This window comes from Delphinus delphis, chromosome 12, assembly GCF_949987515.2.
Source record: "Delphinus delphis chromosome 12, mDelDel1.2, whole genome shotgun sequence".
In the NCBI taxonomy this organism is placed as follows: domain Eukaryota; kingdom Metazoa; phylum Chordata; class Mammalia; order Artiodactyla; family Delphinidae; genus Delphinus; species Delphinus delphis.
Window position 1 is genome coordinate 72,843,709 of NC_082694.2, and position 72,089 is coordinate 72,915,797.

Sequence of the window (72,089 nt, forward strand, 5' to 3'; positions counted from 1 at the left end):
AGTGGAAATAACTACTGCAGAGCAGAATAAAGAAAAAAGAATGAAAAGAATTGAGGACAGTCTCAGAGACATCAGGGACAACATTAAATGCACCAGCATTCTAATTAAAGGGGTCCCAGAAGAAGAAGAGAAAAGGAAAGGGACTGAGAAAATATTTGAAGAGATTATAGTTGAACACTTCTGTAATATGGGAAAGGAAATAGCCAATCAAGTCCAGGAAGCACAGAGAGTCCCATACAGGATAAATCCAAGGAGAAACGTGCCAAGGCACATATTAAGCAAACTATCAGAAATTAAATACAAAAAAAAATATTAAAAGGAGCAAGGGAAAAGCAACAAATAACATACAAGGGAATCCCCATAAGATTAACAGCTGATCTTTCAGCAGAAACTCTGCAAGCCAGAGGGAGTGGCAGGACATATTTAAAGTGATGAAAGGTAAAAAAACTCTAACCAAGATTACACTACCCAGCAAGGATCTCATTCAGATTCGATGGAGAAATTAAAATCTTTACAGACAGGCAAAATCTATGAGAATTCAGCACCACAAAACCAGCTTTACAACAAATGCTAAAGGAACTTCTCTAGGCAGGAAACACAGGAGAAAGAAAACAACTACAATAACAATCCCAAAACAATTAAGAAAATGGTAATAGGAGCATACATATTGATAATTACCTTAAATGTAAATGGATTAAATGCTACAACCAAAAGACATAGACTGGATGAATGGATAGAAAAACAAGACCTGAATATATGCTGTCTACAAGAGACCCACTTCAGACCTAGGGACACATACAGACTGAAAGTGAGGGGATGGAAAAAGATATTCCATGCAAATGGAAATCAAAAGAAAGTTGGAGTAGCAATTCTCATATCAGACAAAATATACTTTAAAATAAAGACTATTACAAGAGACAAAGAAGGACACTGCATAATGGTCAAGGGATCGATCCAAGAAGAAGATATAACAATTGTAAATATTTATGCACCCAACATAGGAGCACCTCAAAACATAAGCCAAATGCTAACAGCCATAAAAGGGGAAATCAACAGTAGCACAGTAATACTAGGGGACTTTAACACCCCAGTTTCATCAATGGACAGATCATCCAAAATGAAAATAAATAAGGAAACACAAGCTTTAAATGACACTTTAAACAAGATGGAGTTAATTGATCTTTATAGGACATTCCATCCAAAAACAATAGAATACACTTTCTTCTCAAGTGCTAATGGAACATTCTCCGGGATAGATCATATATTGGGTCACAAATCAACCTTGGTAAATTTAAGAGAATTGAAATTGTATCAAGTATCTTTTCTGACCACAATGCTATAAAACTAGATATCAATTACAGGAAAAAATATGTGAAAAATACATACACATGGAGGATAAACAATACACTACTAAATAACCAAGAGATCACTGAAGAAATCAAAGAGGAAATCAAAAAATACCTAGCAGCAAATGACAATGAAAAGATGACGACTCAAAACCTATGGGATGTGGCAAAAGCAGTTTTAAGAGGGAAGTTTATAGCAATACAATCCTACCTCAAGGAGCAAGAAAAATCTCAAATAAACAACCTAACCTTGCACCTAAAGCAATTAGAGAAAGAAGAACAAAAAACCCCCAAATTTAGCAGAAGGAGAGAAATCATAAAGATCAGATCAGAAATAAATGAAAAAGAAATGAAGGAAACAATAGCAAAGAGCAAAAAAACTAAAAGCTGGTTCTTTGAGAATATAAACAAAATTGATAAAACATTAGCCAGACTCATCAAGAAAAAAAGGGAGAAGACTCAACTCAATAGAATTATAAATGAAAAATAAGTAACAACTGACCCTAAATACAAAGTATCATGAGAGATTATTACAAGCAACTGTATGCCAACAAAATGGACAACCTGGAAGAAATGGACACCTTCTTAGAAAAACACAACCTTCGGAGACTGAACCAGGAATAAATAGAACATATAAACAGACCAGTCATAAGCACTGAAATTGAAACTGATTAAAAATCTTCCAGCAAACAAAAGCCCAGGACCAAATGCCTTCACAGGCAAATTCTATGAAATATTTATAGAAGAGCTAACACCTATCCTGCTCAAAGTCTTCCAAAATATAGCAGAGGGAGGAACACACCCAAACTCATTCTAAGAGGCCACCATCACCCTGATACCAAAACCAGACAAAGATGTCATAAAAAAAGAAAACTACAGGCCGATATCACTGATGAACATAGATGCAAAAATCCTCAACAAAATACTAGCAAACAGAATCCACCAGCACATTGAAAGGATCACCATGATCAAGTGGGGTTTATCTCAGGAATGCAAGGATTCTTTAGTATATGAAAAGCAGTCAATGTGATGCACCATATTAACAAATTGAAGGAGAAAAACCATGTGATCATCTCAGTAGATGCAGAAAAAACTTTCCACAAAATTCAACACCCATTTATGATAAAAATCCTCTAGAAAGTGGGTGTAGAGGGAACTTACCTCAACATAATAAAGGCCATCTATGACAGACCCACAGCCAACATCGTTCTCAATGGTGAAAAACTGAAACCATTTCCACTAAGATTGGGAACAAGACAAGGTTGCCCACTCTCACCACTAATATTCAACATAGTTTTGGAAATTTTAGCCACAGCAATCAGAGAAGGAAAAGTAATAAAAGGAATCCCAATCAGAAAAGAAGTAGAACTGTCACTGTTTGCCGATGACATGATACTATACATAGAGAATCCTAAAGATGCTACCAGAAAACTACTAGAGCTAATCAATGAATTTGGTATAGTAGCAGGATACAAAATTAATGCACAGAAATCTCTGGCATTCCTATACACTAATGATGAAAAATCTGAAAGAGAAATTAAGGAAACACTCCCATTTACTATTGCAACAAAAAGAATAAAATACCTAGGAATAAACCTACCTAATGAGACAAGAGACCTGTATGCAGAAAACTATAAGACACTGATGAAAGAAATTACAGATGATACAAACAGATGGAGAGATATACCATGTTCTTGGATTGGAAGAATCAACATTGTGAAAATGACTACTACCCAAAGCAATCTGCAGATTAAATGAAATCCCTATCAAGCTACCAATGGCATTTTTCACAGAACTAGAACAAAAATTTCAAATTTGTATAGAAACACAAAAGACCCCGAATAGCCAGAGCAATCTTGAGAAAGAAGAACGGAGCTGGAGGAATCAGGCTCCCTGACTTCAGTGTATACTACAAAGCTACAGTAATCAAGACAGTATGGTACAGGCACAAAAACAGAAATATAGATCAATGGAACAGGATAGAAAGCCCAGAGATAAACCCATGCACATATGATCACCTTATCTTTGACAAGGGAGGCAAGAATATACAGTGGGGAAAAGACAGGCTCTTCAATAAGTGGTGCTGGGAAAAATGGATAGATACATGGAAAAGAATGAAATTAGAACACTCCCTAACACCATACACAATAATAAACTCAAAATGGATTAAAGAACTAAATGTGAGGTCAGACACTATCAAACTCTTAGAGGAAAAAATAGGCAGAACACTCTATGACATACATCACAGCAAGATCCTTTTTGACCCACCTCCTAGAGTAAGGGAAATAAAAACAAAAATACACAAATAGGACCTAATGATACGTAAAAGCTTTTGCACAGCAAAGGAAACCATAAACAAGACGAAAAGACAACCCTCAGAATGGGAGAAAATATTTACAAACTAAGCAGCTGACAAAGGATTAATCTCCAAACTATACAAACAGCTTATGCAGCTCAATATCACAAAAACAAACAACCCCATCCAAAAATGGGCAGAATGCCTAAACAGACATTTCTCCAAAGAAGATATAGAGATTGCCAACAAACACATGAAAGGATGCTCAACATCACTAATCATTAGATTATTGCAAATCAAAACTAAAATGAGGTATCACCTCACATCGGTCAGAATGGCCATCATCAAAATGTCCACAAACAATAAATGCTGGAAAGGGTGTGGAGAAAAGGGAACCCTCTTGCACTGTTGGTGGGAATGGAGAGCCACTATGGAGAACAGTATGGAGGTTCCTTAAAAAACTAAAAATGGAACTACCATACAAACCAGCAATCCTACTATTGGGCATATACCCGGAGAGAACCATCACTCAAAAAGAGCCATGTACCACAATGTCCATTGCAGCACTATTTACATTAGTCAGGACATAGAAGCAACCTGTGTCCATTGACAGGTGAATGTATAAGTAAGATGTGGCACCTATATACAATGGAATATTACTCAGCCATAAAAGAAATGAAATTTAGTTATTTTTAGTGAGGTGGATGGACCTAGAGTCTATCATACATAGTGATGTAAGTCAGAAAGAGAAAAACAAATACTGTATGCTAACACATATATATGGAATCTAAAAAAAAAAAAAAGTGGTTCTGAAGAACCTAGGGGCAGGACAGGAATAAAGACGCAGACCTAGAGAATGGACTTGGGGACATGGGGAGGGGGAAGGGTAAGCTGGGACGAAGTGAGAGAGTGACATGGGCATATATACACTACCAAATGTAAAAGAGATAGCTAGTGGGAAGCAGCTGCATAGCACAGGGAGATCAGCTCGGTGCTTTGTGACCACCTAGAAGGGTGGGATAGGGAGGGTGGGAGGGAGATGCAAGGAGGCGGCGATATGGGGATATATGTATATGTATAGCTGATTCACTTTGTTATACAGCAGAAACTAACACACCATTGTAAAGCAATTATACTCCAGTAAAGATGTTGGGAAAAAAAGAAAAGAATGCTATGACAACAATTACCTTCACGTTTTAGAATACCCAGGGCTATGTGGTCTGGTCATTCACCCAGAAATTAATAAAACATGTCTGCATGCTTTCTCTGTATATGGTAGTTGTGGTCTCTGTGCTCACAGCTTCGGAATTATTAGTGAGATATTTTTTCCCTCTCATGACTTCATCAGTGCTCCCCAGCGCCTTTTAAGTGCAGTGTTTAGCCAACCAACAGCACCTCTTCAAATCTTCTTGCATATTTTGTCCCCATTGATCCCCTTCCCTGTGCTTGTTCTATTTAGGTCAGTTAAGACTCAGAAAAGACTGTTTCCTTTTGGTGAAATGTTACTCATCTGACCTGAACATCTTAAAAAATTTAAATTGGAAATCCAATGAAGGCATTGTGGATCTCTTTTGTGATGGCATTATTTTTCTATGTAAGCAGCTTGTTCAGATAATTAACAATAGTGATACTGTGGCTTATTGTTTTGATAGGGAATGAGAAATTGCCTGATGGCATTTAACTGCCCAATTTAACTTAAGGTATTGAAGTTGTACTGGAAGTCTCAGTGTGTAGAGCTAATGGGTAGCCCCCAAGCACATCACCCCTACCCACACAACCATGTGCACACAGTGTTCTCAGCTACCCAGGCTTCCTTGGGGTCTATATTACTTTATTATAGATAATGGCAGTGGTGGCTTATTGGTCTTATAAATCCACCTACACTAAGCTTTTGAAATCACTGTACTGATAGATGGTCTGAGTCTTTAGACTGTCACACTTATGTTATTTCTGGTTATGACTATTTCTAGGCAGCAAATCGTGGACTAGAGGAGCTGGCTATTACTGGTTTGTTGTATATGTTATGCCAGAAGAAAAGGTGCTATTCTGCTAGACACTGTTTCCATTTATTTTAAACCATTGATAGTACCAAATCCTTAGCAATAGATATAGATGAGTTATCTCTGTTGGCCATCTTTGGGAGAAGGCCAAGAGAGTACAGATTGTATTGTTAGTTCTTTTACGACATGTACATTTCTCACCTCCCAAGGTAGACTGGGAAGTTTGGTCCCTAGGAAAGGGCTGGATCTAAAGCAGGTACCCAGAAAATAGTTAATGGGTTAACTAATTAATATGTTTTTTATTTGGACACAAAGTAGTATTGAAGTTTTATTCTGTCTGGAAAGGAAGATTCAGATCCACTGATAATTATGTAGCCATGGCCAGAGGGCATGTGCTCAGGGAGGCTGCACATTTCAAAGGATATAGTTAAAAAAGCCTCTGGGTTGAACACAAAGATGAATGATCTCTGCAGAGTTTTCTGGGATGGCTACAAATAGGGTGTTGGGCAAATGAGGAAGAATGATGAGAGATGACACTAGAATGGGGTAGTTAAGGGTGAGACCCAGAAGACCTTGATATTTTCTGGCTAAAGACTTTAAGCTGTGTCTTACGAGCAATGAAACATTAAGAACTTACAAGACCAAATAAAATAGATAATGCATGATCATATTTGGATTTTAGAAAGAGTACTTTAACAATTGTCGATGGATTGGAAGGTGGCAGGAGGAAGGAGAGGAATGATAAAAGAGTATTTCCATAAACTAAGACAATAGCCATGGAGTTATGGACTTGTGTCTCCCGAAAATTCTTAGGTTGAAGCCCTAAATCCTAGAACCTCAGAATGTAACTGGATTTGGAGATAGATCCTTTAAATAGGTAATTAACTTAAAATGAGGCTGTCAGGGTGGGTTTCAATGCAATCTGATGTGTCTTTAGAAGAAGACGAGGTTAGAACACAAGGTATACACCAGGGATGTTCATGCTCAGAAAAAAGGCCGTGTGAGGACACAGGGAGAAGGCAGTCATCTGTGAGCAAAAGAGAGAGGCCTCAGGAGAAACCAAACCTGCTGATACCTTGATCTTGGGCTTTCAGCCTCCAGAACTGTGAGAAAATAAATTTCTGTTGCTTAAGCCACCCAATCTGTGGTATTTTGTTATGGCATCTGTATTAGTCAGATTTCTCCAGAGAAACAGAACCAACAGGGTATGTCTGTCTGAATGTTTGTTTATCTATCGATTTATTGTAAGGAATTGGCTCACATAATTATGGAGACTAAGCTGGAGACCCAGGAGGGATGATGGTGTAGTTACAGTCTGTATAAAAAAGCCTGAGAACCAGGAGAGCAGATGATAAAAGTTCCCAAAGCCAGCAGGCTTGAGACTCGAGAAGAGCCAATGTTTTACTTCAAAGTCAAAAGTAGGAAGAGACTGATGTCCCAGCTCAGGCAGTCAGGTAGGAGGAGTTTCCTCTTACTTGAGAAAGGGTCAGGCTTTCTGTTCTATTTAGGCCTTCAGCTGATTGGGTTAGAGCCGCTCATTAGGGAGGCAATCCGCTCTACTTGGTCTGCTGATTCAAAGGTGAATCTCATCCGAAAATGCTCTCACAGACACACCCAGAGTAATGTTTGGCCAAAATATCTGGGCACCTCATGGCACAATCATGTTGACACATAAAATCAATCATCACGGCAGCCCTAGCAAACTGTTACACATAGCAATAGCCAATGGAACGCATAAGAGGAGATGGATTTGAGAAATATTTTAAGTGGAATTATAAGGACTTGGTGACTGATCAGATGTGAGGAGTAAAGAAGAATGATGAGTCAATAATATCTTCAGTATTTCTACACCAGATGATGGAGTGGGTGACGTTCAGGGAAAACATAATGCGCAAACACACACACACACACCAAACTTCTATTACACATGTATAAAAGTTAAGGCGTAAATTGGACTTTAATCACTTACCCAGAGTTCACAATTCTTTGTAGCTATTAGGCTGTTAAACTGGATCTATGCAAACTAATACTGAAGGTAAAAATGATGCATTGAACTCACGAGAGAGACCTTGAGCTCTGTAATCAGAACATTGTAACTCATTTTGCATAGATGTTATATTTTGTTTTGTATTTTTCTCCCCCAGCCCCCATTGGATGAGAAGCCCTGCATTAGAGAGGAATATGAGTGTGTGTGCTTCGATTTGCATACAGGAGAGAATTCCAGCCAGGCAGGTTAACCGTATGTAAAAATGGTTATCAGAGCCTAGTTTTGAGGGAAGAGAGAGCAAATCTATAGGAAATGGTACATGAACTTAAAGGCACAAAGATCTAGGGCCATTTTGACCGAGAACAAGCAGACACACACTCAGTGGTCTTGAGGTCATTGTTGTTTGATATCTGAGTCATCAGTAAATAGTTACATGTGATGGTCAGGTCTGCTGTTTAATTAGGTAGAGAAACAATAGGCAGGTTTTGGAAATAAACAAAATATAAAAAGAGGTTTGCAGTAAAACTCAATTATGATGTTAAAGCCATTGGCAGGGGAGTGAAAATGTTGACTGGAGTCCCCTCAGGATTGGACAAAGGGGCCAGAGTGGGGTCAGCGAGGGAGAAGGGAGACTTCACAAGCCCTGGCGCCCCAGACCTCTATGAGCAGCCCTGCTGCACCTGCCAGGGGAGATGCCAAGCTGCAGAATATCTGCCCTGAGTGTTTTTCTCTCTGCGATTTCTCACCCCCACCCTCACAGTCCACTGGCTGGTGCAGGTGGGGGATTGATGAGCCTCAACAAACAGAAAATATGGGAGGAATGAAACACATCCTGTCATAAGAGGCTTTTGCCTTTCCTTGTTATTTGAAAAGCTGCAGCTTCACCTTCAGTCCAGTTGCTCTTCAGGTGGTCTCTTGGGTGAGATGAATTGGTGGGCAGAAGGGTGGACGCCTGTTTGTTGAGAGAGTAATGGCTTAGTTTGGAGAAGCCACTGGCATTCGGCTGTGCAAGGGACTGCTCCGTCTTTGATCTTTCATCTGTTAGTACAGCTGCAAGTGAAAACTCACAAAGAATTGCATTACAAGCCATTTTTTGGTAGAACTTACATGTGATACAGGGAAGTTGGTTCTACATAAGCTGCTGACAGCCTTTTGTGAAATAAATTTACCCTTGATTACAGGTCTTTTAATCAAGGGTAAATTTATTTTTACTCTTTGTGGGGAGGGGGTGGGAGCAGAGAGAGAAGGTAGAAGAGTGGTGAGCAGATATAAATGCAGGGTAAGTCATTTGTCCAGTTAATAGAAAAAGCAATAGCAGTATTTATGAGAATTTATCTCTGCAACACACATATATACATACATGAAAGTACCGTGTGAGTGAGCTTGGAAGCAGACTGTGCCCTGGTTGAACTTTCAGGTGACTGCAGCCTTGGCTGATGTTGATTACAGCCTTGTGAGAGACTTTGGGATGGAAGATCTGGCTAAACCACACCTGGATTACTGACTCACAGGCACTGAGATAATACACTGTGTTGTTTTAAGCTGCTGAGTTATGGGGTAGATTGTTACACAGTAGTAGATAACTAATATACAACCTAAGATTTTGGATAAGCATAACTTCAACTGGGGACTAAGCCAATTACAGCAAAAAGATTTCTGTTGACACTAGAAATACTCAAATTCAAACTGTTGTCCCCATCCTCCCACCCCAACCCTTACCAGGATTGTATGTGGCCCTTGACAGGTTGCTATGCCACATCTCAGTTTACTCAGGTTGAAGAAGTAAAGTGATGGTCAAAGTTACTGATTTCAAAGACTCCTTTGGTTATATGTTAATCTTAAGACTTTTTTTGGTAAGAAATTAGACCTAATTATTATAGTGAATGGTACCCAAAGCTGATAAAGAATTAGCTAAGCCACACATACCAGCCCATTTAGGAACATCAGGTTAAATAAACCATTAATAGGAATGAGCCCTGCAAAGATAGAAAAAATACAAGTTAAAGCATAACAGCTCCTTTTTAAAGAACCTCTTTTTTTTTTTTATTCCCACATCCAAATATGACAATTACTTCTTGGTGTTTTTCCTGCTTGGGGCTTAGGATGGTCAGCTATCCGGAGGCCATTGTAATAGTTATACTGTTAATTTATTACTCTTTACACTCAGATGCAGTCCCAGGCCTTGGAGCTCTGCAAAAATTTGTATGGACGTCTGGACAGAAAATGACACTCCTCCTACCATGAAGTTGCCAGCTCTGGTACCTGCTTTGTTTTTTCTTCTTCTTCTTGTGTTTTTTTTTTTTTTTTTTTGAATGTGATTGATGCTCTTTTTTCTTCTTGGGGGTGAGAAGACTGACATCCTACTTAGTCTAGAAAACTTAGTCTAGAACTGTGCTGTTCATTAGAAATATCCAAGCCACAAACTCTAGCCCCATATGTAATACTAAATTTTCTAGTAACCACATTAAAAAATAAACAGTTGAATTTAATATTAATAATATGTTTTATTTAGCCCAATATATCCAACGTCTTATCATTTCAATGTGCAATAGTTATAAAAATCATTAATTAGATAGCTTATTTTTTTTTTTTTTTTTTTTTTTTGTGGTACGCGGGCCTCTCACTGTTGTGGCCTCTCTCGTTGCGGAGCACAGGCTCCGGACGCGCAGGCTCAGCAGCCATGGCTCACAGGCCCAGCTGCTCCGCGGCATGTGGGATCTTCCCGGACCGGAGCACAAACCTGCGTCCCCTGCATCGGCAGGCGGACTCTCAACCACTGCGCCACCAGGGAAGCCCCAGATAGCTTACATTTTTGTTTCATATTAAATCTTTAAAATCCAGCATGGATTTTATTGTACTTACAACACATACTAGTTCACCCACATTTCAAGTGCTCAATAGCTGCATTTGCTTGATGGTTACTGTACTGGACGATGCTTGTCTAGAATGTGTGCGGAGCAGCCCTTGCCTCTCAGGCTACTTAGGACCCAGCGTCATGCCACTCTGCAGCCTCCTAATGAACTGCCCCATTCTTTCAGCCCCGCGGTCTTCCTATTCTGTTCCCTCCTCCGCTGTCAGCTCTTTCAATTTTCCAGCTTTCTCATGCTGTATAATCCGGCTATACTTGGGGATGATAATTCAACAACAGGTTCTTGGGATGCTCCTCTAAAGCTGTCTTTTTTTAAAAATTTTATTTATTTATTCATTTATTTAATTTTTGGCTGCATTGGGTCTTTGCTGCTGCACGTGGGTTTTCTCTAGTTGCTGAGAGCCGGGGCTGCTCTTTGTTGTGGTGTGCAGGCTTCTCATTGTGGTGGCTTCTCTTGTTGCGGAGCTTGGGCTCTAGGTGCGCAGGCTTCAGTAGTTGAGGCTTGCGGGCTGTAAAGCGCAGGCTCAGTAGTTGTGGTGCACGGGCTTAGTTGCTCCGCAGCATGTGGGATCTTCCCGGACCAGGGCTCGAACCTGTGTCCCCTGCATTAGCAGGCAGATTCTTAACCACTGCGCCACCAGGGAAGCCCCTAAAGCTGTCTTTTGAAACAGGAAACATAATAGGATATACATTATGGCAACATTCAAACTGTTCATCAATTATCCATTACATCTGCCATCTCCCTTCTGCCAATCGAGGTAACTATGTTGTTACCAAAAAAAAAAAAATCTTATTTTAATTATAATCCAATCAGAAGAAGCATCCATTATGTAGAGTGCTTTGGCATGTTCTAAGAATTTAATTTTTGCACAAATAGTGGAGTAAATACTGCAGAGAGGAAGGGGCTGGCTTCTTTCTTCATTAATTCAGTCATTCAGAAAATACAGAGCACTGGCTAGGCGGAGGCATTGTGTTTGGTGGGGGACACAAAGTTATATAGATCCTGGCCCCTGCTCTTGGGAAAGTCACAACCTAAAAGTGAAGTTGATCCCTGAGAAGATGCCCAGCATGGCCACGTGCCTCTACGAGGGCTCTAACTGGGGCGATGGGGAGACATCTTGGAAGAGGCGAACTTGCGCTAAGTATGGAAAGTTTGGGTCAGGTTTTGATGTGTCACCATGGATGAGAAGGGAGAGGCACAGAGATTATTTCAGAGACTGTCATGATTCTATGACACAGAGAGGTAAAACCATACATTGAAAATATATGCATGGATATATCTTTTTGATAGGCTGAAATGGAGAGGGGCTGGGAGGACCCTGTGAGCTGTGAACATACACAACTAGTTCAAGCTAGATTGTGGTAGGATTTTCCTGCGGCACTAGGAGACTATATCTCATTTTCTTGGCTGGGTGGAGCCAAGGAAGAGTCTAAGCAGAACTGTAAGAAGATCATAGCTGCGCTTTTGGAGGATGGACCTGAAATGTGTGTGCATTTGTGCATAGAAGTCTGGGGGGAGGAAGCAGCAGGGAGGGCTCCAAACACTTTGTCTCTCGTGGGAACAAACAATATTAAAGTAATAGGTTTATGCATTTTTTGACCTTTAAAAAATGGTATTTTCAGCAAACTTCCTCCTCCCCACCTCACCCTTGTTAAATATTTCATCTCAACTGGAAAATACCCACAACAATACCTTTTTTTTTTATAGTTTTAGCCTTTCAGTAATAAACCAAAACAAACAGTGGGGAGCTTAAAAGGCCTTTCAGCTGAGAAAGATGAAAGCAGATGCCTCTGGTTTAGATTATTGTTAGAAAGCACAAGAGTCTTTTGCTTCTGGAAATCCTGTGAGGAAGAGCGAGCGGGAGGAAGAGCTGGTGCCATGACCACCCCATCCCTGACCTGACATTCTGATGGTATTTCTTACTCACCGAGGGTGTGTACATGCGTCCAAGAATCTCGTTATCTGAAGTGGGATCTTGCTTCCCCTCCCTGTAGCTGGAACCCTCTTGTTTTTCAACCTGTAGGGAAAGCCCCAGGGAGGGAGATGAAGACACAGGTACTCATTTTTCCACAAAACTACTGAGGAAACAGCAATGCCTTTATTAATGATCTGGGTGCAGCAACAAAGGTAGCTTCAGGCTGGAAGGGATGGTTTCTTAATGCAGCTCTTTGCTTAGACCACTAACTTAGGTGCATTTGTCACTATAACATTGAATCGTCCAGAGCTCCAGTTTTTTTAGCAACAAACAAACATGCATTCCTTGTCTGCTTACACTGTTCCTTGCCACGAGTCTTTGTTCAATCCATTCCTTCCACCCAGAAAAGCCTGCCAACTCATGTTCAGCCAACATTTGTTCGGCCAACATTTAATGAGAACTTACTGTGTGCTGGAGCCCAAGGATTCAGAGGCAAATAAAACATAGTCTTTCAAAAGTGCATGGGCAAGTACACAGGTGCTAAAATATCTTGTGACAAGTACCATGATTGGCAATGTCTTTAAGACTATGTGGGGACTTCCCTGTGGTTAAGAATCTGCCTGCCAGTGCAGGGGACATGGGTTCGAGCCCTGGTCCAGGAAGATCCCACATGCTGTGGAGCAACAAAGCCTGTGCACCACAACTACTGAGCCCTTGTGCCACAACTACTGAAGCCCACGTGCCTAGAGCCCATGCTCTACAAAAAGAGAAGCCACCACAATGAGAAGCCCATGCACTGCAATGAAGAGTAGGACCCCCTCGCTGCAACTAGAGAGAGCCCATGTGCAGCAACAAAGACCCAACACAGCCAAAAATAAATAAATAAAAACAAATAAATTTTAAAAAAACAGTTAAAAAAAATAAAAGACTATGTGGACTGCCAGCCTGTAAGGTCAGGAAGTCTTCTCAGAAGAGAGGATGTCTTCTTCTCAATTAATGACTTAGGAGCTAACCTCCTTCCAAGACCCATCCACATTCAGCACATCTCTCCTGACCTTGTGTCTTCTTTCTCTGAGCATTGCCACTTGTCCCTCATGTGCTTTTCTTTGTTTCCACGCATAAGGAGATTATGTGGTATTTTTCTTTCTCCATCTGACTTATTTCACTTAGCATAATGCCCTCAAGGTCCATGTGTGTTGTTGCAAATGATAAGAGTTCCTTCTTTTTCATGACTGCATAGTATTCCTGTGTGTGTGTGTGTGTGTGTGTGTGTGTGTGTGTGTGTGTGTGTGTGTGTACGTGTACATACCACATTTTCTTTATTCATTCATCCTTGGTGGACACTTAGGTTGTTGCCATGTCTTGGTATTGTAAATGATTCTGCATCGAACCTAGGAGTGCATATATCTTTTCAAGTTAGTGTTTTTGTTTTCTTTGGATGAATACCCAGAAGTGGAATTGCTGGGTCATATAATAGTTCTTTTTTTATTTTTTTAAAGAACATCCATACTGTTTTCTGTAGGGGTTGCACCAATTTAAATTCCTATCAGCAGTGCCTGGGGGTTCCCTTCTCACCACATCCTCGCTAACACTTGCTATTTCTTGCATTTTTGATAACAGCCATTCTAACAGGTGAAAGGTGATATGTGGTTTGAATTTGCATTTCCATGATAATTAGTGATGTTGAGCATGTTTTCATGTACCTATTGGCCATCTGTATGTCTTCTTTGAAAAAATGTCTATTCAGATCCTCTGCCCATTTTTAAATTAGATTGTTTGTTCATTGTTAAATTAGATTGTTCATTTTGTTATCCTTTGCTGTACAAAGAAGCTTTTTAGTTTGACGTAGTCCAACTTGTTTATTTTTGCTTTTGATGACTTTGCTTTTGGTGTCAAGTCTAAAAAATCATTGCCAAGGCAGGTGTCAAGGAGCTTACCACCCATGTTTTCTTCTAGGAGTTTTTTTCTTGTTATATTTATTTCTTTTTCTGGTTATGTTTATTTTTTAGACTGTTGCCTTTCTCTTTATTGGAACAAACAATTAAAGTAATGGGCTTATGTATATTTTGACTTTTTAAAAAAGAATAATTTCAACAAACTTCTTTATCCCCCAAGTCTTTGTTAAATATTCTTTATGAACTAGGTAGCATATGATATCACTCGTGGGAGGGGTGTCCATCAAGACTGGGTTAGGTTAAGTGAGCTCATTCCTTCATTCTCTCATTTAATAACCACATTTTAAGCACCTGTATGTTTTACGAACAAAACAAATCATAGTCCTTCCCTCATGAAGCTTATATGGTAGTGGTAGCATAATACAGTAGATAAAAATATAAAACAAACAAACAAACAAAACTTGGTAAGAAGCACTATGAGCCAAAATAATGAAAAATAAAGCTTTGGGGAAAGTGGGCCTATGATTTTTCTTTTCTCATACTGTGCTTATTTTCATAAATGTATATGTTGGCTGCCTCCATGGTCCACAGGGAAGATTTGATGCAGGTGGATGTAGTGCAGGGGATTATAGGAGTGGCTCTGAGCCACACAGGGGGCTGTGTTGTGGATGAGTAGTGGGCACAAGCTTGGATCTGCTTTTAGGGAGTCTTGCTGAGTTGATGTTAACTCTCAAGATGTCCTGAAGCAGACACCTAGGCATCCAGAGCCCCATGAGGGTCCCCCAGGGTCACACGCCTCACTTCCTCAGAATGCTGCTCCCTTTCCTGCAGGGTGTGCTGGGACATCCCCAAGCTCCTCCTGTGCTTTCCTTGTAAATGCAGCAGAGTTTGGGGCCATTAGAGATGCCAGCCAAAAAAAGTGAGCAAGTCAGCTTTACTTTCTGACAAAGGTATAAATTAAAAGTGCAAATTATGTGCTTTGAAAGAAGGTAAATTTGAGTGCTGGGGAGAGGAGAATTTAATTCAGGATGGTAAAGCAACACCCGCCATCCCCATGATGACCAGAGCCTGGTTTCAAATGGATTTCTTTCTCTTTCCCCAAGTGACAGACAGAAAGGGCCAGGCAGGCTACCCTGAGTAGTGAGGAATGTTTGCCATTTGCTTGGTATAGTTGGTATAAAGAACCACCAGATAACTTATCATATTAAAGCAATTTATGACCTTGTGCATCTGGTGGAAGACTTTTTTTTCAGTTTTATTGAGATATAATTGACATATAACATTGTATTAGTCAAAGTGCACAGCATAATGATTTGATATATCTATACATTGCTAAATCATCACCACAATAAATCTAGTTAACATCCGTCATCTCACATAATTACACTTTTGTGTGTGTGTTGAGAGCTTTTAAGACCTACTCTTTTAGCAACATTCAGATATACAAAACAGTATCGTTAAACTGTAGTCACCGTGCTGTACATTGCATCCCCAGAACTTATTTATCTTATAACTGGAAGGTTGTACCTTTTGACCCCCTTATCCTTCTGAAGTCTGTTTAAAGTGAGGCTTAAAATGCCCCTCGTTCTTTTTTTGTATAGCTCGAGCTTTAGCAGTAAGCTGTGAGGCTTGAGTAAATTCCAGAATTGGGAGAGGTGTCCCACAGTTGGAGGCTGCAAAGAGCAAGACACTGTGGGTGGTGACATGCTTTTCCTCTCTCGGTCACTCTCAGGACCCCAGCCAGAGTCTCCCTGGACCAGGCCCAGATGGAACAGCCTGACCAGCTGGCACAGCAGTTGGCCTTCCTTGTGTGTTAGATGTGAGATGTGTGTGGTGAACCATCTGACAGCCAACCAACATGCTCTAATTGGTGGCTGCTGGGTGCCCTCCCCATGCAAGATTACCATGGGGCTAGACAGCCTGAAGGAGTGAGGCAGATGCCACGCTCCATGCAGGCACCACGCGCCGGAGGGCTCGCTGATGGCCGTGCACCTGCAGCTGGCCTTGGACAGTGGTTCTCGCCCTTTGGTGTGAAATAAGAATTTCTAGAGGTTCTTGTTAGACTGGATTCCTAGATCCCACCCTGGGAGATTCTGATTTATTGGGTCTGAGTTGGGATTTAGAAATGTGAGCTTTTGGCAAGCACTCCTGGACATCCTGCTGTTATGTAGATGAAAGCAGTTTGAGAAGCCCTACCTTTATGCAGCTCAGCCCTATCTTTTTTTTTTTCTTTTAATCTACTAGGAGCTTTACTTTTTTAAACCACTTTACTGAGATATGATTGACATATAAAAAGCGGTACACATTTAATGTATACCACTCGATGAGTTTGGGAATAAGTACGCACCTGTGAAACCATCACCACCATCAAGGCCAGAAATATACCCATTACCTCCCAAAGTCTCCTTCCATCCCCTTTATTATTATTATTATTTATTATTATTTTGTGGTGAAGAACACTTAAGATCTACCTTCCTAGGAAATTGTAAGTATACAATACACCACTGTTAGCCATAGGCATTGTGCTGTATAGTAGATCTCCAGAAGTTATTTATCCTGCATAACTGAAACTTTGTATCATTAAGCATTATCTCCCCATTTCCCGGTAACCACCATTCTATTCTCTGCTTCTATGAGTTTGACTATTTTAGATTCCACATATAACTGAGATCATAAAGTATGTCTTTTTCTATGTCTGGCTTATTTCACTCAGCATAATGCCCTCCAGGTCCATTCATGTTGTCACAGATGGCAGGATTTCCTTCTTTTTTAAGACAGCCCAGTCTTTGATGGGAGTAAATGCTGCAGGGTCCCAGGAGCAGGACTGCTGGAGTCAGCTTTTTATAAGAGTCTAGCCTTTCTCTATAGGAATTATAGCCCTAATTCCTACAGCAGTGGTCCCCAACCTTTTTGGCACCAGGGACCGGTTTCGTGGAAGACAGTTTTTCCACGGACGGGGGTGGGGTTGGGGGGTGGAGGGGAGGGTTCAGGCAGTAATGCGAGCGATGGGAAGCGATGGGCAGCAGCAGAGGAAGCTTCGCTCGCTTGCCTGCTGCTCACCTCTTGCTGTGCGGCCCGGTTCCTTACAGGCCTCGGACCAGCACCAGTCTGTGGCCGGGGGGTTGGGGACCTCTGCCCTACAACTATGACCATGGTGAGGTGGCTCACAGTCAGTGTTGGCAAAGTTGTCCCCTCCTTGATACAGAAAAGGAAAGCCACTCAAAGGAGACAAAAGGAGGAGCTTACTGAAATACTACAATCATTACTACTGCTATTACCAATATTTAAAATTGTGATCGTTTATTGGGAGCTACTATAGCTCATGTACTGTTCTGAATTCTCTGCCTCTTTACTGTGTTTAATTCTAATGAATAATCTTTGAGGTCTGTACTGTTATTACCCCCATTTTACAGGTGAGGAGACTGAGGGAGAAAGAGAGTACATAATTTGTCTGGGGTTGCGCAACTGGTAAATGAACAGTTCATGACTAAGGAACCCCAGTGTGGAGGCCTCCTACTGCATGAAATTGCATGGGACTGGAACAAGAGAATGCTTTCCACTTCTGGTCTTTAATTTTCTCACTCATAAAATAAGGGGTTTGGATATTATGACCTCTCAGCTGGTCTGACTTTGTCCAACCTGTGCAGTCAAACAGGGCCCTGCGATCCGAAGGGTCCTAGGCTTGGATTCATGCTTTGCTGTTGCCATCTTGAAATTGCTAATAATTTTTGAACAAGGAACTCCATGTTTTCATTTTTCACTGGACCCTGCAAAATATAAAGCTGATCTTGGCTCTCAAGGGCTCTTCTGGTTACACCGTATTTTTTTCTCAACTCCTTTATAGATCCTTAACAATTCCCTGTGCATCCTTGGCCCTGGAACAGCCTTTTGCAGAGGCAGTGGAGCAATGGGCTGACCTGAGCTTCACAGTGAATGGAGTTTCTGGGCTGGTGATGAGTGCCCACGGTGTGTCTGCAGGGGCTGATGGTAGACGGCTGGTGAAGCAGAGCACACAGAGAGCTCTTAGTGGCTAAGGGTGGTATCTCATACAAACAGCCACGTCCCTAGCCAACCGCAGGTATTGTGAGTGTTATCACTAAGTGGCCCATCTACAGCAGTCCCTCAGTGCAGAAAACGGATGAGGACTCAAAGTTGAAGTTAATGAATTCAGTTCTCCCAGAGAGGCATTTTGGGCCTTTGCTGGCAGCCCCTCACTCATTCTTTGGCCCTGGTCTCCACCTCCCCCACTTACTCACCAGCAGCCCTGCTCCCAACACTCTGGACTCCCAGGGGTTTATCCCCATGCATGTTGCCTGGAACAAGCTTTCCAAAACATTGTTTTTTTCCTGACAATATCTAGTGTTACTACTATACACACAGTGCACAAATTCATCACACTTGCTGCTAGAAAGGTTTGGCTCTGGAACAAGTGAAGGAAATGGTTACTGAGTGCTTATCACGGGACCTCCTTACTCTCTTCCCCCAGCTCTTCCTCTAAGTAGAGTCTTAGTCCCACTTAACTTCTAAGGAAAAAAAATTAAAGGGTTCTTATCAGGGTTAATAACTTAGATTCCTATCAGCACCAAGACAAAAAATTCAGACACAGACAGTCCATCCAAGGTGTAGGATAAAAGGTTCATTCTTCACACCTTGACGCTTATAGGCAGAACAGAGATAAGCCATGAGGGAAGTGTCTGCATGTTCCTGTGTGTGACAGAGTGTTAGAGTGTGTGTGTGTGTGTGTGTGTGTGTGTGTGTGTGTGTGTGTGTGTGTGTGTAGACTAGGAAGGCAAAGAAAGGGATGACCAGTTATCTTGCCTTAAGTGAGGCATTTCCCCTTCCTTCCTCCCTCTCTCATTCCAGGGTCTACATCTTTTACAAATTATGTTTTGAACAGTTTCCCCCTCATCTAAGCTTAGCCATCACTTCCTCCCAGAAACCTGTGTGCACCCAGCCCCGGTCTGGGTCAGAGGTCTACTTTTAACCCCCAGAGCATGCATACCTAGTAGCCTCCTTGTGCTTGCACCCCTCCAAATTGCAGTTATTTACTTACTCATATGTAGCCTCAGGGGCTGTTATCTCCGTACGGGCTGGCAGTGAGACTGTCTTGTTCACTGCTGTAGCCCCAGTGAGGATTAATAAATGTTTGTTAAAAGCATGAATAAACAGCATGAGGAGGAGCTCATGGCAACAACTGAGTCCTAGTGTCTCAGGTGTGAAGACAGATGTTTTGAGTGGGGTACAGTGGGGGCAGCTCCACCTGCATGGCCCAGCCAGGAAAGGTGTTTATAAGTCTGTGTTTCTTCAGTGCTTACCGGGTGCCCCATGCAAAGGACTTCACTTACATCACTCTGTTTAATCCTTATAACAACAAAGTGGGTCCTGATTAAGATTTTATGGAGAAAGTAACTGATCTTGAACTGAATCTTGAAAGTTGTTCAGGCATAGAAGACAGAGAAGGGCTTTCCATTCATAGAGAGCAGATTGAGCTCTGTCCCAGGGGTGTGAAAACAGCTCAGGTGAGTGTGTCTATGGCTAGAAGTCAGAGTGGTGGAGTGAAATGAGATGACAATGCTGAACTTTACTTGAGTCCTGTGCTCCTGGAGATAGCTTTTAGGAAGTCTCCTCACCCTTTTGTGTTCCAAGAAAATCTAACCACAAAAACAATCGCTGTGATCTCATATATTCCTAGATAGGCCCATCTCAGTTCTTCTTCATAACTTCCATAGGACTTGCCCATGACTCCCTGGTTTACCTGTCTATTATCAAATTCAAAGCCCCTTCCTGTTCTTTGATATGTTCCTCATTCGTTCTTCCTATTGCAATAGCCTGAATAAAATCATCTCCTTAGTTGTCTGACACACTTTGTCCTGCACAGGGGTTACATCTGGCAAAGCAGAGAGGGAACAGATCATGGAGACCTTGTAAGCCATGGGCAGGAGCTTGGACTTCCTCCTGTATGCATGGGAAGGCAGTGATGGGGCTAAAGAGTTTTTAACAGAAGAATGGAAAAGTCAGACACTCATTGTAGAAAGCTCATTCTGCTTTCTGTATGTGATAAGGATTAGAGGGAGAATTAACTAAGACAAAGAAATTTCAAATTCTGATAAGAAAGGATGGGGCTCTGAGCTCGCATGGGGTGGGCTATGGGTGATGTGCCAAGGGTGGTACTCTCCTGGACATACATGGTACCTAGATGTGAGACCAAGGGAAGGGTCTAGGAAGGTTCCCATTTGTGTCAGGGTGGTGTCAGTTCACTGGCACCATCAGCCATCATGAGAGAGGTGGTCCTTAATCTGGACCATGGAAAATGATCAGCATGGAAAGCCACAGGTAGGCCAACGGCATGTAAAAGGTTAAAGCAGGTTATGATAGCACTATCAGACACAGAACTCAGAAGCAGATGCCTTCAAGGCTCTACAAATGTCCTTATAAATGGAAATTAGGGGGAGGAGGCTTAAGGCATACATAGCTTCCCTTTATCTAACTGGACCATGGTTTTATTTTTTGCCAAACTATAGTTCTGCTTCCATTGGAAAAGAGATCCCCTAACATTATGAGCCCAGCCTAAATAGCATCAAGGAAGGCTGCAAGGAAGATGGAAGATGTGGACATCAAAGCACCCAGAGAGATGGCTGTTAGAGTTTTCATTCGGTCCCTCCACTGGTCCATTGTTGGTTAGTGATAATGAGGCCTAATTGGAGACCTGGTTCTGGGCTCCCTCAGCCTCTCACCTGCAAATCAACACTAAGGAAATGTGAGCATTTTGTGGCAATCAAAGGGAGAGTTGTTTTTTGGTAGGTGCCACACTTGAAGGCAGTGGATGATTCAGGTGCTTATTCCTCAGGGAGAGAGGCACCTTTGTTATATGTCTTTACAAGCCTGTGCTCAGGCTGGAGCTATGAACTGTAGACAGCCTGGTGAAACGTTCTTCTCAGTTGTTCTCAAGATATTGGTGGGGTTTTTTTTTTAAGTGTTTTTCACACATTAATACCATTTTCAGGCTTTAAAAAAAATTCAGTGTTTGATTGCATGAAAGCTTAGTGTAGATGTAAGCACTTTCCTGGATTCTCAGTAAGAAATGTTACATTAACGTAATTACAGTGATGATGATTCATCATCAGGCCCAGGTATGATGGTACGCTGGTATCATGAATCTGGGCCTGCAGAAAACCCTTCACATAGAGCTCTGACTTCATCTCTTTCCTCCAAGTTTGATATCGCCCCTCTGTATGGTGGCGGCCCAGGGATGCATCAAGCCTAGGCTACACCTGGGGACTCCCCTCAACCCAGTGCCTTCAGGACAGTTCATTTGCTGGTAGCTTCCCAGTTGCTTCTGAACCCAGCCTTGTGCCCTGATATCCAGGCCCAGAGAGCCAGCTGTTCACTACATCTCACCACCTGGATTCTCCGTAGAAATCACAAAACCCACAGATCTCAGTATGGAGTTAGTCATCTTTCCTATCCTTGAAGCCCTCTCCCTCCAAACTGCAATGACTCAAACGTCAAAAGGGAAGCATTCTGAGAGAGATTTCTAGAGGAAGTGATACTAAACATAAAGGATACAGAGATATTAGCCAGGCAAACCCTGCAGAATGTGACTGGGCCTGCAAGTAGGTCAGGAATTTGGTAAAGGGCTTCTTCCTGGGTCTTGGGTGGATGGTCAAGCTATACAGCTACTCGTCCAAGATGTCCTCCTACTTGAAGAAGCCACACACAACAAACAGAGTGCTGACACTGAGGTATTGATTGTGCTCTCACAATTCATCTCTCCTTCTCTTCCCTTTCTTCTCTATATTTTAATCATTTACTGGAAGCCTGCTATAAAAATCTGAAGGTCTTGACTTTCTATTAGCAATCTTCATAATTTCAAAATATCCTCTCCTGTAAGTAACCAGAGAATGGCAGCTTTCCCAGAGTAATACCCAGGTCAGTGACTAAATCCTGTAAATCAACAGAACCGAAGAGGGCCAGGGACTTTGTATGAATTTGTGAGAAAGGGAGAGACTCGGGGGTGGGGAAAAATTAAGATGATTGAAAAAGGTCTTTTCTTTTTTTTTTAATAGATCTTTATTGGAGTATAATTGCTTCACTTATACTGTGTTAGTTTTTGTTGTACAACAAAGTGAATCAGCCATATGCATACATATATCCCCATATCCCCTACCTCTTGAGCCTCCCTCACACCCTCCCTATCCCACCTCTCTAGGTGGTTGCAAAGCACCGAGCTGATCTCCCTGTGCTATGCTGCTGCTTCCCACTAACTAACTGTTTTACATTTGGTACTGTATATACGTCAATGCTACTCTCACTTCGCACCAGCTACCCCCTCCCCTCCCCATGTCCTCAAGTCCACTCTCTATGTCTACATCTTTATTCCTGCCCTGCCACTAGGTTCATCAGTACCATTTTTTTGGTTGTTTTTTTAGATTCCGTATATATGTGTTAGTATACGGTATCTGTTTTTCTCTTTCTGACATACTTCACTCTGTATGACAGACTCTAGGTCCACCCACCTCACTACAAATAACTCAATTTCGTTTCTTTTTATGGCTGAGTAATATTCCATTGTATATATGTACCACATCCTCTTTATCCATTCATCTGTTGATGGACACTTAGGCTGCTTCCATGTCCTGGCTATTGTAAATAGTGCTGCAATGAACATTGTGGTATATGTCTCTTTTTGAATTTGGTTTTCTCAGGGTATATGCCCAGTAGTGGGATTGCTGGGTCATATGGTAGTTCTATTTTTAGTTTTTTAAGGAACCTCCATACTGCTCTCCATAGTGGTTGTATCAATTTACATTTCCACCAACAGTGCAGGAGGGTTCCCTTTTCATCACATCCTTTCCAGCATTTATTGTTTCTAGATTTTTTGATGATGACTATTCTGACCAGTGTGAGGTGATACCTCATTGTAGATTTGATTTGCATTTCTCTAATAATTAGTGATGTTGAGTATCTTTTCATGTGCCTCTTGGCCATCTGTATGTCTTATTTGGTGAAATGTCTATTTAGGTCTTCTTCCCATTTTTTAATTGGATTGTTTGTTTTTTTGATATTGAGCTCCATGAGCTGTTTGTATGTTTTGGAGATTAATCCTTTGTCCGTTGTTTCATTTGAAAATATTTTCTCCCATTCTGAGGGTTGTCTTTTCATCTTGTTTATGGTCCCCTTTGCTGTGCATGAGCTTTTAAGTTTAATTAGGTCCCATTTGTTTGTTTATTTATTTTATTTTCATTACTCTAGGAGGTGGGTCAAAAACGATATTGCTGTGGTTTATGTCAAAGAGTGTTTTTCCTATGTTTTCCTCTAAGAGTTTTATAGTGTCTGGTCTTAAAAAGTCCAGGACCAGATGGCTTCACATGCAAATTCTATCAAAAATTTAGAGGAGAGCTAATGCAGATCTTCTCATACTATTCCAAGAAATTGCAGACAGAGGAACACTCCCAAATTCATTCTACAAAGCCACCATCACCCTGATATTAAAACCAGAAAAAGACATCACACAGAAAAGAAAATTAAAGACCAGTATCACTGATGAACATAGATGCAAAAATCCTGAGCAAAATACTAGGAAACAGAATCCAGCAACATATTAAAAGGATCATATACCATGATCAAGTGGGATTTATCCCAGGGATGCAAGGATTCTTCATTGTATGCAAATCAAACAATATGATACACCATATTAACAAATTAAGGAATAAAAACCATATGGTCATCTCAATAGGTCGAGAAAAAGCTTTTGACAAATTCAACACCCATATATGGTAAAAACCCTCCAGAAAAATGGGCATAGTAGGAACCTACCTCAACATAATAAAAGCCATATATGACAAACCCACAGCAAACATCATACTCAATGGTGAAAGACTGAAAGCATTTCCCCTAAGATGAGGAATAAGACAAGGATGTCCACTCTCGCCACTCTTATTCAACATAGTTTTGGAAGTCCTAGCCAAGGCAATCAGAGAAGAAAAAGAAATAAAAGGAATACAAATGGGAAAAGAAGTAAAACTGTCATTGTTTGCAGATGACATGATATTATACATAGAAAATTCTAAAGATGCCACCAAAAAACTACTAGCACTAATCAATGAATTTGGTAAGGTTGTAGGATACAAAATTAATGAATAGAAATCTCTGGCATTCCTATACACTAACAACAAAAGATCAGAAAGAGAAATTAAGGAAACAATCCTATTTACTATTGCAACAAAAATAATAAAGTACCTAGGAATCAACCTACCTAAGGAGGCAAAAGACTTGTACTCAGAAAACTATAAAACACTGATGAAAGAAATCAGAGATAACATAAACAGATGGAGAAATACACCATATTCTTGGATTGGAAGAATCAATATCGTGAAAATGACTGTACTACCCAAAGCAATCTACAGATTCGGTGCAATCCCTATCAAACTACCAATGGCATTCTTCACAGAATTAGAACAAAAAATTTTACAATTTGTATGGAAACACAAAAGACCCCAAATAGCCAAAGAAATCTTAAGAAAGAAAAACGGAGCTGGAGGAATCAAGCTCCCTGACTTCGGACTATACTACAAAGCTGCGGTAATCAAGACTGTATGATACTGGCACAATAACAGAAATATAGATCAATGGAACAGGATAGAAAGCCCAGAGATAAACCCATGCCCATATGGTCACCTAATTTATGATAAAGGAGGCAAGGATATACAATGGAGAAAAGACAGCCTCTTCAATAAATGGTACTGGGAAAACTGGACAGCTACATGTAAAAGAATGAAATAGAACACTCCCTAACACCATACACAAAAATAAACTCCAAATGGATTAAAGGTCTTGTTTTTATTTAGTAATTCCTCTTTCTTTCAGAGCTTTGATTTGGAACTTAAGGTGTGTTGGTCCATGGTAGGGGAGCCAGCAGCAGCTACTCTATTTATTTGGTCCTCAATGAAGCCTCTGAGGACAGTAGCTCCTTCTGTTTTAGGAGAGGTAATGTGTGCTTGGTGGGGATGGTGAATGGGGAGATTTAGTAAGGAAGGAGATATTTGTGTGGAATAAAAGATTGTTTTCTCAATGTGAATGAAGTATATTAATGAAGAAATATGACCAGTTTTCTGTCTTTTACATGTTCCCAAAGTGATTGTGATCAGTTGAATGATGATATTTCCCATGGCCTTTAATCCACACTACTGTGTCTCCCTGCACAGTAGCGTGAAAAGTTGTTTCCATGTGCATGTTATGAACCTACAGTATCTAAAACCCTTGTGCCTTTTGGTGGGAATGTAAATTGATACAGCCACTATGGAGAACAGTATGGAGGTTCCTTAAAAAATTAAAAATAGAACTACCATGCGACCCAGCAATCCCACTACTGTGCATATACCAGAAGAAAACCATAATTCAAAAAGAGTCATGTACCACAATGTTCATTGAAGCTCTATTTACAATAGCCAGGACATGGAAGCAGCCTAAGTGTCCATCAACAGATGAATGGATAAAGAAGATGTGGCACATATATACAATGGAATATTACTCAGCCATAAAAAGAAATGAAGTTGAGTTATTTGTAGTGAGGTGAATGGACCTAGAGTCTGTCATACAGAGTGACATAAATCAGAAAGAGGAAAACAAATACCGTATGCTAATACATATATATGGAATCTAAAAAAAAAAAAAAGTTATGAAGAACCTAGGGGCAGGACAGGAACAAAGATGCAGTTGTAGAGAATGGACTTGAGGACACAGGGAGGGGGAAAGGTAAGCTGGGACGAAGTGAGAGAGTGGCATGGACATATATACACTACCAAATGTAAAATAGGTAGCTAGTGGGAAGCAGCTGCATAGCACAGGGAGATCAGCTTGGTGCTTTGTGACCACCTAGAGGGGTGGGATAGGGAGAATGGGAGGGAGACGCAAGAGAGAGGAGATACGGGGATATATGTATATATGTAGCTGATTCACTTTGCTATAAAACACAAGCTAACACACCATTGTAAAGCAATTGTACTCCAATAAAGATGTTAAAAAAAAAACACCTTAGTGCCAAGCAGCCAGGAGATTGTGGTGCAGAAGGAGGCGTGCATGTGTGTGTATATGTGTGTGTGCGTGTGTGTGTGTGAATGGGTTGGTTGGACATGTGTGTGCATCAGTGTAGAAACGTGAGCTCTGTTTCTGTCTGAAAGCATTTGCAAGGTGTTTTGCAAGTGAAGGCCCATTTCTTTATAAAAATAGAATTGCTTTTCTAAGATAGAAATGCTGAGTAAGGAGAAGGATGGCTCTGAGTTTTAGAAGGAGCTTTCCAGAAATTGGTGCAAGGAACTTGCTAATGGTACTGGAAGATAGAAGGAGAGATGCTCAGACCATACTGTGTTTTGCATTTCAATCTCTGTGGATCCGCTCTCCCTGCCTATGCATATTTAAAATTCCTTTCAATATATAAATAGGATAATTCTCTTTCCACATCCCCACCAGAGTTCATTCAGCAGGCACAAAAGGAATTGCACATCCAGGCCTGTCTTTTCCTGCTTCCTGTTATTACTATTTATTGGTTTTTCTCATCTTTTTTTTTCCCCCTCCCGTGTTGCTCCCCTTAGATTCAACTGGGTTTCAGGATTGACCTGAGGGAGAAATGCCATTTCTTCAAGACAAAGCTGAGCCTGAGGGAGGTGATCTCCAGGCTTGTTCTGCACTTTGGCATCAATCTAGATCTTCCAGAACCCCACTTTGAATAGAAAGCCCTGGGCCTTAGACTATCTGGGTTTTTGCAATCTCCCCATAATGCTGTCCTTTAACAATTACCCATTTGCCCCATGAATGAAGCCCTGGCACTCCCCAATGTCCCAAAGGCACAGGTGAAAGAGAATTCTTTTTTTTGTTGTTTTTTTACAGTCTCCAGACACGCAGCCTCCCCGGCCATGGCTCACGGGCCCAGCCGCTCCGTGGCATGTGGGATCTTCCCAGACCGGGGCATGAACCCGTGTCCCCTGCATCAGCAGGCAGACTCTCAACCACTGCGCCACCGGGGAAGTCCCAAAGACAGAATTCTTGATGGGAAGGACACTAGGTAAGAATATGAGCTGGGAACTGGGGACCGGTGCCTATGACAGTAGCCAGTCAACCCTTTTTCCTGGAAAAAAAGCTCTAGGAAGCATCTGTTGAGTCTAGTGGTCTTGCTTCATGTTGCTAATGTGAATAATTCAAACATTTTGAAAGAAGTTAGACCATCCATTCCAAACATTGTCCAGATTTCAGAATGGCAATTAAGCCTACAGGACATGTGTTCTTAGAAAGAAGTTCTACATCATTTTGCATACAATGAAAGGAGCACTGAATTGGGATCAGAAGACTTGAGTTCTTCTATACTAGCGTGCCTCTGCTAATGTAAAGCTGGCTTTATTGACATCCAATGACTTCTCTGGTTACAGCAAAATGGCCAACTTTAATAAATTCTTGGGTCATATTTGGTGGCCCAAATATATGTGTAGCGGGGCATAGAATGAGGCACTGACTTGTCAACTGTTATGTAAAAATGTATCAAGGACAGGAAGAGTTTTCCATTAAAAGTGCAATGAGCTTGATTCTGGGACTCACTAGGATTTCATTCCATGAGTTGGGCTCCCATGAAGAGTGGACGGAATCCTGGAGCATGTGACCAAGGGAAAATATCACTGCTGTATGACTCAGCGCAGGACTTAGGGGAAGTTTATAGCGACTTCTCTCAATTACAAGTAAGGTGAGCTACAGACGAAACCTTGAAGAACTTTAGAAACAAGCCAGATAAGATATTTCTGAGGGATGAACTTGGGGTGCAACCTATGCCTATATCTGGTCTGCCTCCTGAGGGAGCTGCTGATTCAGAAGGCTGCTACCCAGACCAGGGGACTGAAGGAGAGACTTCTGCTCTGATCAGAGCTGGGGACACAAGTGCAGAGCATGAAGATTGCAGCTGATGTCTCCACCTGGTAAACATTCCACGTGTTTGGCTTGCTCTTCATATACTTTGTTGTCAAATAATCTACTTAGGAAACTGATCTCTGCAAGCCAGGCTGCCCTTGGAGATCCAAGTGATGTGTACAGTTTGTCAGGTTCCAGGCCTCAAGAACAAAGCAAGGACTTTCCTTACAGGCCAAGTCAAGTGGTCCTCTGCATCACTCTATGAAACACTGAGAGATAGGAGAATTTCAGCTCCTCATGTAGAGCATTTGACTTGGAGGGGATCCTTGCTCTGTATTTCCTCCTGCAGTGGCCATAATTTGCATACTTATGGCTCATCTGACCATAGGTATGGATAAGCACAGGTTGGGCTGTTCCACTGGGCATCCTGAAACACCAACCTTTCATGGGATTCTGGACACTGACTCCAAGAGTCTTCCCTTTTTTTTTATTACAAATATAGGAAAATATACAACCAATACTGAATACAGCTCAAGTGCTGTAGTGAGCTCATTGACATGGATTACCTTATGTAATTGTCCCCAGGTAAGAGTCATTGTCCTTACAGAATATCCCTGGCACCAAAGGGATTGTGATGGGAGGGTCTGTATCTTCCCTGTGAATTCATTTACAGCACTCAGGGACATCACCAAAGCCCTATTTTGATATCAAGTTAGAAATGAGCCAGACCCTCTTGAAGAAAGGCATTTCCTAATAGGGAGTGCAAGAGGTCAGGGCCTGATCATGTGGAACCTGCCATGTCTGGTCAGATAGGCAGTGATTCAGGACCATTTCGATTACTGTGAAAGGACTCTCAGCTTTAAATATCCTAGACTGAATGAGGCGCATGCCCGTGATTGGTTGGAGTACAAATTGTACTTTTTGCAAAGTTATTACATAGTAGACCCCTGATACTCTCTTGATTCTCCAAACTCGCAAATGCCATGATGGTAGAAAATTTCCAAATAGAATACGTATGCAGAACGGGCCAGATAAGGAAGCACCACAGAGTACTCTTGGAATGCAGCCCTGAATGCAGCTCTGCTCTCTCACTACTCATCAGTTTCAGCACCCCAGCCTTTCCACATCTGAGCCTCAGCAAAATTATAAATGACCCAAGGCCAGATGCCTTCAGGGTCTCTTCAGAATCTCCACAATTGTGTAAATGAAATCTGCAAACAACACAAGTCTATTATACTTGACTAACAAAGCAGACTTGAGCATTTTGGTTGCTGATCTTTTGAACATTCACACTTTCTATTTTTATTTTTGTAGTTTGGTTGGTTTAGGTATTAGAGATAGTAAAGAGCATGGATGCTTGAGCTACACTGCATGGGATCCAATGCCAGCTCTGCCACTTCCTAGCTGTGTAATCTTAGGCAAGATACTTAACCTTTCAGTGCCTTAGTTTCTATACATGTAAAATGTGGACAACGGTAAAGTTGTTGTAAGAATTAAATTAATTCATATGCTAACAGCTCTTAGACCTGTGCCTGACAGCAGAAGCACTTTACAGGTGTTAGCTCCTCTTATTGTAAGTCGCCATGGCTGCTAGAGTTGACATCTGGAAGGTGTGCTGAATAGCATGTCCTGCCTGAAAATATGATCATGGCTCTTGTGTTTGCAACTAGTATCTATTAATTAAGAAACCGTCATTTGTGCTCCGTAATTAAATTTATTAAACTCTAATTCCTATCATAACAATAATTAGTTCTTGCTAATTAAATTTATCAAATTCCCCCTGGATTCATATCTTAGGTAAATATTTAGTAGCCCTACACTAATTATTTTAATCAACATGGAGAGTATTTCAAATGACTACAGATAGTTCTAACTAATTAAATTGAGTACAAAATAGTATCTTATGTAATAAATTTGCAGGTGCTAAAAAGAGTGGGAATGAGCCACAGGATAATGTCTCAGGGACCTATCCACGTGAGTTGGTGATTGCAGCATTTCCAAATCTTAGCCAACATGCTAGGGAAGTTTGAGACGGTTTATTGTTCCTGTCCTGATTTGTCTTGTACTGCCAGTGTTTTGTGCACAGAGCAAGCTCTGGGCATGATTCAGGAACATGCCATATGACTTGAAATTGGACCCATCAACACTAGTAATTAGTGCAGAAGCAAGAAGCCAGCAGAAGCAGCAGCAGGGCGAATTCCTGCTTCAAAGAGTCTGAAGGAAGAAAGGCAAACTCTCCAAGGTTCCTTCTTCTGCAGGCTTGGTTTCCTCATCCTCAAAGCAAACTGTCAGTTGTTTCTCATGTTGGGAAGTCCTCCCACCCTACCCTGCTGCTCCCAGCTCCTTCCTAATAAAGAAGAATCCTTGAATTACAGCCACCTGATTGGCATCCTGTTGCTAGGAAACTGTAAAATGAATGTATCATATTTCATAATAAAAATGCCTCTGACCCATCCTTAGAGAGACATGTACAATCAAGTGTGGCCCCATGTGGCACTGGCTAGCACTGACCACCCACCTCTCCTCTCCTCTGCTCCCTTCCGGGGTCATGGTGAGATAACTGGCTCTAGTTAATGGTGGTCACTCTCTGGCCACCCACAGGGTTCTCTGTGGCTTGAGTTAGGGTTCTGTCCATGGCTAGGCTTGGGAGGATGGCCATCTAGGGCTAGAATAGGGGGCTCAGTCTGTGACCAGTATTGACAGGATGTTCAATTCACAACTGAGTTTCAATACTCAGTCTGGGGTGGAAATTAGAGTGTAGGCTGTTGTGAAGTCCTATTAGGGAAAGAAAAGAAAATGACCATCGAAGTATTGGCAGTTGGATTATATTGTAATACAAATGGTCCACCTCAAGAATAAAAAGAACAAGTTCGAGTATTAAACAAACTATGTAAAAAACTAAATCTTTTCAAAATTGTCTCCAGCCCTTTCTTGTAAATGACAAATAAGTTATCATAAACAAGCAGGCAGCTTGTTGATGCTCAGGGCATGGTATCCAGCATCACCCAGGCTCTCCTGACCTTCCATTTTCATCAAGTGGCTGGTGAGGAGGGGGCTGATTCCTTACAGCTTACATACTACATTCTATCTTTGTGGAGGAAGTGTCTTGCATGGGCATGGGAAACACGTGGGTGGCATGTTGGATGGTGGATCTGCACTTGTGCTCTCAGAGCAGTTCAAATACACATGAGAGTTACAGAAAATGCACAGACTTTATCGCTCCCTCTCATTAAGCTGTCATCCACATTCAGTGTGGATCTATTTCCTGGTTCTGAATATCACTTCCCCCCCTCTAGCTCTCTTTCGAGTATATGTGATCTCATGCAGCCACCTTTATGATAGATGAATCATTCCTATGGCAACCACAGTCATCATGAATCCTCTGAGTGAGCTGGCAGGAGAAAACACTTTGAAGAGAACAGAGATCCTAGGGGGACCAAGGGTAGTAGAGAAACCTGAGAGCATTGAACTGATGGAGGTAGGATCAGATCATGTCAGAGCCAAAAAGGATGAAATGACTGAGGGCCCAGAAAAGGGACTGGCTTTGCTCAGTATCACACAGAGCTAGAACTCAGGCCTCTTTTATTCTTGTACCATGATGTACAAGTAAATGAATGAGCACAGACTTGCCATGCGTCAACTGAAGGCAAACAGGCCATATAATAGAATCTTTATGTGTTCTTCATTTGAACCCATTGGCCTGAACGTGAAGTTTTGTTCATAGAGTCTGATGCTTCAGGACTGAGACTGCATCTGGACCTAAGACATGTTGTCTCTAAAAATATCATTCTTTTCTATCCCATTTCTTTTCCAGGGGATATGCTCACTTGTAATGGGAGGTAGCTGGGGGCGTCTCTGGCCAATGGACACAGCTCTGTAGATAGCAATGATAAAGACTATTGGATATGGCCCCCTAAGTGAGGGCATTGTGGGACCTAGCTGTGTCCTTGCTGTGCTTGGCAGAACATGCAGATATCGTTTATCTAATAGTGTCTTATAGACGGAGCTGTGAGAAGATCTACCTGAATGGAGCTGAGACTAGGTCACATAAACACCTGGATTTGTTCCCTGGTGACCACCACAAAGGCATCATTCATCTGTTGCCTACCTGTTAGTTCTGAAGAGTCACCATCAGTATCTCAGCTCCATGCATGAAGATGCTCCCCCATCCCTTCCTCACCCAAAGATGTCCAGGGAATCCTTCTTTTAAAGGATGAATCCTTCTTTTAAAGCCTTATTTTATGCTTTGAACAATTTTTATCCCAGATTGTGACTGAAGAATAGGAAGAAAGCTTGCATCTTCTAAAAGAATCCACTACAAAAGAATGTGATATGTGCAAAAAGGAGGCATTGCTGCTGTTTCGTTTCTGTGCCTTGCGTAGGAGCCTCCTGAGATGGCGCCCTGAAACCTGCCCTTTGTTCTTTTCCTTTAAGGGATTAACCAACAGAGATCCAAAGCCCTTGGCTAACTGGGCAGAGAACCATAATGTCTGAGCACATTCCTACTCATTCTGAGAATAACTGAGTTCAAACTGTCCTTATTCAATCCACTGTCATGCAGCTACTGTCCTGCCCATGGTACCCAGTTCTGCTACATACCTAAATCTAACAGATTTTTTTTTTTTAATTCCTGAACTTTCAGCAGAATTTAACATAATTGATCCTACACATCTTCACTTCCTTCTCATGGCTCTCATATCAATATACTTTCCCAGATTTTTCGTCTCTGTTGACTATATCATATTTTCTTCTGTTGGGTTTTATCACTGCTTAATCCTAAAGCATTTTCCCCCCATATTTATCAATTTTAAAGAATTCAGTGATCATCTATGCCTGCATTGTCCAGTATAGTAAATAACCACTAACCAGATGTGGCTACTGGGCATTTGGAATGTGGGTATCTGAATTAAGATGTAATAAAAGTGTAAAACACACAACAGATTTCAGAGACTTATTACAAACAACAAGAGAATATAGTTATCTCATTCATAATTTTTATATTGATGCATGCTAAAATGATAATATTTTGAATGTGTCATATTAAGCAAAATATATTATTAAAAATAGATTCATTATATATTTCTGTTGGGGAGTATGCAATGAATATATCCAAACTTATCTCTAGCTCAGACCTCTCCTTTAAACTCCAGACAATGTAACTAATTGCCAACTTAACATTTCTGATAGGTTATTTGACAGGCACTTCAAAAGCAACGTGAAATGTGAGATTATTTTTTCCTCCTAAATCCACACCTGTTTTAGTGACTGGTCCCACCATCATCTTCATTTCCCTTTTCTCTTCTCCATATGGCTTCCTCTTTCCAGAATTACATAAATATAGACAATCCAGGTGGGAAGGCTATGTACATAACCACCAATCCTATGGTTAAGTCTTATCTGCATTATGAAGTTTTTATGTGGACATCTGTAGTGATGGGGAGCTCACTTCCTTATCAGGCAGCTATTGTGGACAGCTCTGTTAAAAAGTTTCCCAGTATATCAAACTATCATTTGATTTCTCAGAATTCATAATCATGTTTTAATTCTGTCTCCTGAAGCCATACAAAACAAGTTTAATTCCCTTTTGACTTTTGAGAATTGTTTCATGTCTTGATTGCATTGACTGTTCTCAAGTTAAACATCTCTTGTTCTGTTGGTGTGATTTCAAGTCCTCTCAATCATTCCTGCCACTTACATTTGAATACAATGTAGTTTGTGTACTTATTAACAATGTAGTTGTCAAATGGTCCACTGATTTCAATAGGCTAGCTGAAGACTAGAAGGGGACTCTTACTTTGATTGCCTTAAATTCTGTACCTCTCCTGATACCATTTGGGAGTACGTCCGTTTGTTTGGGAGTCACATCACACACAGATAACTGGTTTGTATGGAATTCACTTTCATGTAAATCCACTATACTTTGGATATCCAATTAAGCCAAGCCTCTTCCACCCTCTATTTTTACAGGTTTGTATTATGTATTTAAAGTTCGTGATTATATTTATAGTTTGGCCCATTGTACAAGTAAGCCTATCTAGATATTACTGATTCTGCTTCTTCCACTCACTGTGATTTGTTTTTGTGTCTTAGATCAATGTCATCCAAAAAATTGATTAGTAAATCTATATTTTCACATAAATCATCAGCAAAAGTATATAAAGGACAGGATGAAAGTCAGAAGTATGTTTTATATTATGAAAGTCTTCTGTTTAAGTTACAGCATCCGTTTATTTAACCCTTCACATTACTGGACATCGTCATTTAACCAGCTGCAGGTCTAGGTGACAGTGCTTGGTAAATTCTTTTTCATTATCACTTCAAATAGTTCCTCTATTCTGTTCTATCTCCTTCTGGGACTCCAATCACATTTTCATTGACCATTTGATACTTCCCACTCCTCTTAGATTTTCTATTCTGTTTAGTTTCCTCCTTTTTTATATTTCTGTGTTTCAATTGGGTTAATTTCTATAGGCATTGACACATTGTAAAGTAACAAATTTATTGCTATACAGTTTTCATCCTCCCAATGAGCCCAACATAGGAATTCTTCATCTCTGATATCATTTTTATTTGTAGCATTTCCATTTGACTTTTATAGTTTCCATCTGTCTGTCAATATTCTGTATTTGTTTATGCACATTGTCAACCTTTTCCATTAGACCAGAGATCAGCAAGTCTTTTTTTTTTTCAGCAAGTCTTTTTATTTTATTTTTGGTAAAAGGGCAGATATTAAATATTTTATGCTTTATAGGATCTATAGTCTCATAACTATTCATCTCTGCCATTGTAGTGTAAAAGTATCCATCAATAATTGTAAATGAATGAGTGTGGTTATGTTCAATGGACATATATACACTACCAAACATAAGGTAGATAGCTAGTGGGAAGCAGCCGCATAGCACAGGGAGATCAGCTTGGTGCTTTGTGATCGCCTGGAGGGGTGGGATAGGGAGGGTGGGAGGGAGGGAGACGCAAGAGGGAAGAGATATGGGAACATATGCATATATATAACTGATTCATTTTGTTGTAAAGCAGAAACTAACACATCATTGTAAAGCAATTATACTCCAATAAAGATGTTAAAAAAAAAAACAAATATAAGAAGAAGCTGAATTTGTGCTGAAGGCCATAGCTTCCTGATCCCTGCTCTAGATCCTTTAAAATAATAATTGTAGTTATTTTAATGTACCTATCTGATAGTTCTAAGCATCCCTAAGTCTGCTTATATTGACTACTTTATCTATTGACAGTGGGTTCTTTTCCTTGCTTTTTTGGTTTGTGTCATCATTTTTTATTAAATATCAGAGACAGTATGTTGAAGAACAGAAGAGACTGAAGTAACTATTATTTACAAAAGGAAATGGGCACATCTCCTTCTGTTAGGCCATTAGTGTAGAGAATTGAATCAGTCTGGTAATATTTCAACTGAATTTTTGTTTTTGGTACTTTTCCTTACTACAGTTACTTCTTGTCTAACATAGTCTTTAAAGTTGTCTAGTGATGAGTTTCTTTTTTGTGTGCTTTGGGTAAGGAATGGTGCTGAAGGATTTTTTCTCAGTGTTCCTGTTCAACCTTTAGCCTTCAGTGGTCTTAATATGAACACATTACATGGGGTATCTCTCTCCTCATCTTGCCCAGGTGGAAGAATGCTTGTTACTCTGAGGTTAGACCTGTAGTATGAATGGGTTCTCTTACGTCAAAGTACTTGAATTAACTCATATTTTAGTATTTCTGTTTCTTGTTTAAGAAAATATTGTGATGATCCAAATAAGGGTTTTGACAAATTTTTTATAGGTATCTCATGGTCCTAAATTATCAGACTAATAACTTTGAGAGAACAAAAATAATGATTTTAGATATATGATTTTTATTTTTTAGGAGAGAAATAGTTACTCCCAGTAATGCTGTTTCCTCTGTAGATTCAATTTAATCATACATAATTGATTCAGTAATATTTTATGGAATCTTGCTAGGGGTGATGTCAAGACAAGCTACCTCTAGATTCCAGAATCAATCTTATTCCTCTATAACCTGAAATAATATTTGCTTTTCTATGATCTTCTGTGTCTCCTTCACATTCTCATTGTGTTACAAATACGTAACATAATCACATATTTGAAGTTCCTTTTAAAGTTCCTTCACCTATTTTGGCCTAATCTTCCTTCTTTTACTATGTATATTCTTTATAGCCTCCAAATAATTGTAATTTACATTGTTACTAGAGGCAACTACATTCTTTGATATATTAGTTCAAGAAAAGTTTTTTTGTTAACTAATACGTGTCAAGTTTTAGGTTTAAAGCTTGAGAACCAAGCTTGGATAAAATTTAGCCCCTGCCTCCCAGTCCAGATGGCAAGGCAGATATGTAACAAATATTTAGCCAGGTGCAAGTGATAAAAGCAATAATAGGAGGATGGCTGATAAACTATGGCTAGGCCTGGGGAAGGAGATTCAATAAGGTTTCAGAGAGTTGGTGATATTCTTAAAAGTCTTAAAAATGGTAAAGACTTGAACTTGATACATGATACAGGATAGAATATTCCAGACAATGTAAAACATGTATAAAGTAGCCTCATGCTGCATTTGCATAAATTCCCACAATAGTAGAACATGGTGGCAGGTAGTGGCAAGAGATGAGGCTGGACAGGGAACTGGGGTCAGACCTGTGAAGCTCATGCTTGCCTATTTAGCAATTTGGACTTTATCCTGTAGGTGATTAGGATTAATGGAAGGATTTTAGATAGAGGAAACACATGATCTGATTTACATTTTTCAGAGTGCACTTTGGCTGAGTGAGTGTAATGAGTCAGTGAAGCTTTATTGTTTGGGCTCTGCAGGCAGGATGAGTAGGGTTCATGAGCTACACAAGGGCCCTCAAATGGGGTGAGACATGGGAGAGGAGACACATTAGCTTCATGGTTGGACAGCTGCCAAGTCAAAATAAAAATTATTTTAATTAAATGCCTATAAATGATGGAATTATGTTAACTACTTAACTACAGCTCAACTTTTGGGGAAATGTTGTGTCAAATAAGCAGAACTTGTAGAACACAATAATATGGCGACTTTACCTTAGTCTCCCTCTGTCCCTTCAAATGCATTCTGTGGGCTAGTTCTTTCTCTTTCTCTTTAGATGAAAAAAGTACAAGGAAAGTCCTATGCTTCTCTAGTTACTCTTCAGCAACTAAAGTTCTTATGGTCGGTCTAGTCTCCCAAACAGTCTTTGTTCAATAACTAGAATGCCCAGTTCTATTAGTAACCAATACTACATTTTCATGTATGGTGTTAGGGAATGTTCTAATTTTATTCTTTTACATGTAGCTGTCCAGTTTTCCCAGCACCACTTACTGAAGAGACTGTCTTTTCTCCATTGTATAGTCTTGCCTCATTTGTCATAGTTTAGCTGACCATAAGTGCGTGAGTTTATTTCTGGGCTCTCTATTCTGTTCCATTGATCTGTGTGTCTGTTTTCATGCCAGTACCATACCGTTTTGATTACTGTAACTTTGTAGTATGAAGTCAGGGAGCATGAATCCTCCATCTCTGTTTTTCTTTCTCAAGATTGTTTTGGCTATTCAGGGTCTTTTGTGTTTTCATACAAATTTGAAATTATTTGTTCTAGTTCTGTGAAAAATGCCATTGGTATTTTGATAGTGATTGAATTGAATCTGTAGATTGCCTTGGTAAGACCAGATACCATAAAACTCGTAGAAGAAAACAGAGAGAGAACATTTTTTGACATAAATTGTAGCAATTTTTTTTTGGATCTGTCTCTTAAAGCAAAGGAAATAACATCAAAGATAAACAAATGGGACCTAATTAAACTTAACATCTTTTGCGCAGCAAAGGAAACTATTGACAAAATGAAAAGACAACCTATGGAATGTGGGACAGTATTTGCAAATGATATGACTGATACGGAGTTAATATCCAACATATATAAATAGCTCTTACAACTCAACATCGAAATACAAACAACCCAATAAAAAATGGGCAGAAGAACTGAATAGAGATGTTTCCCAAAGAGGAGATGCAGTTGGCCAACAGGCACATGAAAAGATGCTCAACATTGCTGATTATCGGGGAAATGCAAATGAAAACAAGGATAAGATGTCACCTCACACTGTCAGAATGGCTATCATTGAAAAGAACACAAATCAGGAATGTTGGCGAGGCTGTGGAGAAAAGAAAACCCTTGAACACTGTTGGTGGGAATGTAAATTGGTGCAGCCCTTGTGGAAAACAGTATTGAGGTTTCCCCCCAGAATAAAAATAGAACTACCATATGATCCCACAATTCCACTCCTGGGTATATATATGAAAAAATTTGAAAAAATTTTTCAAATTTGAAAAAATACACACACCCCAATGTTCTTAGCAGCATTATTTACAATTGCCAAGATATGGAAGCAAGCTAAGTGTCTCTCAACAGATGAATGGATAAAGAAGATCATATGTGTGTGTGTATATATATATATATATATATCTGTGTGTATGTGTTTATACACACACACACAATGGAATACCAATCAGCCATAAAAAGAATGATATTTTGTCATTTTCATCAACATGGATGGACCTGGAGGGTATTATGCTAAGTGAAATAAGTCAGCCAGCGAAAGACAGATACCATATGATATCACTTATATGTGGAATCCAAAAATTACAACAAACTAGTGAATATAACAGAAAAGAAGCAGACTCACAGATATAGAGAACAAACTACTGGTTACCAGCGGGGAGAGGGAAATGAGGAGGGGTAATATAGGGGTAGGGGGTTAATTTTATAATAACTGTAAATAAAGTATAACCTTTAAAATTGTGAGTCACTGTATTATACACTTGTAACATATAATACTGTACATCAACTATACTTCAATTAAAAAATGTTCACTACAAAAGCAATCAATATTTAAAGTTAATGGTTCTTTTCTCCCTTGCTTTGGGACTTTTTGGGCTGTTGGCTTGTGCAGAAAGAGAGGTTTGGCTTTTTATGTATTTAACAATTATGTTTTTTTTTTTTGTTTTTTTTTAATGCGGTACACGGGCCTCTCACTGTTGTGGCCTCTCCCGTTGTGGAGCACAGGCTCCGGACGTGCAGGCTCAGCGGCCATGGCTCATGGGCCCAGCCGCTCCGTGGCATGTGGGATCTTCCCGGATCGGGGCACGAACCTGTGTCCCCTGCACCGGCAGGCGGACTCTCAACCACTGCGCCACCGGGGAAGCCCACAATTATATTTTTTAATTCACTTTTATCACTCACTAACTGCCTTTAGATCTTTGAGAGTTGAAACCGGGTGGGGATTGGTGAAAGGATGGGTAGAGTTGGGGAGAGACTGGTTAGAAATGGTAATGAACAAAATGTTCAGAAGTTATGTAGAAGGTAAGTAAATATAGAGCTTGGCCACCTGGATGTGAGGGTGAGAGAAAAGGAGGCACTTAGAATGACTTCTTGTGGGACATGCTATGGTGGTGTCTCTAACTAGGATCTACATTTACTCATTCAAGAAACATTAACTGCCTACTTGATATTTAGATCCATATGAATGAGACAGTTCCAATTCTTGAAGAGCTCAAGTCTTTTGGGAAGATTGGTAAATACACAACTAAAATGTTCTGTTATGAGAACTATAACAACATGTTGCTTTGGAAATTATGGGAACATAGTGGTGCATTTCATGCAGCTTGGAGTAAAATGGGAAGGGGTGTCCTCTGGAGATATAGACCTGCCGATCTTAGTTTGGGAAATATTGATTGTGATTCCTCTGAGGAAGTTGGAAATGGTGTTGGTTATGTAGATGTAGGGCTAAGGAAAGGGTTTGAGCTAATATAGACAAACGTTTAGGAGTTATCAGCATAGAGTTATATACAGAAGTCGATGAGGTATATCATCTAGGGAAAATATTAACTCTCTGGCTCATATGCATGAGGGACAAATTGGAGGCATAGGGAGTATGTAAGAGATAAAGAAGAGGTGGAGAAGGATGCTGAGGAGAACTGGGCAGAGGAGTAGTAGGAGAACCCAGAGAGGGAGGAGCCCTGGAGGCCAGTGCAGAAGAACTTTTCAGGGATGAGAGAATAATGGTTACTGTAAATGCTACAAAAAGCTCAAGTGTTGAGTAGGGGAACCAGCATGGTCACTGGGTCTGAGAGACCTGCATTTACCCTAGTTTCTGCTTAAAACCTGTGACTTTGGGCCAAGTTACCTAAGCATCTAGCAGGGAACTGTGGGTCTTGGTGCTCCTTCTAGTTGCTCTATAGAGCACAGGTTGATGTTTCTTTCTCCTTAGGAGCCATATTCATCATTTGTGCTGGAAGACTACCAAAACTCTGTCCAGAGACACTTCTCCTTCCCACCCTCTGTGTCTTTATTTTCAACATCTCCTTGCACGTTATCGGAATCATTTAATTTCTGACTTCCTTTTTGTTTAAGTCTCTCCTCTCCCAGCTCCTCTCTCTAGGTTCCGCCTCTCCTGCAGCTCCAGGCTCCTGGAATGCGGAACTGTTAGAAACAGATGTTTCCATCCCGTGAGTGCTTGACTACTTCTCAGATGATGTCTCTGAGCAGATGTTCTTGAGTGTACCTTCCCCTTCCTCTGCTGTTGTATTTTCTATACAAACACCAGATTGCATGGCTGCATCCTTCTTTCTGGAGAAAACCCAACTCATGATGGTGATGGGGTAGGCTATGCCTTCAGAATGTTAGAGATGGTCTATGGTGCAAAGGCTTTGCAGAGAGAGTGTGAGGCTAAAAGGCTTAGGAAATGCAGTTGTGTGCTGTGAATTTATCTACTCACGACTTGCTGTCTCTGGTATTTCTTCCAGTGAGCTGGTGTTCTGCAAGAACCTCTCTTCTGTCTACTTCCTTAGGCTTGCCCTGCATCCCCATGTGCCTCTTTTGGTCTTTTGTAATTGTGCACCCTCAGGTGAGCCTTCCCAACACATTGGGTTCTTTGTCTCCAGACAACATGTGGGGTTAGGAGATGGAGTCAGAGAGTCTGTGGAATCATTACACTTTACAATAATAGACTTGAAAAGCCTTGGTGAAAATAGGGAGGAGGTAGGGTTACCTGCTGGGCAAACCTTCCCTATGAGGGTCAATGGTGACATGTTACAGTGGTCTGCACACCGCCCACCCTCCCCACCATTTTCCCTTGGTTTGTGAACTTGTCTTTGATTGCTTACTGAGAATTTGTAGCAAAGGACCCAAGGATGTGGAAGAAAATCCCCTGACTTTATTTTTTATTTATTTACTTTACTGCATGATTCCATTTGTATAAAGTATAGAAACAAGACAATCTAACCTTTGTTGTTAGAAATAAGGATAGTGACTGGGGGACTGGGATGATAAATAGTGACTGGAAAGCAGACCCAGGAGAGATCCTAGGGTGTGAGTCAGGTTCTCTTTCTTGACCTGAGTGCTGATTACGTGAGTGCTTTTAGTTTATGAAAAGTCATTGAGCTGTACACTGATAACATGTATATATTACGAGTTTTTAAAAATCTATAGCTGGGTTTTTAAAAAATTGGAATATAGTTAATTTACAATGTGTTAGTTTCAGATGTACAGCAAAGCGATTCAATTATATATATATATATATATATATATATATATATATATATATATATATTCTTTTTCCGGTTCTTTTCCATTATAGGTTATTACAAGATATTGAATATAGTTCCTTGTGCTATGCAGTAGGTCCTGCTTGTTTATCTTTTTTATATACAAAAGACTGCTCTTTAACCTTACCTCTTGATTTGCTTTTGGGAATTCATGATTTGGAAAAAAGATTTTCATTCCCATTTTTATTCCATTTATGACAAGTAAATATCTTTAGTCCTTCATGTGATAGAATAGGATGCATTCACCTGTCACTGGCTATCTCTCCCTACTGGAAATAGTCATCTTGTTGAAGCTGCCTATGTTCCTTTCAGAGGTGCCTACAGGCAGGGCGTACTCATGTGCATTAATTTGAATGTTAAGTACAGCTCTGGAGAGCAGGGAAAGACCCCAGGGAGAGTGTGATGGAGTCTGGGGAGCTGAAGGAAAGGAGGGGATAGAGTGATTCACTTACCAACCAGCCTAAAGTTTTAGCCATATCCAGACAAGCCAACTGAGAGATTAAAGGCAGGAGTGGAAATCAGGCCTGGCAGGTCTCAGTGCCGCCAGTATGGAGTGCATTTTACAGTCCAGGCCTCCCTTACTTCACATAGCAGATCATCTGAAAATTCACATGCGACACTCTCTCTTTTAAAGACTCCAGCAATACATTTATCTATAAAGCAAAGAGTGTGCCACAAGGAAGAAACTTTGACCTTCAGAAGCAGACACACCTGAATCAAACCATGGCTTTACTACTTTGTTTGTTCATTCATTCAAAAATATTTATCTAAAGCATTCCCTGTCCTAGGCATAATGCCAGGAATGAGGGAGACAACACTGGTAAATTTTCTATGTCAACCTAGATAATTTAGTAACTGCTCTCAGCCTCAATTTCTCATCTATAAAATATGAATGGTTTTACTTGCTGTGCAGATTGTCATGAAGGTTGGAATAAAGACACCGTTTCTGGCATATATCATTTTTTTATATCGAAAATTATAATTATGTGAGGAATATCCCATTTCACATATTCCATGAGTTTTTTTTTAAGTGAAGTCTGTATATTTACAATGACTTATAATAATGTTATTCTTATCAAGGTTCCCCGAGTAAACAATTCTCTCCCACTAACAGATTAAACTTCTACTCACTGAAGCTTATTGTGATGAACATTTCCAAAATCATCTCAAGTTGTAAATGTTACAGCTATACTATTGAACTTGGCTTTTTTTTCTCTATAGAAGAGTTCCAAAGAGCACAGAATTGGAAGTCCCCAGGCCTGACTTAGTTTTAGCTTTGACACAATATAACCTGGGATTCTTTGCTTTGCTCTCTCTGGACTCTACTTTCTCCATCTATGAAATAGTTACAATAGTAATAATTTCCTTGCTTATTTGTAGTGATTTTATAGAGATTAAATGATATGAGAGGGTTTTAATACTTTAATTGTATATATTTTTGTTTTGCTTTCTTGTTTTTAAGGGAAAAAAATGAGAATAACTAGGGATATTTTGCCCAGTTCTATATATCTTCTTACAAATTATCCTATTTTCTTACCTTTTGTACGTTTGCACACTTAGATTTCTATTTTGAATGATAAATAATAATGATGGTGGATCCTAATTTGGAGAAGGTGGATTTGCCAGACTTTAAATTTACAAACTAGATATATTTGAGAATAATTGTTCATATTAGGAAGTGTTTTATTTTATATAAGTGTTTTTTTCTTTGATTTTCTTAAACTGGTAGGGGCAAACAGCAGTGCATTTAAAACATGATTTAATGTTTTAGAAATACATCTATTGCACAATTTGAAATTTACCTACATAGTAATATCAGAACAAAGGTTAATACTTGGATTTTCGTTCCAATACCCAGATCATTGTACACAGTGATGGGATTGAGTTGTTCCTACACCTACACAAAACACTATTAAATCTGTTGCTATATGTTTAGTTTGGGACTTTGATTTTGGGGTTGGTTTTGAGTAAATTCCAAAAAGACCTTTATAGTTTGAAGGTCTAGAAAGACAATAAGTGGAACAGATTCTAAAATATAATCAGTCAATCCATAAGTCTATACTGAGTGCCTGCTGTGGATACTTGGTACTTTGCTAGGAGATGTGCAGTCGGAAAGGCTTCACTGAAGAAGTGACTTTTGAATTGAATCTTGAAAGTTGCATAGGTGTTTACCAAGTGAAAAAGGAGTCTGAAGGAAAACAAGGCACAGAGAACTATGTGACCAGTTCAGAAGAAGGACAATACAACCTGGGGAGCTGGTTTGAGTGTAAGGAGCATGTGGAGAAGCTCTGATGGGGGAGGCTGGAGAGACAGTCAGGAGACAGACGGGAGGGATCGTACACCATGTTGTAAAGTTGCTGCAAATGCAGTCAAAGGAATGAGTGTTTGATTAAACAGACCATATAAAGCACATCAGCTGATTCTCCTCCAGACATTGGCTCTATGAATTTTTTCCACTGAGCCTAGGTAAGTGCTGCTTTGTTATTATGCAGAGAGGATTAAGGTTTCTTTGCTAAAGATTGCACTCCTTAACCCAGCATGCTGATGTGCTAAGGTTTATAAAGACACACTCCTGCCTGGGTGACTCATGTCTAATGTGTTCCACCCATTACTTTGCTGCAATGATAAACCATATGGATTATTTTTTTTCCTGAAGTGCTTGCAATCTCCTTAGTGTGTACAGAATTTATGGAGTTATTAACAGATAATCACAGAATCATATAAACTGGGGTTGAGAAAACACTTGATCTCTAAGAATACAATATATAGCACAGGTAAAGACAGTCAACTCTGAGCTGGAAGCCCTAGAAGAGAGGAAGTAGGTGTAGGGGTAAAGGAATGGGTTAGGAGAGAGGGTTCTAAAGGGAAACTTGATGACAGGGACAAGGAATGATAGAAAATCCACAAGCTTAAGACCAGGACTCTGGATTTGATTTTGGAAGCATTGGAAAGAGAGTAAATTGTAAGTGCTCATTCTTGCTGCAGAGCAGAAACTTCTTTGGTGGGGGTAATCTGGAGAGTGAGAGTCAGACACCAGGCAAAGACAGGCATTAAACTATAAGGCTTGGAGGCCCTCAGCTTGCCTAAGGTTGCAGAAATACCAAAGAAAGGTATTTGAAGAAAATTCAGCAGTTGGAGGCAGGCTGAACTTAGGGAGCAGAGAAAAGTGGAATCTGGGAAGACTCCTGGGCTACTTGGCTGCCAGGACCCAGCAGAGAATGGCACTGCTCAATGATTTCTTGTTGTTAATCATTTTTCTCATTTTCCCTAGTTGTTAACCCTGGGCCCATACTAATCAACTCCTCGTTTCCCTGCCTGTGGCTTACATAGTTCCTTGGTTATTATATCTGAATTTAATCAGTGTCCAAACTGAGCTCCATGCCTTCCTCACAATTTCACCTTGATACAGTTTGTGTTTTGCCAGGAAATATAGCTGTGTAGAAATGGAAAAAATCTATTTAGAGAGAAGTGTGTCAGGAATGGGAAGCATAGTCCAGAACAGGGCCATGGACTCTAACGTGACGTATGGAAGATTTTTTCCCCTGATCCCAAAGACCATGATGAAAAAATTCAGAAAAATAAAGAAAAACCAATGCCACCCATGACTTGCTGCATTTCCTCTCTTTCTCACTGGGAGAAGAAGAAGCAGAGATGCAGAATAGGAAGTAGGAAAGTGATTACATCAAAAGCATAAAAATGAAGTCTACTTGACATTGAAGTAGGAATTGTCTGGAAGTCATGTTTGGCCTCTGCTCCCATCTCTCTCTGCCTAGCCTCCTTCACTCCAGGAGTCCCTCATGTTTCAGAAACAGAGTGTGGAGGGGGCAGAAGTAAGTCAATCATGGGTTCTTCAATTACTAAGAACTGTCAGTGCTGGCCAACATCAATTGATGCTGTAAGACACCAGAGACGTTATTTATCTTTCCACTCTCTAAGGTTGTCTAATTTGGAGATGGCAAAGATTAAAATCAGCTCCTTAGAGACCAGCTCTCAAAATCTTAAGGGAATTTATAAATAGATATGGATACACATATATTTTTTTTTCCAGAAAATGCTGTCAGATATCTGATACCCTGAGGAATATCTCACTCTAGAGAATGAGGTATTTTCCAACCATATACCAACATCCCATTATTTTTTCCATCTTTAAAACAAATAAACATGTAAACCTTGATCCCCCCACTTTCCACATCAATAGCCTTTAAAAACAAATCTCAAAAGAATTGTCTGTGATATACACTATCCCTAATTTTTCTCTTCCTGTTCTGCTTTGAGTCCACCTTTACCAATCCAGTAAAAATGATCTTGACAAGCTCACCAAGAACCCCTGTTTAATAAATCCAATAATTACTTCCTAGCCGTCCCCCTACTGGACTTAAAGCAACATCTGCTACAGTTATTTACCTTTTCCTCCTGGATTCTGGATAATTTCTTTCTTAAATTGGCTTCCAGGTAAAACACATACCCCCAGTTTTCCTCCAATCTCACAGGCTGCTCCTTCTCAGTCTTCATTGTTGATTCTTTCTTATCTCCTTGCCTTCTAAATGTTGGAATGTTGCAGGGCTTAGCGCTCTTTCACTTATTTCTTCATGATCTTATTCAATTACATGGTTTCACACACCAAATACAAAATGTGACTTCCAAATTTATACTCCAAGCACAGACCTTCTCCACACTTATGTAATGTAAGTATCCATCTGACTACTCAGTATTTCCACTTGGATGTTTAATAGAAATCTCAATATGTTCAAGACTAAGCTCTTGATGTTTTTTTCTTCTCTGTTGGTGCCAAGACCATTTTCCCTGTGGCTTAGGCCACCAGAGCTTGCTGTCATCCTTGACTCATCCCTGTTTCACAGTCTTCATCTGTCCATTAGCAAATCCAATGGACTCTACTTTTGAAATATATCCAGGATTGGATCACTTTTTACCCACGTCACTGCTGCCCTTCCGGTTAAGGCATTATCTTGGATCTGGATTATTGTACTACAGTTTATCCTTTGAATAGCAGAGAATAGCCAGGTCCAGGTAGAACAGAGATGAAAAGAGACTAGAGTCCAAAAGTTAATTCAGTTGTTGAGTCAGGGGTCTGAGAATGAGGTGAAAAGTGCACAGATGCTCTCAGCTAGGGTGTTGTGTACACAGAGGCCTGTACTGGTTATTTTTGTCCCTCTGCCTACCTGCCCACCCAGATTCATTATCCACCCTCTGTGTCCTGCTCTGTGCTCCAGAAGCCTGACTTCTGTGCTCTGCATCTTGTAGGCTCTCTTGCCTGTTGCTCTGTTTGGGTTCAAGCAATGGGAAACATGGGCGGGATCTCAAAGGGCAAGAGAATGGAGAGTCAGAGTCTTATCTGCACTCCCCGCCCCCATCACGTATCTGGCAGTGACTTTGTTCCAGCCACAGCACATGCCAAATTGTCCTTGCTGCTGTAGTTTCAGCTCTCCCTGGGTTTTAGAAGCACCGTTTTCTCCCTTTACTCCCTCAGAATCACAAGTGTGAACAGCTTTCTTCTGTTCCCCAACCCTGGGTGTCTCACCATTCCTTGTAATCATTAGGTTTCAATATTTTTTTTCCTCAAAACTTTAGGTATTTTATATTTTTGACAGAGCATAAAAAAGATGTTAGAGATCAGCAGATTCCTGTCCCTTTGGGAGTAACATATTTTCCTGCATATTTGCTTAAAAATTTAGTAATTTTTTTTTTTTTTTTTTACTGATAATTTAATATAATTTCCAGCAGGCTACTAGATGTGGCTTTTTCCTTTCATCTATTTTTACCTTGTTCCTAACCCTGCCCAAACCTCTTTAAATAATCCCTTCACGAGGCTCTTTCAGGTAAATCTTTTCGAGAGTGTCCTTTATTTCCTTCAGGAACCCTTCCTAACATAGGTATAATTATTCTTTTGTTATGAAAATAAATATTAAATTAATTACATTTTGTGAAAATAAATAATAGTATGAAACACATTACTCATACAAATTTAGACTACAGAAATCTTGAGGGAAGAAAAGTGTTCATCCTTAACCGCAGTGCCACTAAATAACTGCTGTTAACATTTTGGTGAGTTGTAAAAAATTTAATTAAAAAAAAAATTTTATTGGGGTATAGTTGACTTACGATGTTGTGTTAGTTTCTGCCATACAGCAAAGTGAACCAGTTATACATACACATGTATCCACTCTTTTTTTATTTGCATAATTTTAGTCTCCTTGTAATGTTTTAAAATGTTAATATTTCTTATGTAAAAAATATAGAAACTTTGGAACATAGAGAAAATACAAAGAACAACAAAATCTATTGTAACTATAGAACAAAAGTTCTATTACTTAAAGATAAGCTTGGAAAATTTTGTTGTATTTTCTTAAAATCTTTCTTTCTTTGGAGTTTAATATAGCTTCTACTTTACATTGTGCGGTGATTTTAAAGCATAGTGAATACAGATCAGTTACAATCCATGGAATGAAGGGGAAATGAAGAGACGCTTGGTATACTATTGACCGCTGGTTAGTTTTTATTGCTTTGTCCTAATGTTTAAAAACTTACTTTAGCTATTAAACTGGAGTTTAAATTATAAAAATCAGTTATTTAATTATCTTGATATTAAAATTGCTTCTCTGATTTTGTGGATGGAAGAGAAAGACTTGTAATTATCTTGGTAGTAGATGAAAAACATGAATACTATAAACAATGCTGGCAGTCTTTGTCACAGTGAAGTCACTGTTTTCTCCTCAAACACATTCCCATACAACAGTGGGAGGAAGTTATGTCTCCACATAATTGCCTGGTTCTGGGGAAAGAAAGAAGTCTGCTGAGGAGTAGCTATGTGAAGCAAAGCAGGCTCGATTTTGTATGTAGGATTACAAAATCTAAATTTCGGCACATAAATAAACTGATTCTGAATTAGATGTCCAACTAATTGAGCAATGAAAAGCTGCCACTTTTAGAAATATTACAGCCTTCCTAATTGAGATTTATTAATTTTGATGTCCCTTCAGTCACTTGGTATGTCTTTAAATAATTGTTTCAAAGGGGTTAGGTATATCAGTACTGTATATTTGACTCTCTCAAATATTTACCTCCCTGTCTGTTGCTTTAAGACATGAAAGACGATTTAGTTGTGTCTGTAATCATTAGGTTTCAATATGTTTTTTCTCAGAACTTTAGGTATTTTGTATTTTTGACAGAGCGTAAAAAAGATGTTAGAGACCAGCAGATTCCTGTCCCTTTGTGAGTAACACATTTTTCTGCGTATTTGCTTAAAAATTTAGTAATTATTTTTTAACTGACAATTAAGATAATTACCAGCAGGTTACTAGATGTGACTTTTTCCTTTCATCGATTTTTACCAAGAATTTAGTCTGAGCCCTGTTAATCAATACACATCATGTATCTATTTCAACTCAAGACTTAAAAAAAACACAAAAAAATTGCCTTAATTATGACTTCATTATAAAACATTCTTTTAAAAATAAATTTATTTGTTTTATTCATTTATTTTTGGCTGTGTTGGGTCTTTGTTGCTGCGTGCAGGCTTTCTCTAGTTGCAGTGATGGGGGCTACTCTTCGTTGCGGTGCGCGGGCTTCTCATTGCGGTGGCTTCTCGTTGTGGAGCATGGGCTCTAGGCTCATGGGCTTCGGTAGTTGTGATTCGCGGGCTCTAGAGCACAGGCTCAGTAGTTGTGGCACACAGGCTTAGTTGCTCCTTGGCATGTGGGATCTTCCTGGACCAGGGCTCGAACCCGTGTCCCCTGCATTGGCAGGTGGATTCTTAACCACTGCGCCACCAGGGAAGTCCCAAAACATTCTTTTTTTTTAAGTTAGAATGCATATTTTGTTAGAATGAATCTGTATTTCTACTATTTCCTTCATTGTTTTCCATCTCCTTTTGGTTTTCTCCTCATTTTCAGGGAAATTCTCAGGTTGTTCTAAACGTCTGATCTGATTTTTCACAAAATCAGACCTGCTCTTTACTGCCTTCCTGGTGGATTTTAATTTTGCTTTTCTATTTTGATTTTATTCTATTTCCTTTCTTCACCCATATCTCCTTATATTTTATCTTTTAATTTTGGTCTATGTTGTTCTTATTTTTTTTCAGCTCATTTTTCTTATGGTATTTTCAAGGAAATACTTACTTTGTCTAACTTTTGCTTTTTACAGTAAAGTTTTAGTTAGTATTCCCCTTTTTCATCTTTCATGTTGAATTCTGTGTGTTCCCCATTGATTATTGTTTTTTAGTATCTTCTCCCTTGGTTTCTTGATCACTTTTGACAAGGACATTTCTTTTTTCTTTAAAAGTATTTTTAGTGTTTTCAAAGAACCAAATTTGATATTGCTAAAACTCTCTTTTTGTATTCATCTTCTATTTTAACTAATTTTATTTCTATTATTTCCTTTCTCTTAAATTATTTCAATTTATTATAGTATGTTGAATCTTTCTTGAGATGAATATTTAGATCATCAATTTTCAGCCTTTCCTTTTTTTCTAACGTAAGGATATACATTTCCCTCTAAATACTGTGCTAGCTTTTCCTTTTATGTTTAGTAAGTAGTTTCTTTCTTTCAATTTGTAACTTCTGATGTCTACTTTTCATTATAATTTTTTTAATGCATGAGTTACCACAAATGTATTTTATAGTTATGTTGCTGATACCAAGTCCTAACTTAGTAATATCATAGTCAAATCTGTATGCTTCAATTTATTCCATGATTATTTATTGAGGTTTATTATGTGCAAGGTACTGTTTGAGACGTGAGGATTTCTTTCATGTATAAAGCAGACTCCTAACTCTTTAACTTATATTCTAAAATGGGGAGAGAGAGAGTGAATGTAATTAGTAAGTATGAATTTTGAAAGGTGGGAAGTATATGTAAATCAAAAAGCAGGTAAGGAGATTGGTTCTGCTGTGTATGTATATGCATATACACAAGTATGTGGGTGGTGTGTGTGTGTGTTTTGTATGCATTGTGGTAGGGAGTTTTATGTAGAGTGGTCATAGAAAACCATCCCAAGAAGGTGAGATATGGAGAAAAGGAATTCTTCTCTGGGAGAGAAATTCTAGTCCAAGGGACCATCCAATGCAAAAGCTCTGAGGCAAGATGGTACCTGGCATATCTGAAGAGGCGGAGGTGACTATGATAGAGTGACTGAGGGTGGGGCAGGTAGAAGAGGAGATGAGAGAAGAGTGGGGACAGTTAATGCCACTTAGACATCAGCCAGGGGACCCAAAATCTTGATTTATTTTTATCTGATCTTCATGGAAGAATTGTTTATCCAAAGAATATTTTATCTTTCAGAAATTGTTTACAGAAATGACTTTATTTTGACCTCCAGGAATAATTAGATAACTCCAGTAGCAAAAGATCCTTTAGGTCCTTGTAAAGTCTTTGGCAACTATCGCTTAATGAGAAGAAACTCAAGATTTTGCTCTCTATTAACGTGATCTGTATACAGGAATCATGCATTCATTTAGTCAACAGTAGTTATTTTTTTCAAAATTATTTATATAAATGTTCTTATGCTGACCTTTAGATTTAGACAAATCGACATGCAGCTATCCCATCTGGTCATTTCAGCTTTGAAATTTGAAGAACTTCAGCAGTCATCACCATAACAACAGATCATTATCCAAATTCTACTTGAATGGTCCATTCTTATTTATAGCTGAATCCATTACTGGATTACTTTAATTTTTGCCAATTTTATCTTATAATCCATCAGCTATTTGAAAAGAATTCCCATATTCCCCTTGAGTTGCAGCTTCTCTGGCCCTTGCATTCTAGCTCTTCCTATGCTTTTCCTCACATTTCTCTTGTGCCTGGTGTTTCACACTCCTTGCCATTTAGGTCACCCTCTTTCAGACAAAGACAGAGTAATTCTTACATTTCTATGTAAGAAAAATTCCTCATCTTGAATTTGAATTTTCATGTCCTTTCTCATAAGTAAAATTCCAACAGTCGTTATAGACAGAAATGTGATGAAAGCAAATCAATTAGATGCCAGCGTTGATGGTCATGTTAAGTAATTTGGCACGTGGTGGAAAGAGTTTCCTTCCCTCACAGGAAAGTTCTATGATAGATCTTCCTTCAGCCTTAGTGAAATTGATTAATTACTTCAACTTAATTGATTATATGCAGTTTCTCAACCTGTTCAAGGTCTAGAAACCAAACTCAGCCATGAGTCAACAGTTTTCTGTTTGGTTCCGTCTGTGTTTATAGTTACCATTACTTTGTAAAAGCAAAGAGGTTAGGTATTCCCTCTATATTAATTCCCTATTTGTGATATGAATGAAGTTAAGATGAAACTGATGGGCATAACTTTTCCTGTTCTGTTTTTGCCCTGGGGATGAATATCACTTTTCCCTTAGTGTCATGTGAATTTGTTCTGTTTTGGAAAGATCATTGATTTATTGAAAGGTTAAGTTGGCAGAAGCTCTCAAGCTGTATACAAAGCATCTGTCCACTCATCCAAACCTCTCCCCAACAAAGTTTCATTTTATACTTGGGAAGGTCTTCTAATACTACAGGCGGTATTTCTTCCCTGCAATATCTTTACAAACCTTTTGAAAGCCCATCTTTCATTTAAGGTTCAGCTAAAAATTATTTCTATATGAAATTTTCCTTACCCCCCAGCCAGAGTAGTATTTTCTTTATTTAGGTGCCAAGATCTATCCCTAGCACCTGACCTGTAGCATCTGTCTTACTTTGCTGGTGTCACAGTTATGTACATTTATAGATAATCAGGTCTCCACTCCCGGCTCCTACTCCATTCTGAAGTTTTTAGCAGACATTTCGCTTTTTCTTTTTTTCTCGACCATTGGAAATCTTAACACTCTTTCTCTGGTAGAATATATCATCATGTATGTTACAACAGAAGGCCCTGCTTCTGACTACAGAGGCCAAAAAGTCTGGAAAATAGTCCTTTCCTGCTCCCAACATTGGCGCACAGGTACATGATATAAATTAGCTGATCTCATGATCCTACTTAGAACCTTAATTTGGAACATTAATGTTTATCACTAGGGGCTGCTGAGAATTGATTCCAGCCATGGTTATGGTAGAAGCCATGGTCTGGTGAGATCATTGCTCTAGCTCAGTAGTGGCGTTTGATGTCCAGTGGTGATATCAGTAGTGTCCCATCTAGATCATCCCTGTACTATGACCTTGCCTCTGGTTCTCGTTCCTGCCTGTTTTCTAAGGCTGGCTCTTCATTTACACCTTGAGATTGCAAACTACTTAGTACTCTTCTAATAAGCCATCATTTCTGTTATTGTTAACCAAGCACCCTGACTCATAGAGGAAGAATCTTTGTTTTATTCAGATTGATTACCAGGTGCCTAATAAATGGTTATTGAATGATTGAGATCATGCTGGATTTGATGTCTCTGGGAGCCAATGGGGAATCGGCAGCCAAATTATTTCATTGACTGAACTGTCATGTTAAATTTTAGATGTGAGATGTTGGACCGAGCTTTGGAATAGTCTTTCTCCCTCTACCTCCTCTTCACCTCTGAATATAGGATCTCAGTGTAGATATTCAGCTACCTGTAGGTTAGCTTGTTGCCTTCTTAATGTTTGTGGGGTTGCTGTGTTCAGTTGTGCTAAAAATCTCAAGCCTGAGAAACTTTCCTGACATTTGGAGTCATTAAAGGGTTTAAAACAAAGCAGGGGCCTCAGTGGACTGCTGAGTCCTCCTGCTGTGCAGCCTGCCATTTGGTGTTGCAAGTACCAGGGACCCAGGCACAGAGGAGAGAGAGCCACACTAGGTGGATTATCCTTGTTTCAGTTTTGCTGGGTTCTGATCTTGCCAAGGAATTTTGTAGTGATGAGAGCTTTCCAAACTCTGACAATAGAACTGCAGGGGCAGAGAAGCCCTGTCTTTCCTATAACCAGACCTTGAGTGCACAGATAACACCTTGAATCTGGAAGGTGGCCTGAGGTTTCCCTGCGGTTCCATTGCTCTGCCATCTCCGGCCTGGGGTCCCCTGGCACTGGCAGAACTGTGCCTGTATGTGTGTGGGGCTGTGGCTGAGTATGTCAGCGCCTCTGGGGAAACTCACCCTCTGGCAGCAGTGATGAGTTTCCTAATGGGCCCGTGATGTGATGGCTGCAGCCATGCCTAGAGGCCGGGCTTCTGCTCAGTGCGCTGTTGGCCTTGCCCACAGCCCCGGGGAAGCCCGCTCCTCGTTTGTGCCACTTCACTGACTCCAGAAAGCTGTCCGTTTCCACCTTGGGGAGTGAGATAAGTGTGTTTATCAACCACCAGGCTTCCAATGAGAGTCTTTTCCTTGTGGGAATGCATCAATCACTTCTCAGGACTGACCTTTTCTGGTGGTTTCTCTTGTAAATGATGTTTTGCTTTCCCTGATTGCAGAACAAAATGAGAGCTTCGTAATTAAGCATGTGGTAAACAATGAGGTAGTGGCCCTTGGGTTCCCAGTCCTCTCAGAACTGCATTTTGCTATCAGGGGTGGGGGCAGTGGCTTGGGAAAAGATGAGATAGATTGGAAATTCCTTCCAACTTCCTGTACATTTAGCCAAAACGATACTAGATGACTTCTGTATGACACGACCTCAAACACTGCTATAAGTTTCTGCCCAGGAACCTGCCATACTTCAGTTTAGGCCAAACCCTTTAAATGGAAAACCCAACTGAAGCCTCTCATGTTCATAACCCCCCAGTGTGCAATGGAGCCTAAGCACATAACTTCCAAAATTATGTGTTCTCTTTTCTGAGTGGCTATGAAACATTCTCAAGAGAATTTTGAGACAGAATTATGTTGATTTGACTTGGGACAAAATCAAGTGCTTGTTTTTCTGAAAAAGATGAGAGGCCATCACTTCTTTACGCACACACACACACACACACACACACACACACACACACACACACTCCTATCTCCTTTGGAAGCAGACAGCCTGTGAGAACATCATCCCTTGCACTTATTAGCTATACTTCTAGGGATGTTCCTACTAAATAAATTGTTTTGAGGTCAACGTGAAATGCCAACTGGAATGTAACAAAAAAAATCAAAACAGAACAGCCCTCTTTGTGATCATTAAGACACTGTTAAAAAGGGAGAAATCTATACTATTGACCCGACTTTGATATTTTCTGCTTTAGTTTAGGGTCGTCACCACAAATCTCAGTTACTAAACTCATTACTTTTTGCAGAGGCTCCCTATGCTGTGTGTTTAATAATCCTTTTCTGAATCAAGGAATCACAAACAGCGTGTTATTCCTCTCTGGTGCCTGAAAAATATAGCCGCTGAGGCCAGCTGGTCTCATCAGCAGCCTAGGACAGTGATTTCTTCTGCGTGAGCCCCTTCTGACCAATTCTTGGATCCTGAATCTCTTATGACTTATGTTGTGATGAATGACAAATAAACATTGCTGACAGTATTATGAGGCTTCATTCCTATTGGCTTTAGCTAGGTGTCATCGCAAAACCTTTTCATGACCAAGGGGAATGCTGAGGGTTGCCAAGACCATAAGTAACTCTGTGTGGCTTGTCTGTCATTACTCACATCCTCACCACAAATATTTTAACCTGGAAGTTAAAACATCTGACTCACAATAACAACAACAAGAAAAAAATTGCAGTGACTACTATTTATTGAGTATAATTGTGCGATTGTAATTAAATAATCCATTGATAGTGTGTATGAGAGTGTCCTCTTTGAAAGTTGGGTTCTATTATTTTATTACAACATTCTAAAGCTTGTTTTGGTATCTTTTGAAGGAGTTGGACATTGTCAATGGAAGAGACTGGTTTTAGCCAGGAAAACCAGAATTTGGAAGGCAGGCCCCAGGTAGATTGGAGTGTAAGACGTGGAGACCCTCTCGCCACTTTATCCTCTCAGATTTAGACTTTGAAAAATGGAAGAGAGCTCTTTGATTGTGGTCTCTGCTCATAAGTAGGACAGGACCCAGGTTCTGGGTGCCTTCAGAGGCAAACTGCATCCATTAAGTGGATTATTCAAGGTACATACTTTGTGAAGTTTTGCTTGTTTTATTCTCTCTCACTCTCTCTTATAATTTGAGATTCTTGGCAAAGAAATATATTGTTAATTTTGTAAACTGTTCTCAAATTTATATAATAGATTACTAAAGAAAAGATTTTGGCTCCCCCATTGAGCCAGGACTTAAGAGCAGAAACCATCCCTTCTTGAAGAAAAGATATTAAAGAATGGTGATTCAGGCAGCCAGGAATGAGCCTGCTGTTCTGTATACTTCTTTGGAAATTGACTTAGGAAACTATCCTTAGGAAATTGTCTCTATGGAAGTCCCGGTCTTCATTTTATTAATGACAGAAGATAAAGGAAATAGAAATATTCCTGTATTACAGATGAGGAAACGGAAGCTTAGAAAGGGTAAGTGACAACATCAGTAACAAGGCAACTAAGCAAAAGCCAAGATGGAATTGGGACCCATTTTATCTAATGACAAGGTCCATACTACATACATAATAACATTTCATGAATTGGAGCACAGGCTCTAACTTGGCTTGGCCCCAGAGAGAAACCTCTTTCCTCCTCACCTCTTTATCCAATAGCCTCATTCACACAGATGAAAATTACATAGAGTAGGTTACTCTCTATGGTCACCATGGCCAAGGCAGTGATTGGGATGCTGTCAAACTGGGAGCCTTTTCTATGAGACGTTAAACTGATGTGTGTCCTAAGGACCAAAGCTCTGCAGCTATGACAGTGTTTCTTGGCACAGCTGGAGAAGTCATCCTTGACATGTTTTCAGGCTCACAGTTGATACTCAAAGAAAGTTGGCTAAATTGAGTAGAAGTTTCCAAGTTTGGAACAAATCTTTTGCTTTTGCTCTCCTAAGCACTTACATATCCATTATCTTATGTGAACTTCGTTAAACACCTATGACAAATAACCTCACTCTGTAGAGGAGACAAGCTAGTTTCAAGAAGACTTGAGACTATCCCAAGTTCATAGCACTAATCAGCGCTAAGTTGGGGCTGGAAATCAAGTCTTAAAGTTTGTGGTGCGATGTGCTTGTCCCTACTTCTTCCTGAACACTTCCAATTAGTCTTTTTAAATGGCTGGAATTGAGAAGAAAGAGCCAATATTTCTCTGAGTGCTGAGTTCTCCTTAAAGAGAGGAACTGGTGGCAATGAAAATAATGATGGTGATGTCAAATAGTTCTGAGTTGAACAATTAATGTATATCTGTGCATTCTCACCAGAATACTCCTGATACTTGATTTCCTCTTGTTATCTGGGATCAAGGAATCCTTGGTCCACCTTAGATCCCTGTTACCATATACTTTCCATAGGATTTTATTCTGAAGATCCTGAATAAGGCTGGTTTCCAAACACAGGTAGTACTCTCTTTAAGACTGGGGATTTTTGTGCTTGAGGAAGGGCTCATTGAGGAAGGGCTCATTGCCTTTTTTGGGTTGTAATTTTAGGTCTGTATTCAAAAGTTGACTGTTAGCAATGAAGGAGAATTATGGTCAGAGTTGATTATGTGCCTGGGAGTTATTACCTAAAAGACATCAAGAGTTAGACTTTTGGGACTTAAGCAAACTGAACTAAACAGAGAGAGTTCTTGGGTTGGGGACTCCAAAGTTTGGCTGCTGCATTGTTTGAAGCCAATAAAACTTCCCCCAGATCCTTTTCACTCAGTGTTGTTCTTAGATCAGCAGGATTGACATCACCTGGGAATTTGCTACAACTGTAGACTCTCATGCCCCCTCAGGACTACCGAATCAGAATCTGCATTTCAGAGAGCTCCCTGGGTGATTAACATGCACATAACAGTCTAAGAAACACTTCCTGTGATATTGTGATTTATGATAAGAAATATGTATTTGGTCTTCATCCCTGTTTCTGGCACAGAGCTCCTAAAACCCTAGGAATTTCCTGTGGTGGTAGTGATAAAGGTGTCTTTTGTTATATTAATGAGGAGGCCTTTAGAAAGCTCCTAAGGATGGGGGCTGATTGTAGGGGGAGCTGACCCTGTGATTAGAGGGTCTTTAGTCCCGTCCCTGACCTCTGGGGAGGGGAGAGGGGCTGAGATTGAATCAATCACTCTGGCCAATGATTTCATCAATAATGCCTACATAGTGAAGCCTCCATAAAAAACCCAAAGAGAAGGGGTTCAGAGAGCTTCTGGGTTGGTGATCACTTGGAGGTGCTGGGAGAAGGATGCATGTGGAGAGGGCATGGAAGTTCTGCCACCTCTTCCATCTGGATGTTCATCTGTATCCTTTATCATATTATTTTATAATAAAACTATGAACATAAGTGAACTGTTTTCCTGAGTTCTGTGAGCCACTCTAAGCAAGTTAATTGAACCAGATGAGGGGGTCATGGAAACCTTTGACTTATAACCCATCATTCAGAGTCACAGGTGACAACCTGGAATTGTTATTGGCACTTAAAGTGGGGGACAGTCAGGTGGGACTGAGCCTGTGAAATGTGATGCTATCTGCAGGTAGATAGTGTCGAAATTGAGTTGAGTTGTAGGAGAGCCAGCTGGTGTCTGAGAGTTGGTGCTGTGGGGAAAACCATCCACACATTGTAATTGGGTCCCAGAATCATTCACTTCTCAAGATAGTCTTAGGGGATACTGGGTTAGTCAGGGTTCTCCAGAGAAACAGAGCCGATAGGAACTGATATATGTATAGAGACACAGCCAGACATAATGTGTAGCCAAATATCTGGGCACTCTTTGATCCAGTCAAGTTGACACATAAAATTAACCATCAAAAGATACTAAGGCACCAACTGTACCTGCTTTGGATTGAGAATTACACTGTTGCTCTTACAGAACACGGAGAGTAAACTCCATTTATTTAGAGCCAAGGACATTGCCTCCATTTATTTAGAGCCAAGGACATTGCTAAGTGGCTATTGTGGTTGATTGGAGACTATGTGATTAGTTAATGTAAGCTTGAAGTTATAGTTCCAGCTATCCATGTGGTCCACAGACCAGTAGTACCAGCATCACATGGGAGCATGTTACATGTGCAGAAACTCAAGCCCACCTCAGTGCTATGATAATAGAACTTGCATTTTAGCAAGATTCTCAGGCAATTTGTATGTACATTAAAATGTGAGAGACACTCACATTTAGTTGTTTAAATCTAGTTGTTTGACCCAACTAGAAGTGCCTGACCCTGTTCCTTAGCTAAGTGAAGAACATGTATTAGGTTTCCCCCACAGGCTGCTTTTGGGATGGATTATTCTGGCAGAGTTCTGAGGTGAAGAAAAATAACCAACCACCCTGTGAAGTATTGATTCTCAACGTTGGCTGCACATTGGAATCACCTGGAGAAATTTAAAAGCAGCCTAATGCCTGGGACCCACTCCCTGGTAATCTGATTTTGTTGGTCTTAGATCTGGTCTGGTCTTGGAGAAGTTTCCAACCTTTGCAGATGAGTATATTATGCAGCCAAGCTTGGAAACCACTGCTGTCAATGGAGCATTGGCTGCCCTTCTTCAGTCTAGCTTCAGTTCTGAGTCAGATCATAGGTGAAACTTTTGACTGCTTATTTGAGTTTTTCTTAACTCTGAAGTAATATTCAGGATGTGGAGAAAATGTGGGCATCTTGTGAAACCATGGGAAGAAACTATGAGAAATGCAGTGAAGGAGCGAGGCGTACATGGGGAGGCACAGGAAGGAGGAGCCTGACCCCAGTGCTTCGCCATAACAAGGGGCATATCCTGAGTGTGATTCTCATTTACCTAGTGGCATGAATTACCAGCTCTGAAGTCAGGCATCGTAACATATCCAAGCTGAGAGGGACTCAGGGAAACCAGTTGGTGCAGTTCCTGTTTTCATTTGATGAATATCTACTCTTTCCAGCTCAGTAATGATTCTTCCCTTCAAGGTCACGCAGATTTTTACCCATAGCAGTCTCATTTGTTCTCTTCCATGCTGCCATTTCTTTTTCTTCCGTCTTTCCTTCCCCCTCCTCCCTTCACTTCCTTCTTCCTTCCTTCTCTATTGAACACACAATTATTAAGCACCTTCCATATGCTTGGGCATAACTTGTCATTTTCCTTTGATTATATGTACATTGTGCTTTTCTAAACATTTCTGGTTTACTCACATTCCTTTTAAAGTTTTGTGTCTCAAGTGTGATCCAGAACTTTCAAGAAGTTCTGAAAGAGAGAAAGGGTGAGGGGAGTTTGACTTCTGAGCCTAGGATGTTTGTATTTAGCTTGTGGGTATCTTGGAACCCTTGTTTATTTTTCCTTGTTCCAAAGTGACCCACAATAGAGTCACTCCATCTTGCCAAGATCACTTTGAATTTTATTCCTGTTTTGTGGAGGTATTAGCAGATCTGCCTAACTTAGTATAGTCTGCAAATTTGATGAGCACATTGTAGATTCCTTCATCTCAACCAGCAGTAAAGATACTGAATAGGCAATAAAGATATTGAGTCCTGTCATACTCTGGAACAAAGGCATAGGTGTTTACAGTAACACTTGTGACCCAAGCAATCCTGCTGACTGAACTCATACTTTCTTCTCAGAATCAGGCATCAAGTTCATGGGGGTTTTACTTACACAGAGAACTTCAAGTGCCGCTAAAACTGGTGTCAACAGGTCCCCTAAAGTCTCTGCTCTTTCAGTATATCACGTGCTCCCAACCACTCTCACTGTAGCCTATGGTCCTTCATTTTCATCCTCCTCAATTAACTGGGTCTTTGTCTTCATCGGCAACTTGGGCTGTGGACCATGTTTGTGTTAAAATCTCTGCATCTTGCCTTTGATATCTTATGATTTCTAACCATGACTATTTCCACCACAACTTTTCCTCCTCCCCAATTCATACTGCACTTTATATCATAAAATCTAGTCCCTGCAGTTCATTTGGAAAGCAGCACAAGAGGCTGTTTTGATGTCCATAGGTGTACTGAGGCATCTTTGTCAATGATCATGAGAAGAGTGGGTTTTAATTATTTTAAATGCTTGGGATATGAAAACTTGTGGTGAGATAGGAGATTGAACAAACTCACTTTTGAGTCTCACTGTAACAGTTCTCTGATTGGGGTATAGAGGAAGTGCTCGGAATATTTCCAAGGCGATGATTCTTCATTCTGAGACGTCAGGTAGTCAGCAGCCGTGGCAAGGCCTCTTCTCAGTGCTTCCTCTTTGTTTGGCCTCAGATTATCCCTTGACTTAGAAATAAAATGCCAGTACAGTTAATAGTGTAACTGGCAGAAAGACATAGAGTCATTTGTCTCCATAGAGTGAGACAAAAGCCTGTATCAGCCCAAACAAACAGATGACAGTCCTTCCCTGCAAAAGAACTTTTGCTCATCGCTGTCCATCCAGAAGACTTTCAGTTTTTGCTTTAATTTAAACCACCCCTTTGAAACACCAATCATAGCTGGAAATAAAGACAAATAATGTGCATCCCTCAGACTTTGAAATCGGTACCCTGCTTTTTCTCTGGTCACGTAACTATACACACTCAGTCTCCTGTGGTAGGCTATGAATCTCTTCACTGTTCTCTGTATATGAAATGCTTATTCCAGCCTCTAAGACTTCTGACCTTTAATGTCAATACCTGGAAAACAACCTCCCCATCCACACCTCTTTAATTATCTAAATTCTATTCCCGGTTCCACCCTCTCCAGCATTCCCTTCTCTGATTATTGCCTTTCCAGGGAGTACTTCCTTACCCTCCACAGCTTTCTTCTTCTTACTCTCTTTTGCCAGGTACTTTGACGCTTAGTGATGATCTGGCTGTAACATTTGCTGTTTATTCATTCACCTATTTGTTCACTCCCTCATCAACAAATTATTATTGAGCACCTACTATATGCCATGGATTGGAATAGGATCCATGGCACAATGGTGAACACAAGTGTTCACCTACCCTCATAGAACTTATGCTCTGGTGAAGGACACTGACATAAGTAATTGCAAATGGTATAAAATTGAAAACTATTTTAAATGCTTTCCCAGGGATAAATAGCAGGTATTTTGAGAACTCGTAGGGTGCTTCTTCTTGACAAAGTAATTTTTGAGTTGAAATAGATAGGATAATCAGGAATTATTTAGGAAAGGGTAGGCGAGAGGTAGAACGTTCCTACCACAGGGAATAGCAAACACATAAAGCTCCATGATGGAAACCTGAAGATCAATGTGAGTTGGAGAGTGGGGCATGTGCAGCTATGAGAAAAGGCTGCAGAGGTGGCAGGGCTCAGGCAGGTCGTGTCTTGTAGACCTTGTGAAGAATTTGGGTCTTTGTTCTATGAGTGATAGGAAACCATTGAGGGCTTTGTAGTGGGGCAGGACCATGGCCTTAGTTTTGTTTTGCCAATGTCACTCTGAGGTTATCTGATAAAAGATCAGATAAGAGCAAGAGTTTTGAGAAGACTTTAAGAAGATCATTTAGAAAGTTACTGCAACAGTCCAGGGAAGAAACGCTGACAGCTCCAGACGGGGTGGTAGTAGTGGCGATGGAGGGGGTGGAATGATGCAGGAATTAAGGTAAGTAGGACTCTGTGATGACATGACTGTGGGAGGTAAGGGGAGTAAGTTGCCAAGGGTGGCTCCAAGGTGTTTGGCATGCACACTGGTTGGAAGGAGATGTTATTCACTGAAGAGATTGAAAGAGAACCATATTGGAGATGGGGGTGGGGGGGTGGGGTAATGCGATATGTCTTGATACTGTTGAGTCTAATGTATTTTTCAGTCATACAAGTGGAGCGCAACGTATGGGTCAGGACTTTTGAGGGGAGATCTGGACTAGAGCTATCTATGTGGGAAGCTTCGATGTGCAGACGGATGTGGGTAATGATGCCTAGGAAACAGTGTGAAATGCTTGCAGGTTTAAGTAGACCTTGAAGAATTCTATTCTGTTCTCCTTCTGTGCCCTTCATTATACTGAGCACAAGCCTGGATTCATTCATTAAGTTTAGTATTTTCAAAATACTGTGCTAGTCTATAGCTACTTTTACAATGTTTATTAGTTATTTTACATATTTTAGTTAATATTTACAGGACACTATGCACTAATTGCTAGTCTTTGTTTAATTTTTATAGCTTTCCTGTAATGAAGATATAATTATATCCATTTTAGAGATAAAGAAACTAAAACTCAGAGGGATTAAGCAAATATTCAGCTCACACAGCTAGGAAGTGCCAAAGCTGGATTAGAAACCATTTTTTAAAAAAAATCCATCCTGAACTCCTGCCTATAAAAGCCAACCAAAGGAGAGCTCAGTAAATACTTGCTTGTTGATTGATGTCAGATAAATGAAATGTCTGAGAATTAGTAACTTTTACCGATTTTCCATTTTTCTAATCACTAGCTGTGAAATAAGCCTCATTCTTGGGTCCACCCAATACAAGTGCCTGGCTCTGGATTAGGAAATGGTACAGAGTGTGTCAGATGTGGTCTGGCCAACATAACCAAAAACCAGGTAGCCCTGGGATCTAAAACTATTTAAGAACAGGCAAATGACTAATCCCCTCTCCAGCCTTCAGGATACACTCCTAAATGTGTGATGCCAAGTGTATTGGAGGTAATAAAAATTCATATAAAAAGAATACTTCTTGGAAGTTATATGTCCCTAGGGAGGACACGGAGGTAGGTTAACTGCGTTAGTCAGCTTGGGGGCCATAACACAGTGCCACAGACTGGGCCACGTAAACAACAGAAATGTGTTTGTTACAATTCTGAAGGCTGGAAGTCTGAGATCAGGGTGCCAGCACAGTCAGATTCTGATGAAGGCTCTTTCCTTGCCTTTCAGACAGGCACCTTCTTGCTGTGTCCTCACTTGACAGAGAGAGAAAGAGAGAGAGAGAGAAAGAGAGACAGACCGAGAGCCCTCTGGTGTCTCTTCTCATACAGACACTAATCCCATCATGAGGGATGCCCAGGTCATGACCTCCTATAACCCTAATTACCTCCCAAAGACCCTGTCTCCAAATACCATCCCATTGGGAGTTAGGCTTCAACATAAGATTTTGAGGGGACGTAATTGAATCCATATCAGTCATGAACATTCCCTGAGACTGAAAAGTTTCCCAGAACATGGTCTTTTACATTGGGACTGTCCTGGCAAAGCAGGATGGTTGGTCACCTTGCATGGAAGGGAAGTCACTTTTTCCCCATTATTCAGGAAAAGCCTCATGGAAGAAGTGGAATTTCAATGATTATTTAAAGGATAAAAAATAATTGAGAATGGCATTGAATTGGGAAAAGGATAAGTGATATAAGTTGCCAGGGAGATTACGAGGAACATTAATCCCTTCACGTCTATTAATGAGAAGCTATTAGGATATAACCCCGGAGCAGTTCTGTGTACTTTTCCCAAGGCCTTCAGAGACAAATGACTGAACTGTTATACTGTGCTATTCAGATATTCCAGGGGAGAATTTCTAACATGGTGACTGGAGAACTGGTTTTACTGAAGTTGAAGAAGTGAAATATATTTTGCTTATTCTTTCTCTGCCTTTTCTCCAAATGAGTCCTATTTAAAAAAGAATAAAGTATTTTCTGTAAAAAATGCTGTAAACCTACTACTGACAAGACAAAATATCATATAATAAATTAGTTATCTGACTTTCTAAGAAATGAGATATTTGCACATGAGTATGTATAGTGTCCATCAAATCAACTCTAAAGCTTCCATGAGCAGAACCCCTGCAGTCTCTAGATTTAAGGACCCTGAGTTCTTATTCATCACTAGTTTTGAGTAGGTACTGAAAATAAACATTTGCCAAAAAGACATGGAAATGCTGCATATTCCATGCAAAAGCATCCTGACAGGCACCATATGCAAAAGTGAAACTAGGAAATGTGTCCACATAGGGTGCATTCAGTAAGTCACTGTTTTGGCAGATGCCTCAGTCCTACATTACATGTTTTTCTCCTTAATCCTTCCAGGACAGACTATATTTCCTAACGTACAGTCTTGTAATGACCAGAGCAGTGTGATTTATTTCCCCAAAGTTGATTTTCAAAAGTTCAAACAAGTATGTAAAAGAGATGCTTTTCTTTTGTAAGTCACCAATGTCTTATTTATTTATTTATTTAAATTTATTTATTTTATTTATTTATTTTTGGCTGCATTGGGTCTTTGTTGCTGCGTGCGGGCTTCTCTAGTTGTGGCGAGCGGGGGCTACTCTTCATTGCGGTGCGTGGGCTTCTCATTGCAGTGGCTTCTCTTGTTGTGGAGCATGGGCTCTAGGCACATGGGCTTCAGTAGTTGTGGCACTCAGGCTCAGTAGTTGTGGCTCGTGGGCTCTAGAGCACAGGCTCAGTAGTTGTGGTGCACGGGCTTAGTTGCTCTGTGGCATATGGGATCTTCCTGGACCAGGGCTCAACCTGTGTCCCCTGCACTGGCAGGCAGATTCTTAACCACTGCACCACAAGGGAGGTCCCCCAATGTCTTTCTTAAAAATGATGGCCAAGTGCAAACACAGCTGTTATGGTGCTATAAAGGTCCTTGTTTTGTACGTTTGTTTTAACAGAGACTTATAGATTGTTAACTGCAGAAGGAACCTCACAAGTCCTTTGTGTAACACCCTATTTTTTATAATAGGAAACTGATGCCTTCCTCTACACTACATATCTGGTTGGTGATAAGGCCAGTATTGTGTGAGTTCACCTGGATCCTGTTCTAGGACCCTTCTTCTCTCACATGCCCATCATCATGTTGATGGGCAACCTTCAAATGCTCTTTATCTGTTCCAGGGAAGAAGATTGGCTTAGTTGGTGAGGATGGAGGAGGCGTATCCACTAAAAGTAGGAATACAGGGGCTTCCCTGGTGGCGCAGTGGTTGAGAGTCTGCCTGCCGATGCAGGGGACGTGGGTTCGTGCCCCGGTCCGGGAAGATCCCACATGCCGCGGAGCGGCTAGGCCCGTGAGCCATGGCTGCTGAGCCTGCGCATCTGGAGCCTGTGCTCCGCAACGGGGGAGGCCACACAGTGAGAGGCCCGAGTACCGCAAAAAAAAAAAAAAGTAGGAATACAGTTAAGGGAGGGGACCTCTATCCCATGGCTGCAGGGGACACAAAATCTAGAGGAGCAAGTGGAGGTAAGTGGGGAGTGGGGAGCCCATGGTCAGTAAACCAGTTTTAACAGGGTGGAGCCGAGGGACCAGAGGCAAAGATCTGAGGGACCAGGGAACAGTAATCAGATGAATAGATAACATACGAGACAGAAATAACCTGGGAAATTGCTTGGTAAACCACTATTGTCTGAAGCCAGCTTTTTTTTGCGCTGGCTGCTAGGCAGAAGATGAGTGGGCCAGCTCATTTAAAGGGCCAGTCTGGCACAGACAAGAATAAAAGGAGAGGATGCATGGGCACAGAAGGGAGTGTTGATTTTATACTGCCTCCAGAACAAGAGGCAATTTAATGAAGTAGAAAGGGAACAGGGGCTTTGGAATCAAATAGACCTGGGTGACACCTCTGCCATCTTACTTATTAGATGCATGGCTTGGAGCAGATAACCGTACCTCTCTGAGCCTCCCTCTCTCCTTTGTAAACTGGGGTTTATGATATCCACCTGGGTGAGTTGATGTGGTTGAAGTTCAGCACAGAGCCCAACACATAACAGGATTTCAGCTTAGCAAATGAGTTTTTCTTCCTACATCTCTCCTCTTGCTTTCTCACCTCATCATTCTTGCCCTTGAACATACCTTCTATCTCTGAAATGCACAGTTCTGAAAGGACAGGTGAATAAGGAAGCAGATCTCCTATATTAAGGGAACTCCCTGTGACTTTGAGTGAATGAGCCATCAGTGGGTGAAGAAATGGCAAAGGCATATGATTGTACTCACGTGCTAGCAGAGCTGGACCTGAGTGTGTGTGCATGAGTGTGTGTGTGTGTGTGTGTGTGTGTGTGTGTGTGTGTGTGTGTGTGTGTGTGTGTGTGTGTGTGTGTGTGTGTGTGTGTGTGTTTGCTATATCCTATGAATTAGGTCTTGAAGAGCCTGCCCTGGGGGAGAAACAGCATGAACAAAGACTCAGCAGAGGACATGGGGGATCTGTGACCCGATTAGCCTTCCTATACCCTCCCTCTTCCCTGCTGAAGAAGCCAATACAGAGTTCCAAAATTTCACAGATTCTTCTAAAGCCCCTTCACTCCCATCCAGGGAGTTGCCAGAATTGTCCTTCTGTCTCAGGCTGTTTCTGTCACCTGAACTTTCCAAATTTCTCCGTGAACTGCTCATCCTAATTCAGTCATTCAACCAGAATTATTGAGCACCCATTATAAACCCAGTGATGTATTATATAAGGGGCTTGCAATAAAAAAAGATAAAATCAACATTGTTCTTGTTTTCAAAGAGCTTATCATCCAAGAGGAAAGTCAGGCATTTTATAATTTACTATGATAGCACTTACATTAATTTCTAGGGCTGCTGGGACAAAATACCACAAACTGAATGGTATAAGCAACAGAAATGTATTTGTCTAATAGTTCTGGAAGCTACAAGTCTCAGGTCAAGGTGTTGGCAGGGCCGTGCTCCCTCTGATGGTGTTAGGGAAGGGTCTGTTCCATGCCTCTCTCCTAGCTTCTTGTGGCAGCTGGCAATCTTTGCTGTTCCTTGACTTATGCTGCATCACCCCTATCTCAGCCTTCATCTTCACATGGAATTCTCCCTGTGTGTGTGCCTCTGGGTCTGAATTTCCCCTTTTTCTAAGGACATTCAATCATATTAGATCAGGGGTCTACCTTACTTCAGTATGACTTCATTTTAATTTAACTAAATATATATGCACAACCCTTTTCCCATATAAGGGCACATTCTGAGGTACTGGGGGCGAGGACTGCAACATATAAATTTGGGGAGACACAATTTAACCCATAACAGTGGTTAATGAAAACAAGGTAGGAGAAGTCCAAGGTTCTGTGGGAAAGTTCTCTTTTCTCTCTACTTTCCTAAATCCTACATATCCCATAGAGTCCTCCTCCTCCCCAGACTCCTCCTAGGCTCATCCACTCCACACCAACCTTCCTGTTTCAGCTCACGAGCCTTCCTTGGGCCTGTGTCCTCTTTCCTCTACTAGATTCTAAATTCTGTAAAAGCAGAGAATGTCTTCTTCTTCCCTTTTGACTGCCTCAGCAGCAATTAATCACCAAAGCCAGCATGTTTTTGGAATTGGTGACTTGGTGACTTTCCAGCGTGGAGCAGAGTGGTGCTAAACACCAGCCTTCCCTGCCCATACTTCTGTCCTCTCTCTAGTCTGTATCCTGCAGCCCTGTGTTTCTCTTGGTAGTAAAGCCAACAGGAAATATCTCAGGAAGCATAGCTCCTCCAGAACCTTGTCCTGCAGCAGGGACTCTGAGGAGAGCATTGGAAAGAGGCACCAGCAAATGTCTCAGCACCTGGACCACTCCCTGTGAAAAAGGCTGCAACTCAGTAGCAAGTAGCAAGTAGCAACATCCTTCATTAATGAAAAAAGACAACCTCATCAGGGATCCTAATGATATCCTTAAAAATCACAGAGGGTACATACAGAATCATGATTTTAGCAGGAATATCAGATCCAGGATTTTATTCACAGAGCTGTTAGTGTTTGACACATAACACAGAATGAGAAAAAAAAAAAGAAGAACCCATATGCATCTTCATTTGCATCTGTAAAAAAATCCAATAAAAATATATGTACTTAATCTGTAATATTATATATAGGATATTGAGCCTGATTACAAACTTATGCTTCTGTGACCTTTCTGAATATACGATTGGGTTTTGTGGACCTGAAGTTAGAGATCCTGAATGCTCCTAAGGCAGCAAAGCAGATGGTGCATTAATAATGGGGGTATTAGGAGGATCGGCTTCCCAATTCCAGTGTATTCATTAATACACTTTAGACAGTTTAATTGCTTCCTGAAACACTAATTGAAAGAGGTTCATTTGCAAATGCCTAGGTTCTAATAATATAAATCTGGCACAGTGCCACAAAAGCCCCTTAAATACCATTATAAGATGAATCGTGGCATTTAAATAAAGACAGCTACATTTTAAAAATAAAATTGGTACAACGAAATATAATGTATGAAATTTTTTTCAGAGAGGGGGAAAAGAAAACAGTAGGTGCTGAATCCTTCCAATATTGGGGTTTATGAAACACTCACCGACATCATGCACCTGAGCCTTGGGATCATGAACAGCTGGTATACTCTGTGACTTCAGTAGCACAAAGCAGAATGGTCTCGTTTACATAAACTCATTTCCTAGAGGGATAGCTATGGAATCTGTTATTTCAAGAGAATATGTGACTAAATGTTGTTACACCTTGGAAGGAAGGATTTTCCCCTTAGAATCATTCTGCCTACTGACCTTCCTTAAATTGTATTTCATGCCTTTATAGGCATATTGATTCTACACATGCTTCGCCGGTATTTACCAACCAAAACTCTGAGCAGTTAGGCTAAGAATACATAAGGAGTTTGCTTCCATGTGAAAAAAAAAAAAAACAACACAGATTGATCAGGACCTAGATTTTAGTAATTCTCAGTTTCTTTTGATGGAGTTAACTTTCTCCAATTAACGAACGTGAGTGTTGGATGGGTTGCTTTTTGGCTGATGAAGCTATGGATAAGTAAATTGTTATTAGATAACAGTGATGAGAAATTCCAAATCTTCCACCAATGAGTGGGACCTTTGGTAGTTTCCTTTCTTTATGCGAAGGAGGAGCAAGATGCTTTACACAAATTGTCATTGAATTAACTTCTAAGAGCTGAGCTCAGTTTGGTGGCCAGGATTGTTCTGAGAATAGTTGAAGTCTGCTTAGAGGAAAGACTAGTGAGACCCAAGTACAAATGCAAGGCACGGCTTTGCTATCTGATGGGCCGGGGAGTTAGGAGTGAACCTGCTCCTTTTCAAGCAGGCACGTGGCATTAAATATGAGGGAGAAGGGCCTCCTGGAGCCTTTGTGATAAGGAAGAGAAGCTGTTTTGTGTTACGAGCTACTGGAATTTTTAGGGAGAAAAGTTTCCCTCAAGAAAATGAGAAACAACTTGTTGCTTTCAAATTATTTCTGTCCTGTTGATTGAATGTTTGCTCATATTTCTACTTTGAGTCCTACCTGTGGTAAAGACCAGCTGGCTTCTGATAATATCTATGCCTTAAATGTACATGATTCCTGCAACACACACTGACTTTGATGTCAGTTATAATTTTAAAATTACTTTTTCAGTTTAGAGAAAAATTAAAAATTTTATTTAAAATATTTTAAATATAAAAAATGATCTTAATTCTCCCTTATTTCTTCACCCCCTCAACCCTAATACCCTTGAAGACAGAGATTCTGACTTTAATCAGATATTGTATATAGAACCTGTCACAAAATAATTACTACAAAATACTGACAATTTATTTTCTCTTCTCCTTATCACATCTTCTGTTTTCTTCTCTTTCTTTCTCTTGCGTTTATCCCAAGGAGTGATCACAAGTAGACACTCAGTAAATTTTGGTTGAATTGAAATGGAGATAAATATTCTTTAGAATGAATTGAAAGAAAATCAGTTATACTTCAGCTAAGGCAGGAGGTGTACAAAGTCAAGGTGTCCCTGTATTTGATCTAGTTGCTGAGCATGTGGAACTGGTTGTTTGACATCCTGCAAAGGACCAAACTTGAAGAGAGATGATTTAGCCCCACAAAATATAATTACTTGTCATCTAATCGTTCTTAGGGCCAGAAGGACCACTAAAGCCTAATGGTCCACTAAAGCAAACATACATTTTTTAATGTCTGAACATCTTCACTTCACCTCTATTTTTTGAAATTTAGATATGGCCCTTCACACTGTATTTCACTGCACACCCACAGACCTCATGCCAAGCTCAGAAACAAGGCACGTCTTCAAATGAACAATTTCCCTCCCTTTTTTCACTCCCCCTCTCAATGAATTCAGAAAACTACAACTCACTGTCAACTCCTCGTCTCTCTCATCATACCTTTATCTCTTTGGCCACTAATTTTTGCCCGTCCTGTCTCCTCAGCTTCTAATTGACTTTCCTGTCTTCTATCTCATCCTCTTTAATTCATCCTTCACAGTTTCCCATGTGAAATTTCTAAACTTTTAAGTCTGACCACATCACTCTCCTGCTTAAAATCTGCAGGTTAAATAAGGTTCAAAAGCTTTACAAGGGCTTCCCTGGTGGCGCAGTGGTTGAGAGTCCGCCTGCCGATGCGGGGGACGCGGGTTCGTGCCCGGGTCCTGGAGGATGCCACGTGCCGCGGAGCGGCTGGGCCCATGAGCCGTGGCCGCTGGGCCTGCGCGTCCGGAGCCTGTGCTTCGCGGAGGGAGGGGGGCGCGTGGCGGAGGGAGGGGGGCGCGTGGCGGTGAGAGGCACGCGTACCGCAAAAAAAAAAAAAGCTTTACAAAGGTGTTCTTCCTTCACAGCTGCCCAGATCTTTCCCAGGAATAGAATTCTGATCCCTACTCCAGGTAAGATTGTTCTCTCCTCTATGCCTCCTTCGAGCCTTTTGAGTTTCTCTGTTGTCATATGATACACAGCCTATAATTACCTGTTTATTTCTCCATCTCTCTAACAGTTGACCTTTGAGGGCGAGGCTCTGTTTTATTTTTGTTTAAAATTTTTCTATTCTTAGTCATTTGCTGAAAGATGGGTATGTAGTAAGTGCTCCATAAATGGCTGTCGAATGTAGTTGAATATAACAAGAAGGTAAACAGTAGATTTAATTTTTGGTAAGAAAAGAAACTTAAGCAGAATAAGAACCACATGGTGTTAAATTTAGAGGGGTCAAAGGCATGCCAGATTATAAGGTATTATGCTGAATATTTGAGTGCTGCATGCAACAGTATTTGTGCTATAGAAACCAGACTACTAATACCTAAGATTTGTATGATTTTGTGGCTGAGACCTTCATAGCTCCTCTGTGTAGAGTATCTAACTATGACAGAAAAAAAAATGTATTTCCACATATATCTGCATGTATGTACATAGATATATGTCTCTCTGTTTCCAAAGACTGAGGATACACTTTGAAATGCATAAAAAGTGACACACTTTAATGAATTGAATATAAAATGTTACTCAGTTTATTTAATATATATCTAATATACTTTTTCAACTAGCCAAATCCTATCAGAGTTAAAAGTCTCAAATTACTTTCTTTAGGGTGATACATCTGTAATATAACACAATCCCATAAGGAATGTATTGTTTGCTGATGAGAAGTTCACCTGATACTGTTTTAGATTAGAGCCCTGAGAGAAGAGGGTTTGGAGAACTAGATCCTAAACCTTAAGGGGGACAATACCATTAACTGATGTTAAGGTCCAGGG

The 72,089-nt window shown here is 40.3% G+C and overlaps 1 long non-coding RNA gene across 1 annotated transcript; it reads right to left on the reverse strand.

Annotated features, from left to right (window-relative positions):
• Window positions 1-10,113: 10,113 nt before the first annotated feature.
• LOC138414229 (uncharacterized) lies at window positions 10,114-46,543 on the reverse strand. Its single transcript, XR_011246669.1, has 3 exons — window positions 46,230-46,543; window positions 12,427-12,516; window positions 10,114-11,157 (listed from the first exon to the last, which is right to left on the reverse strand). It is a non-coding gene; the product is annotated as an uncharacterized lncRNA (long non-coding RNA).
• Window positions 46,544-72,089: the final 25,546 nt, after the last annotated feature.